The 70,893-nt window shown below is 45.3% G+C and overlaps 5 protein-coding genes and 1 pseudogene across 5 annotated transcripts in view; 5 read left to right on the top strand and 1 right to left on the bottom strand.

Annotated features, from left to right (window-relative positions):
* The first annotated feature begins 4,316 nt into the window (after positions 1-4,316).
* LOC127780471 (NDR1/HIN1-like protein 10) lies at positions 4,317-5,335 on the top strand. Its single transcript, XM_052307385.1, has one exon. It carries the CDS (start codon positions 4,469-4,471, stop codon positions 5,084-5,086), a length of 618 nt encoding a protein of 205 aa, XP_052163345.1. The 5' UTR covers positions 4,317-4,468; the 3' UTR covers positions 5,087-5,335.
* A 3,508-nt stretch (positions 5,336-8,843) lies between these two features.
* LOC127778355 (uncharacterized) lies at positions 8,844-11,566 on the bottom strand. The gene is made up of 2 exons (XM_052304938.1): positions 11,088-11,566; positions 8,844-9,244 (listed from the first exon to the last, which is right to left on the bottom strand). The coding sequence occupies exons 1-2, from the start codon at positions 11,244-11,246 to the stop codon at positions 9,080-9,082; spliced, it is 324 nt and encodes a 107-aa protein (XP_052160898.1). The 5' UTR covers positions 11,247-11,566; the 3' UTR covers positions 8,844-9,079.
* A 2,627-nt stretch (positions 11,567-14,193) lies between these two features.
* On the top strand, positions 14,194-18,312 carry LOC127780090 (myricetin 3-O-rhamnoside 1,2-glucosyltransferase UGT709G2-like; annotated as a pseudogene).
* A 24,672-nt stretch (positions 18,313-42,984) lies between these two features.
* Positions 42,985-52,630, top strand: LOC127779375 (IAA-amino acid hydrolase ILR1-like 9). Its single transcript, XM_052306109.1, has 7 exons — positions 42,985-43,045; positions 44,185-44,314; positions 48,843-49,365; positions 50,288-50,413; positions 50,612-50,926; positions 51,092-51,220; positions 51,797-52,630. The coding sequence occupies exons 1-7, from the start codon at positions 42,985-42,987 to the stop codon at positions 52,178-52,180; spliced, it is 1,668 nt and encodes a 555-aa protein (XP_052162069.1). The 3' UTR covers positions 52,181-52,630.
* An 8,682-nt stretch (positions 52,631-61,312) lies between these two features.
* On the top strand, positions 61,313-66,519 carry LOC127778851 (IAA-amino acid hydrolase ILR1-like 8). Its single transcript, XM_052305491.1, has 5 exons — positions 61,313-61,774; positions 63,770-63,895; positions 64,697-65,011; positions 65,203-65,331; positions 65,918-66,519. Exons 1-5 carry the CDS (start codon positions 61,382-61,384, stop codon positions 66,299-66,301), a joined length of 1,347 nt encoding a protein of 448 aa, XP_052161451.1. The 5' UTR covers positions 61,313-61,381; the 3' UTR covers positions 66,302-66,519.
* A 1,573-nt stretch (positions 66,520-68,092) lies between these two features.
* LOC127779191 (IAA-amino acid hydrolase ILR1-like 7) overlaps positions 68,093-70,893 on the top strand; it is a 3,480-nt gene continuing 679 nt past the window's right edge. Inside the window, exons 1-4 of the mRNA XM_052305915.1 lie at positions 68,093-68,527; positions 69,781-69,906; positions 70,210-70,524; positions 70,657-70,785. Of these exons, the coding sequence (XP_052161875.1) occupies positions 68,108-68,527; positions 69,781-69,906; positions 70,210-70,524; positions 70,657-70,785 (990 nt within the window). The 5' untranslated portion in view covers positions 68,093-68,107. The remainder of the gene's footprint in view (positions 68,528-69,780; positions 69,907-70,209; positions 70,525-70,656; positions 70,786-70,893) is intronic.

The raw sequence follows: 70,893 nt of genomic DNA, 5'->3' as shown, positions 1-70,893 counted from the left end.
ATCGTGTCTTGTGAATACAGTTGTACACCTCTGGCCAGAGTAAAACTATTCGAATAGCCGTGCCCGCGGTTATGGGCGATCAACCAGATTCACCGTAATTAGTCTCACCCCTAGTTTAGCTTAATGCACTAGTGTAGTTCAGGTGGTTGGTTGGGCCTGTTGCAACGTGATGTAGCGTTGGACAGTAATTGGTTAATATTGCTTAATCTACTGCAATTATTTTTACTGCTTTCAACTACTGTTTTTAAATGCCTGCTTTATTGCAAATGAACCCCTAGCCTCCTTTGGTTATATCCTGCATCATACCTCCTCTTCCGGTATGACTTGCTGAGTACAGTGGGTAGTACTCAGTCTTGCTTTCTTTTCTCCCACACCAGAGCAGAAGTTCTTCCCAGTTGGAGCTATCTTTGAAAGGTTGTTTTCGTTGCTGCCATCAAGGATGCCTGTGGAGTGGAGTCGCCCGCTGCTGAAGTCAAGCTTCCAAGTTTAGCTCGTTTTTCTCTTTTCCGCTGCATTTGTAATCTTTTATATTTTTGTAAGACGTGGATCTATATGTCAACAATTGTCATTTGTGTACCCTGACTGGTCCTGGACAGTGATTTAATGCATATTCAGCTTAGAAATTCTGGTTCGTGAATTTCTGGGCGTGACACGTCCCGGCTCGGCCAGCCGCCGGCCTCGATATGGAGCAAGGACACGACGTCCTCCTTCGGCGACATCCTGGCGGCGACGAAGCACTTCAACGACGCGTACTGCATCGGCAAGGGGAGCTTCGGTACCGTGTACCGCGCCAACCTCGGCGGCGAGCGCGCCGTCGCCGTGAAGCGGCTCGACGCGTCGGAGACAGGCGACGCGTGCTGCGGCAGCTGATGCCGGTGAGCGTCACGATGTAGAACGTCGGCACCGAGGGGATGCGGCGCATCAGTGTGAACGAGAAGCCGGCCGCCGTGTTGTTGCTGTTGGGCGTGCCGAGGGTGATGAAAAGCGTCGCATTGCTGTCGAAGAAGAAGAACAGTGAAAGAGAGATTGACAAGTGGGTCCATGGGCAAACTTGCCTTTAACCAAAGTTTCTCTCTCCATTTTCATCGAAAATAATAAAATAATGGGAGGAGTGTCCAGTAGCTAATTACCACTTTTTTATAATGTCCACGAGCAAATACACGATTTTTGGGTGTCTCACAGCAAAGACCATAATCTTTGAGTGTCCTGTATCAAATTTTGCCGCAAAATCTCATCTCTACTCATATTTTTCACGAGACTTAAACACCAGCATTAGCACCTAGCTTCAGTAGATTGATTCTCCATGGTATAGAACGATGTATGTGTTTTCAAATTGATTGATCTTTGGTTGGAAGGAGACCAGCTTGGTTAGCTTCGTTGACCTTAAATATATGGCAAAATCTGCTGCATAGCTAAATATATATATTATCTTCTCTCCCCTGTGAGCAATTGCCCTTTGATCTCCTGGAATGTCCAATAGGGCAAGTCTATATGCGAGTGGGAAAAAGTCCACTTTGACTCCCTTAAATGTACAATGAATCTAATTTGTACCCCTCAACCAGAAAACCGGTTAGAACGACTCCCCCAATTACTAAAACCGGTATAAATTGACTCCTTCGGTGGTTTTTGAGGGCGGTTTTGCTGATGTGGCGCTGATGTGGCGATACCAACCCGGTCTTCATTCCACGTGGCGCTGACGTGGCGATACTAACCCGGTCTTCATTCCGCGTGGCGCCTACGTGGCATTAGAATTAAAAAATATCTGTGGAGCCCATCTATCATTCACACATAAAATATATCGCGGGACCCACCGACACGTGGGACCCACATATCATCCTTTCTCCTTCCCTTCTTCCTCCTCCCTCCCTCCTCTCTCTTTTCTCTCCTCCTTTTCTCTTCCCCCTTCGGACGCATCGGTGGCGACGGTGGCCGGGTGGAGTGGCGACGGATCTGGGCGGCATGGCCGCGGCCCCTGCGTCCCCCCCTCTTCTGGGCGTCGGTTTCCTCGCCTTGTGTGATAATTAATACTCCCACTAGCTGCTACTACTACATCGCTAGCTTAGCTAATGACGTCGCCGAGCAACCAAGAACACTAAATTAACCAACTAAACACAAGCTAATTAAGCTAGTGTCATCGTCATGTTGCCTAGCTAGCTAGCTAGCTAATTACTACTCTGGTGAGTGGATGGCACCATGCCGCCATGGCGGCGCAGCAGCAGCACATGTCCATGTCAGCGTCGTTGTCGCTGGTGACGAGCCTGAGCAACTCGCGCAAGGGGAGCCCCGACCGCGATGGTGGCCTTCCAGAGGGTGTAGGCGACGGCGATGTCGGCGGCGGAGTGCACTGGGACGATGGCGGCGCCATCGTTGCTGGAAGGGAGATTCGGGCTGGGCGGGAGCTCGCGGCGGCGGTCGAGCCTGAACACGTTCGACATCATCTCCTTCTCTCCGGCAGCTCCAGCGCCGGCGGCGGAGGTGGAGCTGTACCGCCGCGGCAGCCGCACCCGGCACCCGAACTTCCCACCGCCGCCGTCGCCTCGCTGCGGGATACGCGACATCAGCAGCCACAGTGACTGGCAGCTCTCGATGCCGCCGTAGTGCCGCTCTGCCCTGCCTTCGTGCCGGCCTTCTCCACCCACCGCCGCCCACGGCTTCGCGCACTCCCTTGCCGCTCTCCACTCAGCCATCCGTTGCCTCGGCAAGCTCTCCGCGCTGCTCGCCGACGGGAAGAGAAAGAGAGAGATAAGGGAGAGAGAGAGGGGGAGGAAGAAAGGTTGGAAAGAGACTGACACGTGGACCCCACATGTCAGTGGATCCTATTATAATTTTTGTGTGTGAATAATAAATAGGTCCCACATATATATTTTTAAATCTAATATTACATCAGCGCCACATGGGACGAAGACCAAGTCAACACTGCCACGTCAGCGCCACGTCAGCAAAACCGCCCTCCAAAACCATCGAGGGAGTCAATTTGTACCGGTTTTAGTAATTGGGGGAGTCGTTCTAACCGGTTTTCTGGTTGAAAGGTATGAATTAGATTCGTCGTACATTTAAGGGAGTCAATGTGGACTTTTTCCAATGCGAGTGTGAGGTAACCGCGGAAATAAGACGAAACAAATAAAAAGCTCGATCGGAGCCTAGCACGGTAGGCAAGTTACTAATAACGCACTGCAGGAGCAAGTAACAAACGGAAGCAAACCATGGCCAAATACAAAGGGGCTCCCGTTGGAGAAGAAAGGTAGGAGTAGCAGTTATGAGTTTCCCCACATAGTATTCGATATATAAGCTACATTGAGGTAGTAGTGTGCAGTTGGTTTAAAAGTTATATTTGTTATTGTTAAATTCAAATTTTAGGACTCATCTTGACTAGGTATTTAAAAAACGCTATATATTACACATATAATAGGAAAACAAGCTCTAGGATTTATATATCATTAACCAATTATAAGGAGAAGTAGCTTGATGGTATAAATAAAAATATTTATTATCAATAATAATATTTCATCAACTTAAAATGAAAAGAAAACACCTTATTTTGAATTCACAGTTAGACGTGTCTTTTAAAAAAACTAAGTTAACCTTCTTTATACATAATGAAAAAGATTACAAATAATTTCTTATAGGAATGAATTCAGTATTATATAGTTTGAAGTTAAAAAATAGCTTGGAAAAATTACCAAGCAACGCTGATGAAGAAAATTTGTGGAGTAGTACTTTTAAGCGTGGCAAGTGTTATCCGTTTCATATTCATTCCTTATTAGGGGTGTGTTCGGACCCAAGGGTTCCCAACCCTTCTCCATCGTATTTCGCTCGCATGTTTTTCAAATTGCTAAACGGTGTATTTTTCACAAAAAGTTTCCATATGAAAGTTGCTTAAAAAAATCAAATTAATCTATTTTTGAAAAAAAATTAGCAAATACTTAATTAATCACGCGCTAATGGACTGCTCCGTTTTCCATGTTTACTGTTCCGGATGGAAACGTGTTCTAGCGAACACAGCCTAGGTGGTGTTTGGGAAGGAGGGACTAAACGACTAAAGTTTAAAGTTTAGTCCCTTCTTTCCAAACACCACCTTAGTTTTTCAAACACAATTTATAATACACACGAATGCGAGCAAGATGTTCACCACATACGAAATGTTCTTTTCTTCCATTTGTAAACTTTCACTCCTTTATTTTTCACGCGCATGTTTTCTTAACTTGCGAACGTTCACTCCAAACAATGTACTTGTCATATTCTTGCTTGCTCGCAGCATGATCGTATAAAGCTCACAAGGCTTGCCATGTAATCTTGCCCCTTTTTTTTCCCTTGTATATGCAAGGACCCCATCGATCACGTTCACCTCGTCTGTCGTCGTGTTCGACGCCGCCCTCCCTCCCTTCTTCTCCCACGCCGGCCAGCCAAGCCAGCTCTCACCACCCGCAACGATTCCGGCGAGCGCTCGCTCGCGACGACGGCGGCGACAATGTGCGACGAGTGCTGCTGCACCTGCAGCAACAACTGTAGGGACGGGCTCATCGTGTGCGGCATCGTCTTTGGCACCCTCCTCCTCGCCGTGCTCATCTCCGCGTTCGGCTTCGTCCGCCAGCCCACCTTCGTCGTCGACGACGCCTCCCTGACGCGGTTCAACCTGTCGGCGGCGGCGTCGTCGATCGCCTACAACCTCACCCTGACGCTGGTCGTCCACAACCGCAACTGGGCGATGTCCGTCAAGAACACCAAGCCCATGGACGCCGAGTACAAGTTCGACGGCCAGCCGTTCGAGCGGATCCAGCTCGCCGACAAGGGCGACAAGCTCGGCCCCGGCAAGACGGTGGTGCACCGGCTGTCGTCCGGCAGCGAGGGCGCGATCGTCCCGGCGCTGGGCAACGCCGGCGCCCAGGAGTACAGGAAGGAGAGCGCCAAGGGGACGTTCGAGGTGGAGGTGGCGATCGCCGGCGAGGTGAGGTACACGGCGAGGCTCACCAAGTGCAAGATCGAGGCGACGTGCCCGCTCAAGCTGCAGCTCGCGCCGCCGGGCACCACCTCCGTGGCGTTCCAGAAGGTCAAGTGCAAGCTCACCAAGCCTGAGAAGAACTGCTAGGCGACGGAGATCATCGATCATCAGCCAACGATGGCGGCGGCGGCGGATTCTTTCTCTTCGTTCTTGCGATGATATTGGTTGGGGTGTGCATTGATTTGCAATTCCTTTGTTTAATTTGTGTTTGAATTTTTTTAAAATTGACATTTGTTTAAAGAAAATGTCTTTCCCACTTGTGTATTTTGTTTATTATTTCTGATTGATTCTTTGGTGGTCATTATGATGACAAACATGTTCCATCATAAATAAATATTATTGGATGCTTGAGAAAGAGGTTGGAGATAAAATTTAGTGGATGCTACTCAAAAATAAAAATACCTATGATTCACAAAGTAAGGCCCTATTTGGATATTTTCAGCTCGTTAGTAGCTAGTTTATTTCCTGGGCCAACTGACCGTAGCTCAACTTGTTGAATTCCTTGTGGTGAAACCAAACTACTTGGGTTTAAGTTCTAGACTTAACACGGATACTTGTATTTACGGCTAATTATTCTATTAGTGGTAGGCGAAGTACCCGTTGATAACGAGATACATGTGGTGATTCCGTCCAATATTAAAATATGTTAATCTAGTATTCCAGAGGTGCTCATAAGACTAGGATGTGCGCGTGCTTTTGTACTATGTTTCCAAAAGATATAGTTTTTTTTTCATCATGCAACTACACCTTCTCAGAATCTGGATAAAAAACTAGATTGTTTAAGAGAGCTTTTAATTCTAGGAGAAGCTGCAGCTCCCAAAAATTAAGGCATAGTTTGTGTTTGATGGCAAGCGAGAAGATATGTCTCTGTTTCATGCGCAAAGTGATAGTAGCTAGTTTCTGACTGTTAGTTTTTTTTTAGCAGAGTGATCGTAACTCAACTGGTTAGATTCTTTGCGGTGAAACCAAACTACTCTGGTTCAAGTTATAGACTTAACATAGGTGCTTGTATTTATGGTAAATTATTTTATTCACGGTAGACGAAGTACCCATCGATAGCGAGATGTACGTAGTGATTTCGTCAATCTTAAAATATGTTGGGTGAGTGTGCGGGTGTGCTTACGATATGTTTCTAAAAGATATAGTTTTATTTTTTGTATTATGTAACTACACTTTCTTAGAATCTGGATGAAAAACCATATTGTTTAGGAGAGCTTTTAATTCTAAGAGAAGTTGGACCGCTAAAAACTAAGGTATTGTTCATGTTTGATGGTAAGGGAGAAGATTTGTCTCCTTTTCATGCATACGTTTCCTGAACCGCTACGTGGTGTATTTTTTGAAAAATAAAAAATTCATACATCCTAGAATATAAGAAGTTTTAGAGTTGAACAAGATAATTAAGAAAGTTGCTAGAAGTGAATGGTGGAGAGTTGTGATTGGATGAGTAGCTGAGGTAAATGGGAAAAGTGAATGGTGGAGAGTTGTGATTAGTTGGGAAGAGAATGTTGGTAGAGAAGTTGCTATATTTTGGGACAAATCCTGAGGGCTAAAGTTGCTATATTTTATGATGGAGTGAGTATATAGAAAAGTTACTTTAAAAATTATATTAATCCTTTTAAAGTTTAAAATAATTAATAAAACAATATTAGCTCATCTCGTTTTACGTATCTTCTCAATTTTCTCATTTCCTTTCCTCTCAAACACACATAAGACTTTGCTAGTTCCGAGCACGGGAGAAAACTCACTCGATTTCCGCGGCCATGCTTTTCAAACTCCTAAATGGTGAGTTTTTTTTAGAAAAAATTCTATATAAAATTTGCTTTAAAAATTATAATCCCATTTCAAGTATGAAATAATTAATATTCAATTAATTATACGCTAATGGCTACCTAGTTTTGCGTATTTTCTCAATCTTCTATTTTCCTCTCCTCTTATACACATCTCAACTTACGTAGGAAGTTAAACCGAATCATTTGTTTATAGAATTATGTACAATTTATGAGTTCCATGTGGTTTTAATTTGTCATAGTTCTTTTCTTTGAGACAAGTTCTCCTTGGCACTATGAGGCACGTTTTGTCGTTTACTTGTAAACATGGAGAGGAATTGTGCTGAGAATAAAGCGTCGAAAATGTTTGTGACAGGCAAAGAAAAAAGAAAGGCTTAAGGGCCCGGCCATGTGTAGGGAACAAACAACCTGTACATGCACATGACAGTATGCATGACATGCTGTGCTAGGCTTTTCACTTTCTCCTTTGAAGCAAGTAACCAACTTTGGGACAATTGCTTATTTGACCCTGTTTTGAACCGTAACTACTAATTTGACCCTATTTTTTGAAGTTTACTTATTTCACCCTCCTTTTTGAAAACAAAGCTCCCGTCTGACCCCCTTTCCACTACTCCATTAGGGTTGGATTAAAAAAAAAGAAGAAAATGTTACTAATATTCCTAATGCCCAAAATACCCTCAGAAACCCTATCCATCCATTGTGCGACTCTCTCTCTCTCGTGCGACACTCTCTCTCGTGTGACTCATGCGGCGGCGACGGCGCTCTGAGTGCGCGCGGTGGCGCTCTGAGTGCGCGCGGCGGAGCTCTGAGGGGGCGTCGGGGGGAGCGGTGCTCTAAGGGGGCATCGGCGTCTCAGCAAGGGGACGGCGGCGGCGCTCTGAGGGAGCGTCGGCAGCGTGATGCGGAGCCCTGCCGGCGTCCGCTCATGGAGGTAGAAGGCGTCGGCGGCGGTGGGGCCCCTCTCTCTTGCCTCTCCGTCGCTGCCCCAAGCCCGATCCACCGACCGCACCACGCGTCATCGCTGGATCCGCCGCCCGTGCCCCGAGCCGCCTTCGGATCTGTCGCCCGCATCCCAAATATAAAATGATTCAAATTTGTCAAATTTGTAACAAATCTATCAAACTTGAGCCAAAATTATTACAAATATTGAAATATGTCAAAATATTCTAATATATACAAGGTATGACATAATAGGGTCAAACAAGCAAGATATAACATGGTCAAATAAGCAAGGGCAAAATGGATTATTTACCCCCCCCCCCCCTAATTAACACTGTTAACTCACCCAAACGAAATAGGGTCAGACCAGTGCTTCGTTTTTGAAAAGGAGGGTCAAATAAGCAAAATTCAAAAAGTAGGGTCAAATTGGTAGTTACAGTTCAAAACAGGGTCAAATAAGCAATTGCCCCGCCGTACATAGATGGAAATGAGGATTATAGCTTTGTTTAGTTCGTTGAGACCCATGTGACATCCTGACCTAACTAGGATGTGGCATGTGTGCCATGAGAGCTATGTGCAAATGTTTAGTATCACCTTACTAGTTTAGCTAGAATAATAATGAGAACAAAAGTGTAAGTGGGGTTATGTGTAACTGGGCAACCTGTTGAATGGACTAGGCTGCGTGGTTCTAGAGAACGGACAGTTACAACCCCGCTATTTTATTAATCGCCAATATAAACCACTAGCCCATTGTTATACTTATTATACTTATAGGCTAAAATTTGATAGATTTGTTACAAGTTTGGTCTTGTTATACTTATTATTCAAACCTTACAAATTTTATCATTCATCACATGGAGAAATAAGATTCATTTGCATCTGCTTAGTGGAGGAATATCTGCCTCTCTGCATTTTAGAGTGGGCATAGTTGATGACTTAAAGTTCAAGGATTTGCACAGCAAGGCGATGTTCCATACGATATTGACTGAACATCCGACAGCATCCTAGCTAACTGAAACTAATCCATTCAAGGGTACAGTACAAATATGGCTCTGCAATTGTGCAAAAAGATTGAGCCTTTTGGGGCAGAGACATCCATCATCACAACAAAAGAATCATCAAGCAACTTTTCAATTGAATTAGTGGCCGTGACCTAAAACCAACATATTACATGTTACAGCTCTCTACAATCTTACCAGAGAAACACTGGTAGCAAGTGTACAATACAGTGTGATTTGGTACCTCCCTATTAGATGGCATTTGTAGAGTATGGTGCTGCCTGATCAGCCGTTGTTCTTTGGCTTCTGTACTAGAATCAGTGAACAACCTGCCAAGAGGTTATCTACCAATACCATCAATCATCAATGCTTTCCTGCCCGTCCACCTCACTAACTTCAGTATGAGAAACTGTTGTGGTGTGGACAGTGTTGTTGCTACCACGGCAATGCAGGAGCTGCCGCTGAAGGCTCTCAATAAGCTCGTTAAGTTGTTGAATATTTTTCTCCTGAGATAATATTATCTGTAGATAGAAAAATAGCATGTAAATCTTCAATGAGAAAACTATGCAAAGAATCATGGCCTTGTAAACCAATATAGAGCAAGATAGAAGAACGTATTCAAACAACAGACACCAGTATAGTCAAATCTTGCATCTTTATGATTTCCAGGTTAGCTATAAAATTACTGTCCTTCATTGCTCCACCTCTTTTACAATCAAACAGATATAATAGATCAACATCTTATGTTCATGATTTAAAGTCTAGCATTTCGATTAATCTTTCTTAGACATGTCCCAGCATTTTAAATACCAATACTCCAAAGTCACTAGTGATAATCATTTGCTATAAGTAACCGAGTCCAGCAACTTCTCCTTACAAGGTTGTTCGAAGGAATGGACTCCCCATGACATGGCCTAAACTATGAAGGGCATTCACAGGCACTGATCTTCACTTGCCAAATGGAAAGAGAAGACATGCTAGAAAATAAGTGAATAATAGTCAGCAAATTAAATGCTCACAGTAGCAGAAGAGTCACAATAGATCTCAGAATTGTAGTAATTATACCTAAATATATTCAATTTACAAATCATAATCAAGATTCGAGATATCAATTGATCGAGCCAAAATGCTTAATCTAATGCCAACTTTCTTTAAAATATACTTTCGCTAACCGAGACCAAAATTATTCCGATATTTTATATGCTTGTCACAAGGATTCCACGAATCATTATACTGGCAATACATGGATACCAGGACTTAAATTTCCTTCACAAATGTAAGACAAGCTCCAAATTCACATAAACATATGTGTACTGGTCAAAGTTATATGTGGGATCAGTAGAATTCATGCACATCTCAATCCTTTCTTGAAAGTGAATGACATTCGTGGTACATCACAAACAGGAACAGACAAATATTCGTAGAAGGATTTACACCTATATCAGACTAGCATGCTTAAGAATTTACAGAAATGATGGATGTAGGAAGTTGTTCGTGTTAGAACCTAGGACATGCATACTTGCAGACAATGTGCACTGGACAAAAAAAAAACAGAGAGAGAACATGTGCATCTGTAGAATTTTTAAATAGGGCCCACATGATCATCTTTGTACACATTTCCTTCCAAGATCACATTTGCCAACCTGTTCTTAGTCCTCATTTATTTTTGGAACCGTGAAGTGGACATACTAGTTTGCACAGACATTCAGTATCTCATTATTTACAGTCAGAAATTCCTCAGGGAACTGGCTAGTATACCCCTAAGGAAACAACACCCTAGCCTGGTTAACAAAAAAAAATGTTTACAAGCAAAGTTGAAGTTGCCCAAAATTTAATTAAAGATACAAGAAACTGGCGATTAGTAGTATATCACATTGGAATAGAAGAAATTGGATGTACTTTGCAGCACAACTCAACCTCAAAAGCCAGATCTTATAATTGGAGGACACAAGGTTCCCTGATGCTTCCAATAGAAGAAAGCTTTCTTTTTCATGAAAAGGTCGTGATAGTTGGTGCGTCCTGTCATCACCAGTAGTATCTTTCTAGCCTGGAGAACATCCCTTAATTATGGTCACACGATCCTAACCTCTTCAACAGTTGATTGCCGAAGAAAACAGGCGCAATATCGAATTCTAATGTTGATCCCCCATTTAAATTTAAAGCAGTATCTGAATTGATTTCAGATCGTAGAGTAATAAAGCTAACTGAATTCAATTAAAGGAGAAAAATATACAGTACCAAATGTGACGGATGATTTGGGGGGCAGGTTTGGTTTTGCTTCTAGCTGTATCCAAAGAAGTGAGAGATCGCGACTAGAAAGAACCCGAACAAGAAGGAGGAGAAGGATGGATTGCTCGCTCTCACCTTCTCCTTGACGGCGTCCTCCTTGGCGAGGCCCTGGTGCCTGCGGCGCGCGTCGGCGGGGTCGGCGGCGGCGTCCCCGATCTGCTGCTTCCACTCGAACTGCGACGTGATGACGAGCACCAGCAGGAGGAAGACGAGCACCACCGGCCTCGTGTTCATCCCCGCGCCACCCCGTCGAATCCAAGAAGAAGAAGAGGGGAGGCGCGCGCCGCGCGGCTTAATTACCAAGAATGTCCCCCCCACCCTCCACGGATCTCCGCCGCGGTTAGGGCCGGGCGTCGCGGGGCGGATGAGGTCCCCGCCGCCGGCGAGAGGGAAGGCGGAGAGGTTGGGGTTGGGGGAGGAGGAGGAGCGTGGAGGTGGACAGCTGCTTTGCAGTTGGGGGAAGAGGGAGAGGAGGGGGAGGGGAGTAAAGTGCGAGAGGAGGAAGACGACGACTTTGGTTGGTTGCCAAAGGAAACTCGCGGCGCCACACAAAACCGCGTCGAGTCGAGACTTTTGTGCAGCTTTCTAGAATGTAGAGTGCACGTCAGAGCGGCTCTCCATTGGCTATTTTTTCTCAAACTTTGGCCGTGTTTAGTTCCAAAATAATTTTTTAAACTTTCAAATTTTTAATCACATTAAAACTTTTCTATATACACAAATTTCTAACTTTTCCGTCATATCGTTCTATTTTCAACCAAATTTTCAATTTTGCTGTGGACTAAATGCAGCCTTTGAACGCAACCGTACAGGTTTGAGAGGATGGTGTTAGGGTTTTCACAGTGCGAATACGTGGCTCGTGGATTCATTGCGACATGTCGGAATCGGGCCTCCACGTTGTCGTGAGTTGGTTCCCCATTTGGTCGCTCGCGAGTTACTCACTGTGTTGTAGGCTAAACGACAGGAGCATGGCTCTGCGCCAGCGTCACAGTCTTGGTTATTGGTTATTGTATGCTATACTACAGAATCCGGGCCCACTTGATACTATTTGAAAGGCAACTCGCACTGTGGGAGCTGTGGCTCAAATCATCCCTAAATTTATTTGGCACATGAAGTTTCAGTAGTGTGTGATCTGCATTGCTAATGGCCTTAGAGTAACCTATAAGGTCATAACCAACGCTCCACGCTGGAGCGTAGTTTCAACCCTCCCAAGACGAATATTTCCGTCAGCTTGGCCAAGACCGCACCCCGATAGAACGTCGCGACCCCGACAGAGAGCCACGTAGTTTCGTTAGCTTTTTGACGAGGAACGAACGAGGAGCCGCGTTGGGGATATGCCTCGCCCTAAAGCCATCGCCCCACGCCGTTGATGCTCCTGCGCTGGGGAAGAAGATGGTGAGGGGGCAGATTGGAGAGAAGAGCCTACCCGAGAAGCTCCACCTGTAATTAGGGCTGGATGAAAAGCTCGTAACTCGTTAGCGACTCGTGGTTGGCTCGATTCGGCTCATTGAATTTTTGTAACGAGATGAACTCATGTTTCAGCTCGAGCTTGCTCGTGGGCTGCTCGTGACCCAAACGAGCCGCAACATTTACAGCTGAACTCGCATGCTCAGGCCCAAGAACACAACATAGCAGATTCCGTTGCTAGGTTAATGGCCCAACAAAGCCCATTTAGCACCAAGCCATCGACTTTATCTCCTCCCTCCATCACCCCAACCTTATTCCCTCCCCATCTGACGCGAAGTTTCTCTCGTAGAATCGGCGCCTCCACCGCACGGTCGAAGCCCAACGGCCACCACCATGCGCGCCGGGAGCTCCTGCAGCAAGACCGCCTGTCGCCCATAGCGACGGCTCCACCCGACCGCACGGGCGCACGATGGCCAGGACCTCCTTCATGCTACCACCGGTTGCCGTGCGGCCGCACCACTCGGACGAGCACGGCTGGGAAAGCATGACGAGCCGCCGCTCCGAGATGGCAGCCTCGAGGAAGAAGCTCCTCACCAGCACCATGTCCCACAGTCCCATAGAAGGATTCATCAATCCATTGTCGATTAATCCGCGGGACCACGACAACAAACGACTCCCCTCCTCCACCCCGGTGACTCCCCCTTCTCCTCTTTCTCTGGCTCGCGAGCTAAACAAGCTGGCTCGAGCTAGCAAACGATTTGAACTGAGCTAGGTGATTAGCTTGTTAACATAACGAGCCAAGCCGAGCTAGCTCGTTATCCTAATGAGCTATAGTGAGCTGAGCTACGCTTGCTCGGTATCCAGCCCTACCTGCGACGGACGACCCGATCTGCCACCTCGAGTGCTGTCGCGTGGATCCGTCGCCGCCACATCAATGCCTTCCGCCATCGTGTCGATCCCCACCTCCGACGCGGCAATCCCCACCGCCATCGCATCCCCACTTCCAGCGCATCGATCCCCACCTCCGATGCATCGATCCACTACTGGGAAGGGAGAGGCGATGGGGGAGGCGGCGCCGCCAGGGATGAGGAAGGGGAAGGGGAGAGGTAGAAGAAAAGAGAAAGGGTGAGCCTTTATATACGTTTGTGATTTCTAGGGAGCATACTGCAAATATTGGACTTATATGCGAATAAAAATAACCGAAGGGTTTAAATATAAAATGTGACCGACTGATTGTATAAATAGGATAGAAGAATGGTTTGCACAGTGTAAGGGATATCCTTAGCTGGGTCTGTGATCACTTTTGCTTATATGGATGGTGGGAGTGCTCCCTGCGTTGGCCATGGCTTAAAAGCCCCCGGTGATTTGGGAGAGCAAGCATGAGGAAAATACGTGGTTGATCTAGTGATGAACCTAAGTCACGGGTACTCTATGCTATGGCTTAGGACCTGCTCATAAAAGTTCATGGGCTGCTATAAATTTTCATCATGTATGAACCTGGCTCTTATCAAAACATGAATCATTACGATGTCTCCACTCTCCACCAGTCAGCAGTGACGACAAGCAACTTGCTAAATGAGGTAGGAGTTCTCCTTAATTAACTCTGTCTGCAGGTCAGCGTTTACCTGCAGAGGACGTGAGCATCAGCAGCCGAGCCACTCGGAATTCGCCTCCTCCCGCGCCGCCGCCGGCCGACGGTACGGTCTTCGGCGCCACCAACCATGCCTGCCTCACTTTTCTCCGTCATCGATCTGTCTTGCCTTAAATGGACGCCGCCGCCGCGCCGAGCTGGTGCAGGAAGGATCGCACATGGCGACGGCGCACGTGCTGGTGTTCCCGGCCCCAGCGCAGGGCCACCTCAACTGCTTCCTCCACTTCGCCACGGCCCTCCTCCGCGCCGGCCTCCACGTCACCTTCCTCCACACCCACCACAACCTCCGCCGCCTCGGCGCCGCCGCCGCCACCGCCGCTGCCATCTCGCCGCGGCTCCGCTTCCTGTCCGTGCCCGACGGCCTCCCCGACGACGACCCGCGCCGCGTCGACGGCCTCCCGGAGCTCATGGAGGGCCTGCGGACCACCGGCAGCGCCGCGTACCGCGCCCTGCTCGCCTCGCTGGTGGTGCGCGCCGCGGCGTACGGACGTGCGTCGTCGCCGACGGCATACTGCCGTTCGCCGTCGACATCGCCGAGGAGCTCGGCATGCCGGCGATCGCATTCCGGACGGTGAGCGCGAGCGCCGTCCTGGCGTACCTGTCCGTGCCCAGCCTCATCGAGCTCGGCGAGCTCCCGTTCCCCGGACGCGGCGGGGACGACGGCCTCGACGAGCGCGTGCGTCCCAGGAATGGAGAGCTTCCTGCGGCGGCGAGACCTCCCCATCCAGTGCCGCCACCTCGCCGCGACGACGACCCACGGCGACCCCCTACTGACATCCGTGGTCGCCGCCACCGCGCACAGCCGCAACGCGAGGGCGCTCCTCAACACGGCCATCTCCCTGGAGCACCCAGCTCTGACCCACCTCGCGCGGCACATGCGCGACGTGTTCGCCATTGGGCCGCTCCACGCCATGTCCCCGGCGCCGGCGGCTGCCACGAGCCTATGGCGCCACGACGACGGGTGCATGGCGTGGCTAGACAGCCAACCCAACCAGTCCGTGGTGTACGTCAGCCTGGGGAGCCTCACGGTCATCTCCCACGAGCAGTTCACCGAGCTCCTCTCCGGGCTCCTCGCCGCCGGCTACCCTTTCCTCTGGGTGCTCCGCCCTGACTGTGAAGTTTCTGGGAGGAAACTCACGTACTCTCGCTGTACGGAGCGTTCGTGTTGATAATAGATCGGAAAAGCCCCGATCGTGGCTTATACACACGTACTCTCGCTGTACGGAGCGTTCGTGTTGATAATAGATCGGAAAAGCCCCGATCGTGGCTTATACAGGAGCGATGCTAGTTGGTTTCAATCTCCTAAACATCAGGAAGGATAATATCACATGCATGCAACAAACCTTATCTAGCTAACTAGAGATATACATCCACATGCACCGGCTGTCACATGTCACGGATAGGATGATCCTTTGGATCAGCTCAACAAACCGCTTAACACCCTCTCTCAATCATAACCTCGTGAGGTTAAGATTGGCCTTGAAATTTTCCAGAAGACGAACTGACAATGGTTTCGTGAACCCATCTGCAACTTGATCATTAGTAGAGACAAAATTAATTTCTAATAATTTTTGACTCACCCGTTCTCTGACGAAGTGATAATCAACCTCTATGTGTTTTGTTCTGGCATGAAACACTGGATTTGCTGATAAGTATTTGGATCCAAGATTATCACACCAGATTTTAGCTGCCTGTGGACTCTTGATCCCCAGTTCTGCTAGCAAGGTCTGAACCCACATTATTTCTGCTGTGGCATTAGCTATAGTCTTGTATTCAGACTCTGTGCTAGACCTTGAAACTGTAGCTTGCTTTCAAGCATTCCATGACACTACATTTGAACCTATAAACACAACAAAACCTCCAGTAGGCTTTCTATCATCTACACTGCCAGCCCAATCTGCATCTGAGAATCCACTCACAAGTGTGGATCCAGATCTATGTATACCTAGCCCCATACTAGTACACTATTTTACATACCTTAGTATTCTTTTGACTGCTGTCCAATATACTGTAGTAGTAGCATGAAGAAACTGACACACCTTATTAACAGAGAAATCTATATCTGGTCTAGTGAGAGTTAAGTACTATATAGCACCAACTATACTTCTATATTGTGTTGCATCATTGGACCCTAATAGAGACCCCTCATGTAAAGACAACTTCTCACTAACAGATAGAGGAGTAGCAGCAGGCTTACAATCCAACATCCCTACCTTCTTTAACAAATCAGTAGCATACTTATCTTGCGTAAGAACAATACCATTGTGTACCTTACTTACCTCAATGCCAAGAAAGTAGTTTAACTCTCCAAGATCCTTCAAAGCAAACTCTGCCTTAAGGTCCTGTAATAGAGATGTTGTTGCCCTATCTAAAGAACTGGCTACAATTATATTATCTACATATACTAAAATAAATATAGCAACATCTCCTTTATGTAGAAAGAATAATGATGTGTCACCCTTCGAAGCACTAAACCCAAGATCAACCAGTTTCTTACTTAATCTAGCAAAACAAGCTCTTGGGGCTTGTTTCAAGCCATATAAAGACTTATCTAACTTGCATATATAATGTGGTTTAGTGACATCTTCAAAACCTGGTGGCTGTTCCATATAAACTTCCTCTTCTAGATGACCATGAAGAAAAGCATTCTGAACATCTAACTGTCTCAGACTCTATCCTCTAGAAACAGCTATAGACAGAATTATTCTAATTGTAGCAGCTTTTACTACTGAACTGAATATCTTCATAATCTATTCCATATCTTTGTTTAAAACCTTTTGCTACTAGGCGGGCTTTATACCTGTCTAGAGAACCATCAGCCTTTCTCTTGATTTTATAGACCCACTTACACCCTATGACATTCTTCCCTCTCTGAGGTGGAACTAGGTGCCATGTGTTATTTCTAATTAAAGCATCATATTCAGATTCCATAGCAGTTTTCTAATTTTTATCTTTAAGTGCCTCTATATTATTGCTAGGTTCTCCAGAACTGGTAAAACAAGAATACTTAATTGTACCATCAGTATATACCTTCTCCTTTCGAATGCCACTCTGCAACCTTGTTCTGGGTCGGACCTGAGGCTCTTGTTCTTGCTGCTGTTCTTGCTCCTGCTGCGGCACATCTGTACTTGCATCTGTACCTGCAGTCCCTGACAGCTCGGTTGAGGAATCAATGGATGGTGATGGCGACGGAGACAGATGCTGCCCCCTCTGTTCCTCCTAACGAGTTGTCCCGGGAAGCACCACACGGTCGCCTGCTGCTGGTCTGGAGTGCCGCGTGTCTGCAGGAGAGTGGCGCGCTGGAGAATTTCAATCTCCTAAACATCAGAAAGGATAATATCACATGCATGCAACAAACCTTGTCTAGCTAACTAGAGATATACATCCACATGCACCGGCTGTCACATGTCACGGATAGGATGATCCTTTGGATCAGCTCAACAAACCGCTTAACACTGACATGGCCGGGAACAACCACGACTACGCGTTGCTCCGACAAGCCCTCCTCGACGTGGCCGGAGCCGGAGCGTGCGTGGTGCCATGGGCGCCGCAGCGCGACGTGCTGCGGCACAGGGCGGTGGGGTGCTTCCTGACGCACAGTGGGTGGAACTCGACGGCGGAGGGCGTCGCGGAGGGCGTGCCGATGGTGTGCTGGCCCTTCTTCGCGGACCAGCAGATCAACAGCCGCCTCGTCGGGGCCGTGTGGGGGAACAGGGTGGACATGAAGGACGCGTGCGAGAGGGGTGTGGTGGAGAGGTCGGTCAAGGAGGCGATGGAGTCCGGCGAGATCAGGAGGTCCGCTCGTCGCCTGGCGGAGCAGGTGAAGCGGGACACCGGTGACGGCGGTTCGTCGGCGTTGGAGTTTGAGCGGCTCGTCGGCTTCATCAGGGAGCTCAGCAAGGTAGACGATGAGCCACTGGTGGAGAAATGCTCTTTACTCCCGGTTTAGAATCCTTTGTAGTCCCGGTTTTCCAACCGGGACTATGAATGCGGGACTAAAGATCGCTATCTTTAGTCCCGGTTCAAATAATCGGGACTAAAGATCGATCTTTAGTCCCGGTTGGTAACACCAACAGGGAGTAAAGAGGGGAAATCTTTAGTCCTGGTTGGTGTTACCAATCGGGACTAAAGAGGGCAAGCAACAATTTCTCGAGATTCTTTTTTTTTGTTTTGTTGTTGATTTGCTTAATGGCTAGGGTTAATCCATGTATTTTCTCCCAAATCGAATGGGATGCACATCCCCAAATCAACATCCCAAATATTAAGTTACTTATACACACAAATCAAATACATCACAAATCCTACACACAGATCAAATACATCACAAATCCTAAAAAACTACACACAAATTAAATACATCACAAATTATACAAATTATATATCTCAGATCCATGCGATGCAATGAATCACAAAATCTAAAAAATTATACATCCAGTGAAACAAAAATTATTAAAAAAAACAAACAAATGAGCCGGCGCCCGGTCGCCGCCTGCCCGCGCGCAGCCGCGGCGGCCGCCGCCCGCCTCCACGCCTGCGGCCGCGCCGCGCCACCGCCCTCCTCCCCGCGCGCAGCCACGCCGCCGCCAGCCTCCTGCCCGCCGCCGCCTCCCCCTTCACGGCCGCACTGCCGCCGCCCGCCGCCGGCCGGTTGATGGAAGACGGAGTAGAGGGGAGGAAGAGGAAGGAGAGGGGAGGAGAAGAGGGGAAGGGGAGGAGGGGAGGAAGAGAGGGGAGGGGAGGAGGAAGAGGATTGGATCTGAGAAGAAGAAGAGAGGGGATGTTCCAATCTTATCTAAATATCTGTTTGGAACTTAACCGATCAAATGTGGGAGAGAAATATTTACTCCCGATTGATAACTCCGGTTGGTAGGACTAACCGGGACTAAAGTGGTAATCTTTAGTACCAACCGGGACTAAAGATCCTCGACCCCCTGACATACATCTGACAGGGGATGAACCGGGACTAAAAATCATATTGTTTTTAGTCCCGGTTTTTAATATAACCGGGACTATTGTGAAATTTGGTCGACCGACCAAAGATGATTTCTCCACTAGTGAGCCCACACTCGGAAAACCCTTGAGCAAATGAAAACCATGAGGGACCATATATATACCTGTGCTTCCTCTGATTCCCCATTGATCATGTATTTTTTCTATGATATTTTTAAATAATCATCATATTAGTATTCATGCCTTAAATTTAAGTTTGCTTTATCACCTGTGTATGGGAGTAAATGAACATTAATGCATGTATTCATTTACACAACACTTTACAACTAATAAGTAATATCTTGGTTTTTAGTGACTAACAAGTAATATCTTGGTTGTTAGTGACTTGGAAGTAGTGGGGCATGTGTCAAGTTTGTTACCGAGGTAAACGTGGTATGGGAGAGTTATTAATATTTTTATGGTCTTAGTGCACTCTTGTATGGTTATTCCCGGTGGAAGTTTCATAAGAGTTTCAATCTCATTAAATAAATGCCACATAGGCTAAACTGATGACATCTCATATGATATTTATTACTCCCTCCGTTTCAAAATGTTTGACACCGTTGACTTTTTAGCACATGTTTGACCGTTCGTCTTATTCAAAAAAATTTGTGAAATATGTAAAACTATATGTGTACATGAAAGTATATTTAACAATGAATCAAATGATATAAAAAGAATAAATAATTACTTAAATTTTTTGAATAAGACGAATGGTCAAACACGTACTAAAAAGTCAACGGTGTCAAACATTTTGAAACGGAGGGAGTAAGAGATAAAAGAAATGTGTTTCATCTGTATGAAACGTGATTTACACACGGAAAATGCTTTACGTACGACCACGAGCGTCCGACTCTTGTACGACCATGGTGACGGCGTATGCGACGTCTGCAAGCTAATCTATTTGGGTTGTGATCCGAATCTTAATCTCGTTGGGCCTTCCAAAAGCCCGTCACCACCGTGGCTAATTACTCTGTCTGACCGCGTTCGTGCAATCAGTAACAAACAAATACTACTAACAGATTCCGCGTGTGCGTGGAATCACCGTCTTACATGAGCTTTTAATGGATCTTCTTCAGGTGCTAATTTTCAATTCTTTTCTTAGTTTCTTCTATTCATTAGTACATTGTACAAGTCTGTTAAGATGATTTGTTTGTATGTTACGACTGTGAGAATATAAGTGGGTTTTCACATGCTATGCGAATGCTTATGGCCCTCAATTAATCATGCATAGCTTAATTGTTGGCATAAGCACAATCAATAACTGATAAGCTAGTATTCCTTCAATATTCGGGACAAACCGTCATCCGGGAAAAAGTGGTGAACAAAACAATCCTACTTCCGCACCCGTGACTCGCGCCTCACGCGCAGTAACATCAATATGCCTCACCACCTCATTTTTCCCCCTTCATTTCTTATCTCCTCTGGACTATGTTCCTAGGGTTTGCAACGGGAGCAGTGGCGAGGCGGCGGCGCGAGCGTGTGCAGGGGTGAGGCACGCGAGCGGGGGCGAGGTGGCGGCGGCGTGAGCAGGGGCTTGAGCAGTGTCACACCCTAAAAGTTTCAAATATATAAATTGTTGTTTAATTGGAATTATTAGAATTGATTTTAAAAGCCTAGAAGAGAAGATCTAATTTTAAATAATAAATTCCAATATAAAATGGGGTTAGATAAAATTTTATTAAATACTTTGCTTAATTCTATAATTCCTAGATTTTTCTGGGATTTATTTGAGCTAAGGAAGTATTTTTAATAAATAGAATTGCATTTCATGAATAATTTAAATGGAAAAAGGTTTTTAAAAGTCTCCTTTGGCTTTGGGCCGAAAGTCGGCCCAAAACCCTCTCTCTCTCCTCGGCCCAAGTCGGCCCAGTCCGCAGCCGCCCGCCCGCGCGCGCGTTCGCCGCTGACAGGTGGGGCCCGTCTGTCGGATCCGTCGTCTTCCTCGTGCCGCCGCCGCCCGAAACCCTAGCGCCGCGCCGCCGCCGTCTCTTTCCAAATCCGGCCGATCCTTTCCGTTTCCGGTGAAATCAATAGAGGGGAAATGATCTTCTCGATCTCCTCTACCTTTTCCCTTTTGGAACTTCGGCTAAAATCGTTTGGAAAGCGGAGGATTCGATCTCGAATCGGATTCGTCTCTCTCTCCCGAACCCTAACCTTTCCTTCGCGTCGCCGTCCGCCGTGGGCCTTCGCCGCCGCCTCCTTGCCCCTTTAAAAGGATCCCCGGTGTCTACGCTACCCGTCGCCACCCTCGCCTTCGCCTCTCGTCGCCGGTAGAGCCCTAGCACCGTGTAGCTTCGCGCCGCCGTCGTCGCCGTCGCTCCAGCCGTGCGCCGCCGTCGCTCCAGTCGTCGCCGTCGCTCGGGGAGGTCACCATCGTGGTCGCCGTCGTGTCGCCGTCCTCGTCCGCCCCTCCGCCGTCGCTGTCGACCGCCGGAACACCGTCGCCGTCGTCAAGCCAAAGGTCGCCGCCGTTTCTTCTTCGTCGCCGACGTCGTCCGGTCATCTTCCGCCGCCGTTTTGGTCACCGGTGAGTTCGCCGTGCCGTCCGCTACCCGTAGGTGCTCTCCGTTCGTGCCGTCGTGCCGTCGTTCGCCGGCGAGCATGCGAGGCCGAGCCGCCGCCGGTGGTGACGTCACCGCTGTCGTCGTCGTCGTCTCCCGTGAGCCGCGGTAGACCCGATTGATCTCGGCCGTTCGTTTCGGTTGAATCAATCTCAGCCGTCCGTTCCTGTGAACCGTCGCCGTGCGCCCGGTCCACCGTGAACCCTAGTCGCTGACGCAATAAATCCTCTTTTCCTTTTCAAAATTAATTCATTATTGCGTCATAATTCAATTAAAATCCATATAAGTGTTTTAATCCGATTTAATCTTTAAAAATTCATAACTAATTCATCTTAGCTCGGATTTAGTTGGTTCAAGTCTCTAAATTTTTCTAAAATTGAGATCTACATGTTAAAAATATCCACATGTACTGTTCATGCTTGTTTATGTGCTGTTTTGGTGTTTTGCTCTTTTCTGTTTAGATTCCGACGTTTCCGGAGAGTCCGTTTTCGCAGGAGAAGAATTCGAAGAGTTCCAAGGCCAGCAAGGCAAGTCACACAGATCCCAAACAACCCCTTTGAGCATGTTGATCCCATTTAAAGCTATTGTTTCTATTCAACTATTGCATTTATTTTCGAATGTCATTGGGTGGAATTAACCTACTGTTTGTTATAGCCCTTTTGTTCTTGATTACTTTATTCCTTGATACCTTGGGTTCTTATAAATTGACTAGTTGAGCTTTATATATTGGTTCAGCTAGATATTAGTTGTGATTGCTTAGCCATGCTTAGAAACATTAGCACACTATTGGGATAACTTATGACTCCCTATTATTTAATGATGGCTTAATGATAACTCATGATGGTTAATCATGATTGGTTAATTAATTAATTTGCCTACTAAAACCTGTTAATGGTGGGTTGTGAGCACATGGTTTTGATGGTCGTGCTCATGACAATTAAGGACCGGTTCACGAGTTTCGGTTGTGGAACATTAACCGTGCCAACCACAAGCCAGCGTGGGCAACGGCTTTACCTTTTGTATAGCATAGTTCATTGCGGGGCACCAGACTGAGAAGTGGCGGAGATAAGCCCACGGGGGTCGCTGGGGAGTCCATGCCTTGTTTATAAGGGGGTGATTATGATCCAGGAACGGTGCACTGTGGTGGATTGTGTTGTGCGAGGGGTACTGTCACAGCTCCTTTCTGAGGTACCGTGGTGGTATCAAGGCGCATGGTGACATGTCGTGGGGCTGTGTCTTGTGGGTACAGTGGTACACCTCTGGTCAGAGTAAAGCTATTCGAATAGCCGTGCCCGCGGTTATGGGTGGGTTTAACAATGTCTTTCGTGATTAGTCTCATACCTCTCATCATAATAAGAGATACTATGATTGGTAATAATTTAATTAGCTCCTGGTTTGGAATGGAATATTCCTGGTTTGGAGATAGAACTGTGCAGCCGGGATTGGTTGTTCAGAATGGTTGGGCCTATGCAACAGGGTATGTTGTATAGCGTTGGATTAATATGGTTTAATTATTACTCAACTGTTTTACTAAATTCTGAAATGTTTATTAAATGCTGTTTATGCAAATGAAACCCTAGTATGCCATCCTTTGTTATCTTGTGCACTTGCATATTTGCTGCGTGGCTTGCTGAGTATGTCATATACTCACCTTGCAATCATTCATCAGAGGAGGAGTTCTACAGTGATGCTGATGGTGTGGAGGATTAGGTGTAGCCCTGGTCAAGCTGCCTGTGGAGTGGAATCGTCTGCGCCGTTTATCTTTTTTTTCCGCTGCTTAGATCTTTATTGATTGAGAGGAACTATCTACCTCTGTAATGACATTTTATTCGCTTATTAATTAGAGTAATAATTGTACTCTATTATCAATTTGTTATTGTGTGCCTCGGCTGATTCCTGGACGAGGGTTTGCGCACATGTAAGCGTTTGGAATTTTGGATAGAAATTCCGGGCGTGACAAGTTGGTATCAGAGCCTCCTTGGCCCTAGGTTATGCCAAATGGTTACCCATAGAAGCCCTCTAAAAATATTGGAAAAATAGAACTATTCTCCTCTCTTTCTCTTTTAATTAAACCAAACAAATGGCACATGCAGTTTATAATTCCTTTAATTGTTCTCATTTAAAAAAATTATTTATTATTATTCCTGTGTTATTAGTACCGTACATCTATTACTGTACTAATGACTCATTTGCCAGCAAAAGTTTTACAACGTTGTTCTATTTAATCTTGCTGCAATGAAATAAATTTAGCATGTTGATTTTACAACTTTTCTTTTATTTTATTTCTTTTGAAACCTGTTGTTCAAAAGTGCAAAATTTGTGATCTTGTTTCCACCTGTTTCAACTTACCTTGCAAGCTGGGTTTACTTTATTTACTTATCTTTTTACCTGGATTTTCTAAATTTATTCAAATTAATCCAAAAACTTGTGCTATTAATTGGACAAATGTCTTAACTCCCTCCTTTTACTTGTCTTTAGATGCCGTGCTACAAGCCTGAGTACTTGTTTGGTGTTGAAGGATTTGTCCAGGAGTTGCGTACGATGTCCTTTGCCATAGGATTTGGGACTGCCCCTATGTATGCCCAGATTCCTCATGATCGGGATGAAGAGAAGTGTCGAGTCAAAGCCACCCTAAACAGTAATAGTGAAGATATCCCATCAGTGATGTTCGAAGCTGGAGGGGGAAATTATATTCATGCATGTCAGGAGGTGGCAAGGATCGCCATAGGAGAGCTCCGTGATCGCTATAGTGATCAGTTGGCCGACACTGAGTATCGCTACCATCCTCGCCAACCCCAGGGAAGTGACCGTGGCAGCTACCTTGAGACTGAGGGGATTGAGAATGATGCTACCACAAGGCATTTGGTTGAAATGCTGTGGGCTATGGATGAGACCCGCGCGGAGGTTGTGCTAGCAGCTCAAGATCGTGAAGACTGGAATCGTGGAAAGATTTGCAAGCTAGAAGACAAGGTGGATCGTTTGGAGAAGGAACTAGCCGCATTGAAGGGAGAAGCACCGCCGCAGAAGGCCAGGGTTCGTCTTACCGCAAGGAAGAGAGCTCTATTCGTCCCTCGCTACCAATTGGCGCCAAAGGTCCGTGTGGTGGAGAAAGAAGTTACCCCAGCCCTAGCAGATCCTCCGGTCGTCAATATAAGTGATGATGAAGGAGAAGAATCGAAGCGCACCCATTCAAAGGTCGAGTGGGGAGCCACTCAAGATGATGAAGACGAGCCGAACGAGCCTTCAATCAACTCCGATGCCCGGAAGACCTAGAGTTCCTTGTCAAGCCGTTGTCCTAGATCGTTGTGTTAGTTTGCTTGTTTTAAGTTTGGTTGTGTGTGTGGGTCCTGCATGTGGTTTACATCGGTGGTGGGATGTAAGTGCATGCGTTTGTTTGCTTTCGAGTGTTAGGTAGTTGGTGAGTTTAGTGGTGTGAGAGAGTCTTCAGTTTTGTAATAATGAAACTCAGTTAAGATCAATAAAAGTTAAGTTAGTGGGAAAATTAATTCTCTGTCCTAAGTAGTCTTCCCGGTTTCTCTTCCTGTGCTCTTGCCTGTGCCAGATGGTGCTCACTCGCAGCAACGGGAATGGCCCCAACAACAACAACAACAACAACAACAACAATGGAGAGAATCCCACACTTGCTCAAGTCCTGGCTCAACAGGCACAGCTTATGAACATGATGATGCAGCAACTCCAGAACTAGCAGAATCAGGGAAATAACCACGCACCTCCCCAGAACAAGTTAGCAGAATTTCTTCGTGTGAGGCCGCCCACTTTCTCTAGCACCACTAATCCTGTGGAAGCTGGTGATTGGCTCCACGCCATAGAAAAGAAGTTGGATTTGCTTCAGTGCACCGATCAGGAGAAGGTCTCATTTGCATCACACCAACTGCATGGCCCTGCCTCTGAGTGGTGGGATCACTTCCGCCTTAACAGGACTACTGCTGAACCTATCACTTGGCTTGAATTCACCGCTGCTTTTCGGAAGACGCATATACCATCGGGAGTGGTGTCTCTCAAGAAGAAAGAATTTAGGTCGCTCACCCAAGGATCTCGCACGGTCACCGAGTATCTGCACGAGTTCAATCGTCTGGCTCGTTATGCTCCAGAAGATGTGCGCACTGATGAAGAACGCCAGGAGAGGTTCTTGGAAGGACTTAATGATGAGCTTTCTTACCCACTCATGACTGGGGATTACCATGATTTCCAGAAGCTAGTGGATAAGGCTATTCGTCAGGAGGACAAGTACAACCGCATGGAGCAGAAGAAACGTCGGATTGCTCACTTCAAGGCACAACAAGGGAATAGTCAGAGGCCGCGTCTTACTTTAGGACCCCAGTCCATGCCACAAGGAGGTTCTTCGTCTGTTGTTCGTCCGCAGCGTCAGTTCTTCAGCAACAATGCTGGCAACAACATCCGAAATCAAGCTCCACGTCCTGTGGCAGCTCCAACCCAACAACAGCCTGCCAAGAAGGAGCAAGGCAGCAAGCCCGGAGTATGCTTCAACTGTGGTGAACCAGGACATTACTCTGACAAGTGTCCGAAGCCCCGACGCGTGAAGGTTGTCCCTACCCAGAGTAACTTTACCGCACCTACGCCAAAGGCTCGTGTCAATCATGTTGCTGCTGCAGAAGCTCAAGGTGCTCCAGATGTGATTTTAGGTATGTTTCTTGTTAACTCAGTGCCTGCAACAGTGCTTTTTGATTCTGGTGCTACACATTCATTTTTATCTACGAATTTTGCGGGAAATCATGGGATGGAAGTAGAAGATCTTAGACGTCCTTTGATGGTTAGTACCCCGAGTAATCAAGTACTCTCTTTGCAACGTAGCCCCTCTGTCAGAATAGAAATTCAAGAAGTGCCATTCCTGGCCAATCTTATCTTGTTAGAATCCAAAGATCTTGATGTCATCCTAGGGATGGACTGGTTAGTCAGGTATAAAGGTGTGATAGACTGTGCCAACAGAAAAGTAACTCTCACCAGCAATGATGGTCGAGTTGTAACAGTTCATGCACTGTCCTCTGAGTCTTTAAGGTCAAGTCTGAACCAAATAGCTTTGGAAGAGATTCTCGTAGTACAGGAGTACCCGGACGTGTTCCCGGACGATTTACCTGGTATGCCGCCTAAGAGAGATATTGAATTCAGAATAGATCTGATACCCGGAACAACTCCGATCCATAAGAGACCTTACAGAATGGCAGCCAATGAGTTGGCAGAAGTCAAAAGGCAAGTCGACGATTTGCTTCAAAAGGGATACATCAGACCAAGTTCATCTCCATGGGGAGCTCCAGTTATTTTTGTGGAAAAGAAAGATCATACCCAGAGGATGTGTGTGGACTATCGTGCATTAAATGATGTGACTATCAAGAATAAGTACCCGCTGCCCAGAATTGATGACTTGTTCGATCAGCTTAAAGGTGCCACCGTTTTCTCCAAGATAGATCTTCGATCAGGGTATCACCAGTTGAGGATTAAAGAAGAAGATATACCTAAGACGGCTTTTACCACTAGGTATGGATTGTTCGAATGCACTGTTATGTCTTTTGGACTTACCAATGCCCCCGCTTTCTTCATGAACTTGATGAATAAGGTGTTTATGGAATACCTAGACAAGTTCGTGGTGGTCTTTATTGATGACATTCTTATCTACTCCCAAACAAAAGAAGAGCATGAAGAACATCTTCGTCTTGCACTAGAGAAGCTGCGAGAACATCAGTTGTATGCCAAGTTTAGCAAATGTGAATTTTGGTTGTCCGAAGTGAAGTTCCTTGGTCACGTCATATCAGCCGGAGGAGTTGCCGTTGATCCTAGTAATGTGGAATCCGTAACCAACTGGAAACAACCGAAGACAGTTTCAGAGATTCGCAGTTTCCTGGGTCTTGCAGGTTATTACCGGAGGTTCATAGAGAATTTCTCCAAGATTGCTAAGCCCATGACACGACTGCTTCAGAAGGATGTAAAGTACAAGTGGTCAGAAGAATGTGAGCAGAGTTTTCAAGAGCTGAAGAATCGCTTAATATCAGCTCCTATTTTAATTTTACCTGATCCAAAGAAGGGTTTCCAAGTGTATTGCGATGCATCTAAGCTTGGCTTAGGTTGTGTTCTGATGCAAGATGGGAAGGTGGTTGCCTATGCATCTCGTCAGTTACGCCCGCATGAGAAGAACTACCCTACTCATGATCTTGAGTTGGCTGCAGTGGTTCATGCGTTGAAAATTTGGCGTCATTATCTTTTCGGTACTCGTACAGAGGTGTACACCGATCACAAGAGTTTAAAGTATATCTTCACTCAGCCAGATCTGAACATGAGACAACGGAGGTGGTTGGAATTAATTAAGGATTATGACATGGGAATTCATTATCACCCGGGAAAGGCTAATGTTGTAGCAGATGCTCTTAGCAGGAAAGGTTATTGCAATGTTACGGAAGGACGACAGTTGCCAGTAGAGTTATGCAAGGAATTTGAAAGATTAAACTTGGGAATTGTTAGTAGAGGTTTTGTTGCAGCCTTAGAAGCAAAGCCTACTCTAATTGATCAAGTTAGAGAAGCTCAAATTAATGACCCCGATATTCAAGAAATTAAGAAGAATATGAGAAGAGGAAAAGCTATCGGTTTCTTGGAAGATGAGCAAGGAACTGTATGGTTGGGCGAGAGAATCTGCGTCCCAGACAACAAAGGTTTAAAAGATGCAATCCTGAAGGAAGCTCATGATACTTTGTACTCCATTCACCCTGGTAGTACCAAGATGTATCAGGATCTCAAGGAAAGATTTTGGTGGGCAAGTATGAAGCGTGAAATCGCAGAATACGTAGCAGTATGTGATGTTTGTCAGCGAGTCAAGGCAGAACATCAGAAGCCCGCAGGTTTGCTGCAGCCTCTGAAGATTCCTGAATGGAAGTGGGAGGAAATCGGTATGGATTTCATCACTGGTCTACCCAGAACATCATCAGGCCACGACTCTATTTGGGTGATAGTCGACAGACTTACCAAAGTGGCTCATTTCATTCCAGTAAAGACAACATATTCCGGAAGTCGGTTGGCGGAACTGTATATGGCAAGGATTGTGTGCTTGTATGGTGTCCCTAAGAAAATAGTGTCTGATCGAGGTAGTCAGTTTACTTCACAGTTTTGGAAGAAGCTTCAAGAAGAGATGGGTTCTAAGCTGAACTTTAGTACTGCTTATCATCCGCAGACAGACGGACAAACCGAAAGGGTAAATCAGATTTTGGAGGACATGTTGAGAGCTTGTGCTTTAGACTTCAGTGGAAGTTGGGATAAGAATTTACCTTATGCAGAATTCTCGTACAACAACAGTTATCAAGCTAGTCTTCAGATGGCTCCTTACGAAGCGCTGTATGGTCGGAAGTGCCGCACTCCGCTTTTGTGGGATCAAACGGGAGAACGTCAGGTTTTTGGGACTGATATTCTAAGGGAAGCAGAAGAAAAGGTAAAAATCATTCAAGAAAGATTGCGTGTGGCCCAGTCCCGTCATAAGAGTTATGCCGACAGTCGTCGTAGAGATCTAAGTTTTGATGAAGGAGATTATGTGTACCTTCGTGTCACGCCTCTTCGAGGAGTTCATCGTTTCCACACTAAAGGAAAATTGGCACCGCGTTTCGTGGGACCTTACAAGATTGTCAGTAGAAGAGGAGAGGTCGCTTATCAGTTGGAGTTACCTCAATCTCTCACAGGAGTCCATAATGTGTTCCATGTGTCGCAATTGAAAAAGTGTTTAAGGGTACCAACCGAAGAAGCTAATCTTGAACAGATAGAAGTCCAAGAGGATCTGACTTATATTGAGAAACCGATCCGTATCTTGGAAACAGATGAGAGAAGAACCAGGAATCGAGTGATTCGTTTTTGTAAAGTTCAATGGAGTAATCACTCGGAAGAAGAATCAACTTGGGAACGAGAAGATGAATTGAAGTCAGCTCATCCGCATCTGTTCGCCAGTTCTTCCGAATCTCGAGGACGAGATTCTGTTTAAGGGGGGTAGGTTTGTCACACCCTAAAAGTTTCAAATATATAAATTGTTGTTTAATTGGAATTATTAGAATTGATTTTAAAAGCCTAGAAGAGAAGATCTAATTTTAAATAATAAATTCCAATATAAAATGGGGTTAGATAAAATTTTATTAAATACTTTGCTTAATTCTATAATTCCTAGATTTTTCTGGGATTTATTTGAGCTAAGGAAGTATTTTTAATAAATGGAATTGCATTTCATGAATAATTTAAATGGAAAAAGGTTTTTAAAAGTCTCCTTTGGCTTTGGGCCGAAAGTCGGCCCAAAACCCTCTCTCTCTCCTCGGCCCAAGTCGGCCCAGTCCGCAGCCGCCCGCCCGCGCGCGCGTTCGCCGCTGACAGGTGGGGCCCGTCTGTCGGATCCGTCGTCTTCCTCGCGCCGCCGCCGCCCGAAACCCTAGCGCCGCGCCGCCGCCGTCTCTTTCCAAATCCGGCCGATCCTTTCCGTTTCCGGTGAAATCAATAGAGGGGAAATGATCTTCTCGATCTCCTCTACCTTTTCCCTTTTGGAACTTCGGCTAAAATCGTTTGGAAAGCGGAGGATTCGATCTCGAATCGGATTCGTCTCTCTCTCCCGAACCCTAACCTTTCCTTCGCGTCGCCGTCCGCCGTGGGCCTTCGCCGCCGCCTCCTTGCCCCTTTAAAAGGATCCCCGGTGTCTACGCTACCCGTCGCCACCCTCGCCTTCGCCTCTCGTCGCCGGTAGAGCCCTAGCACCGTGTAGCTTCGCGCCGCCGTCGTCGCCGTCGCTCCAGCCGTGCGCCGCCGTCGCTCCAGTCGTCGCCGTCGCTCGGGGAGGTCACCATCGTGGTCGCCGTCGTGTCGCCGTCCTCGTCCGCCCCTCCGCCGTCGCTGTCGACCGCCGGAACACCGTCGCCGTCGTCAAGCCAAAGGTCGCCGCCGTTTCTTCTTCGTCGCCGACGTCGTCCGGTCATCTTCCGCCGCCGTTTTGGTCACCGGTGAGTTCGCCGTGCCGTCCGCTACCCGTAGGTGCTCTCCGTTCGTGCCGTCGTGCCGTCGTTCGCCGGCGAGCATGCGAGGCCGAGCCGCCGCCGGTGGTGACGTCACCGCTGTCGTCGTCGTCGTCTCCCGTGAGCCGCGGTAGACCCGATTGATCTCGGCCGTTCGTTTCGGTTGAATCAATCTCAGCCGTCCGTTCCTGTGAACCGTCGCCGTGCGCCCGGTCCACCGTGAACCCTAGTCGCTGACGCAATAAATCCTCTTTTCCTTTTCAAAATTAATTCATTATTGCGTCATAATTCAATTAAAATCCATATAAGTGTTTTAATCCGATTTAATCTTTAAAAATTCATAACTAATTCATCTTAGCTCGGATTTAGTTGGTTCAAGTCTCTAAATTTTTCTAAAATTGAGATCTACATGTTAAAAATATCCACATGTACTGTTCATGCTTGTTTATGTGCTGTTTTGGTGTTTTGCTCTTTTCTGTTTAGATTCCGACGTTTCCGGAGAGTCCGTTTTCGCAGGAGAAGAATTCGAAGAGTTCCAAGGCCAGCAAGGCAAGTCACACAGATCCCAAACAACCCCTTTGAGCATGTTGATCCCATTTAAAGCTATTGTTTCTATTCAACTATTGCATTTATTTTCGAATGTCATTGGGTGGAATTAACCTACTGTTTGTTATAGCCCTTTTGTTCTTGATTACTTTATTCCTTGATACCTTGGGTTCTTATAAATTGACTAGTTGAGCTTTATATATTGGTTCAGCTAGATATTAGTTGTGATTGCTTAGCCATGCTTAGAAACATTAGCACACTATTGGGATAACTTATGACTCCCTATTATTTAATGATGGCTTAATGATAACTCATGATGGTTAATCATGATTGGTTAATTAATTAATTTGCCTACTAAAACCTGTTAATGGTGGGTTGTGAGCACATGGTTTTGATGGTCGTGCTCATGACAATTAAGGACCGGTTCACGAGTTTCGGTTGTGGAACATTAACCGTGCCAACCACAAGCCAGCGTGGGCAACGGCTTTACCTTTTGTATAGCATAGTTCATTGCGGGGCACCAGACTGAGAAGTGGCGGAGATAAGCCCACGGGGGTCGCTGGGGAGTCCATGCCTTGTTTATAAGGGGGTGATTATGATCCAGGAACGGTGCACTGTGGTGGATTGTGTTGTGCGAGGGGTACTGTCACAGCTCCTTTCTGAGGTACCGTGGTGGTATCAAGGCGCATGGTGACATGTCGTGGGGCTGTGTCTTGTGGGTACAGTGGTACACCTCTGGTCAGAGTAAAGCTATTCGAATAGCCGTGCCCGCGGTTATGGGTGGGTTTAACAATGTCTTTCGTGATTAGTCTCATACCTCTCATCATAATAAGAGATACTATGATTGGTAATAATTTAATTAGCTCCTGGTTTGGAATGGAATATTCCTGGTTTGGAGATAGAACTGTGCAGCCGGGATTGGTTGTTCAGAATGGTTGGGCCTATGCAACAGGGTATGTTGTATAGCGTTGGATTAATATGGTTTAATTATTACTCAACTGTTTTACTAAATTCTGAAATGTTTATTAAATGCTGTTTATGCAAATGAAACCCTAGTATGCCATCCTTTGTTATCTTGTGCACTTGCATATTTGCTGCGTGGCTTGCTGAGTATGTCATATACTCACCTTGCAATCATTCATCAGAGGAGGAGTTCTACAGTGATGCTGATGGTGTGGAGGATTAGGTGTAGCCCTGGTCAAGCTGCCTGTGGAGTGGAATCGTCTGCGCCGTTTATCTTTTTTTTCCGCTGCTTAGATCTTTATTGATTGAGAGGAACTATCTACCTCTGTAATGACATTTTATTCGCTTATTAATTAGAGTAATAATTGTACTCTATTATCAATTTGTTATTGTGTGCCTCGGCTGATTCCTGGACGAGGGTTTGCGCACATGTAAGCGTTTGGAATTTTGGATAGAAATTCCGGGCGTGACAAGTTGGTATCAGAGCCTCCTTGGCCCTAGGTTATGCCAAATGGTTACCCATAGAAGCCCTCTAAAAATATTGGAAAAATAGAACTATTCTCCTCTCTTTCTCTTTTAATTAAACCAAACAAATGGCACATGCAGTTTATAATTCCTTTAATTGTTCTCATTTAAAAAAATTATTTATTATTATTCCTGTGTTATTAGTACCGTACATCTATTACTGTACTAATGACTCATTTGCCAGCAAAAGTTTTACAACGTTGTTCTATTTAATCTTGCTGCAATGAAATAAATTTAGCATGTTGATTTTACAACTTTTCTTTTATTTTATTTCTTTTGAAACCTGTTGTTCAAAAGTGCAAAATTTGTGATCTTGTTTCCACCTGTTTCAACTTACCTTGCAAGCTGGGTTTACTTTATTTACTTATCTTTTTACCTGGATTTTCTAAATTTATTCAAATTAATCCAAAAACTTGTGCTATTAATTGGACAAATGTCTTAACTCCCTCCTTTTACTTGTCTTTAGATGCCGTGCTACAAGCCTGAGTACTTGTTTGGTGTTGAAGGATTTGTCCAGGAGTTGCGTACGATGTCCTTTGCCATAGGATTTGGGACTGCCCCTATGTATGCCCAGATTCCTCATGATCGGGATGAAGAGAAGTGTCGAGTCAAAGCCACCCTAAACAGTAATAGTGAAGATATCCCATCAGTGATGTTCGAAGCTGGAGGGGGAAATTATATTCATGCATGTCAGGAGGTGGCAAGGATCGCCATAGGAGAGCTCCGTGATCGCTATAGTGATCAGTTGGCCGACACTGAGTATCGCTACCATCCTCGCCAACCCCAGGGAAGTGACCGTGGCAGCTACCTTGAGACTGAGGGGATTGAGAATGATGCTACCACAAGGCATTTGGTTGAAATGCTGTGGGCTATGGATGAGACCCGCGCGGAGGTTGTGCTAGCAGCTCAAGATCGTGAAGACTGGAATCGTGGAAAGATTTGCAAGCTAGAAGACAAGGTGGATCGTTTGGAGAAGGAACTAGCCGCATTGAAGGGAGAAGCACCGCCGCAGAAGGCCAGGGTTCGTCTTACCGCAAGGAAGAGAGCTCTATTCGTCCCTCGCTACCAATTGGCGCCAAAGGTCCGTGTGGTGGAGAAAGAAGTTACCCCAGCCCTAGCAGATCCTCCGGTCGTCAATATAAGTGATGATGAAGGAGAAGAATCGAAGCGCACCCATTCAAAGGTCGAGTGGGGAGCCACTCAAGATGATGAAGACGAGCCGAACGAGCCTTCAATCAACTCCGATGCCCGGAAGACCTAGAGTTCCTTGTCAAGCCGTTGTCCTAGATCGTTGTGTTAGTTTGCTTGTTTTAAGTTTGGTTGTGTGTGTGGGTCCTGCATGTGGTTTACATCGGTGGTGGGATGTAAGTGCATGCGTTTGTTTGCTTTCGAGTGTTAGGTAGTTGGTGAGTTTAGTGGTGTGAGAGAGTCTTCAGTTTTGTAATAATGAAACTCAGTTAAGATCAATAAAAGTTAAGTTAGTGGGAAAATTAATTCTCTGTCCTAAGTAGTCTTCCCGGTTTCTCTTCCTGTGCTCTTGCCTGTGCCAGATGGTGCTCACTCGCAGCAACGGGAATGGCCCCAACAACAACAACAACAACAACAACAACAATGGAGAGAATCCCACACTTGCTCAAGTCCTGGCTCAACAGGCACAGCTTATGAACATGATGATGCAGCAACTCCAGAACTAGCAGAATCAGGGAAATAACCACGCACCTCCCCAGAACAAGTTAGCAGAATTTCTTCGTGTGAGGCCGCCCACTTTCTCTAGCACCACTAATCCTGTGGAAGCTGGTGATTGGCTCCACGCCATAGAAAAGAAGTTGGATTTGCTTCAGTGCACCGATCAGGAGAAGGTCTCATTTGCATCACACCAACTGCATGGCCCTGCCTCTGAGTGGTGGGATCACTTCCGCCTTAACAGGACTACTGCTGAACCTATCACTTGGCTTGAATTCACCGCTGCTTTTCGGAAGACGCATATACCATCGGGAGTGGTGTCTCTCAAGAAGAAAGAATTTAGGTCGCTCACCCAAGGATCTCGCACGGTCACCGAGTATCTGCACGAGTTCAATCGTCTGGCTCGTTATGCTCCAGAAGATGTGCGCACTGATGAAGAACGCCAGGAGAGGTTCTTGGAAGGACTTAATGATGAGCTTTCTTACCCACTCATGACTGGGGATTACCATGATTTCCAGAAGCTAGTGGATAAGGCTATTCGTCAGGAGGACAAGTACAACCGCATGGAGCAGAAGAAACGTCGGATTGCTCACTTCAAGGCACAACAAGGGAATAGTCAGAGGCCGCGTCTTACTTTAGGACCCCAGTCCATGCCACAAGGAGGTTCTTCGTCTGTTGTTCGTCCGCAGCGTCAGTTCTTCAGCAACAATGCTGGCAACAACATCCGAAATCAAGCTCCACGTCCTGTGGCAGCTCCAACCCAACAACAGCCTGCCAAGAAGGAGCAAGGCAGCAAGCCCGGAGTATGCTTCAACTGTGGTGAACCAGGACATTACTCTGACAAGTGTCCGAAGCCCCGACGCGTGAAGGTTGTCCCTACCCAGAGTAACTTTACCGCACCTACGCCAAAGGCTCGTGTCAATCATGTTGCTGCTGCAGAAGCTCAAGGTGCTCCAGATGTGATTTTAGGTATGTTTCTTGTTAACTCAGTGCCTGCAACAGTGCTTTTTGATTCTGGTGCTACACATTCATTTTTATCTACGAATTTTGCGGGAAATCATGGGATGGAAGTAGAAGATCTTAGACGTCCTTTGATGGTTAGTACCCCGAGTAATCAAGTACTCTCTTTGCAACGTAGCCCCTCTGTCAGAATAGAAATTCAAGAAGTGCCATTCCTGGCCAATCTTATCTTGTTAGAATCCAAAGATCTTGATGTCATCCTAGGGATGGACTGGTTAGTCAGGTATAAAGGTGTGATAGACTGTGCCAACAGAAAAGTAACTCTCACCAGCAATGATGGTCGAGTTGTAACAGTTCATGCACTGTCCTCTGAGTCTTTAAGGTCAAGTCTGAACCAAATAGCTTTGGAAGAGATTCTCGTAGTACAGGAGTACCCGGACGTGTTCCCGGACGATTTACCTGGTATGCCGCCTAAGAGAGATATTGAATTCAGAATAGATCTGATACCCGGAACAACTCCGATCCATAAGAGACCTTACAGAATGGCAGCCAATGAGTTGGCAGAAGTCAAAAGGCAAGTCGACGATTTGCTTCAAAAGGGATACATCAGACCAAGTTCATCTCCATGGGGAGCTCCAGTTATTTTTGTGGAAAAGAAAGATCATACCCAGAGGATGTGTGTGGACTATCGTGCATTAAATGATGTGACTATCAAGAATAAGTACCCGCTGCCCAGAATTGATGACTTGTTCGATCAGCTTAAAGGTGCCACCGTTTTCTCCAAGATAGATCTTCGATCAGGGTATCACCAGTTGAGGATTAAAGAAGAAGATATACCTAAGACGGCTTTTACCACTAGGTATGGATTGTTCGAATGCACTGTTATGTCTTTTGGACTTACCAATGCCCCCGCTTTCTTCATGAACTTGATGAATAAGGTGTTTATGGAATACCTAGACAAGTTCGTGGTGGTCTTTATTGATGACATTCTTATCTACTCCCAAACAAAAGAAGAGCATGAAGAACATCTTCGTCTTGCACTAGAGAAGCTGCGAGAACATCAGTTGTATGCCAAGTTTAGCAAATGTGAATTTTGGTTGTCCGAAGTGAAGTTCCTTGGTCACGTCATATCAGCCGGAGGAGTTGCCGTTGATCCTAGTAATGTGGAATCCGTAACCAACTGGAAACAACCGAAGACAGTTTCAGAGATTCGCAGTTTCCTGGGTCTTGCAGGTTATTACCGGAGGTTCATAGAGAATTTCTCCAAGATTGCTAAGCCCATGACACGACTGCTTCAGAAGGATGTAAAGTACAAGTGGTCAGAAGAATGTGAGCAGAGTTTTCAAGAGCTGAAGAATCGCTTAATATCAGCTCCTATTTTAATTTTACCTGATCCAAAGAAGGGTTTCCAAGTGTATTGCGATGCATCTAAGCTTGGCTTAGGTTGTGTTCTGATGCAAGATGGGAAGGTGGTTGCCTATGCATCTCGTCAGTTACGCCCGCATGAGAAGAACTACCCTACTCATGATCTTGAGTTGGCTGCAGTGGTTCATGCGTTGAAAATTTGGCGTCATTATCTTTTCGGTACTTGTACAGAGGTGTACACCGATCACAAGAGTTTAAAGTATATCTTCACTCAGCCAGATCTGAACATGAGACAACGGAGGTGGTTGGAATTAATTAAGGATTATGACATGGGAATTCATTATCACCCGGGAAAGGCTAATGTTGTAGCAGATGCTCTTAGCAGGAAAGGTTATTGCAATGTTACGGAAGGACGACAGTTGCCAGTAGAGTTATGCAAGGAATTTGAAAGATTAAACTTGGGAATTGTTAGTAGAGGTTTTGTTGCAGCCTTAGAAGCAAAGCCTACTCTAATTGATCAAGTTAGAGAAGCTCAAATTAATGACCCCGATATTCAAGAAATTAAGAAGAATATGAGAAGAGGAAAAGCTATCGGTTTCTTGGAAGATGAGCAAGGAACTGTATGGTTGGGCGAGAGAATCTGCGTCCCAGACAACAAAGGTTTAAAAGATGCAATCCTGAAGGAAGCTCATGATACTTTGTACTCCATTCACCCTGGTAGTACCAAGATGTATCAGGATCTCAAGGAAAGATTTTGGTGGGCAAGTATGAAGCGTGAAATCGCAGAATACGTAGCAGTATGTGATGTTTGTCAGCGAGTCAAGGCAGAACATCAGAAGCCCGCAGGTTTGCTGCAGCCTCTGAAGATTCCTGAATGGAAGTGGGAGGAAATCGGTATGGATTTCATCACTGGTCTACCCAGAACATCATCAGGCCACGACTCTATTTGGGTGATAGTCGACAGACTTACCAAAGTGGCTCATTTCATTCCAGTAAAGACAACATATTCCGGAAGTCGGTTGGCGGAACTGTATATGGCAAGGATTGTGTGCTTGTATGGTGTCCCTAAGAAAATAGTGTCTGATCGAGGTAGTCAGTTTACTTCACAGTTTTGGAAGAAGCTTCAAGAAGAGATGGGTTCTAAGCTGAACTTTAGTACTGCTTATCATCCGCAGACAGACGGACAAACCGAAAGGGTAAATCAGATTTTGGAGGACATGTTGAGAGCTTGTGCTTTAGACTTCGGTGGAAGTTGGGATAAGAATTTACCTTATGCAGAATTCTCGTACAACAACAGTTATCAAGCTAGTCTTCAGATGGCTCCTTACGAAGCGCTGTATGGTCGGAAGTGCCGCACTCCGCTTTTGTGGGATCAAACGGGAGAACGTCAGGTTTTTGGGACTGATATTCTAAGGGAAGCAGAAGAAAAGGTAAAAATCATTCAAGAAAGATTGCGTGTGGCCCAGTCCCGTCATAAGAGTTATGCCGACAGTCGTCGTAGAGATCTAAGTTTTGATGAAGGAGATTATGTGTACCTTCGTGTCACGCCTCTTCGAGGAGTTCATCGTTTCCACACTAAAGGAAAATTGGCACCGCGTTTCGTGGGACCTTACAAGATTGTCAGTAGAAGAGGAGAGGTCGCTTATCAGTTGGAGTTACCTCAATCTCTCACAGGAGTCCATAATGTGTTCCATGTGTCGCAATTGAAAAAGTGTTTAAGGGTACCAACCGAAGAAGCTAATCTTGAACAGATAGAAGTCCAAGAGGATCTGACTTATATTGAGAAACCGATCCGTATCTTGGAAACAGATGAGAGAAGAACCAGGAATCGAGTGATTCGTTTTTGTAAAGTTCAATGGAGTAATCACTCGGAAGAAGAATCAACTTGGGAACGAGAAGATGAATTGAAGTCAGCTCATCCGCATCTGTTCGCCAGTTCTTCCGAATCTCGAGGACGAGATTCTGTTTAAGGGGGGTAGGTTTGTCACACCCTAAAAGTTTCAAATATATAAATTGTTGTTTAATTGGAATTATTAGAATTGATTTTAAAAGCCTAGAAGAGAAGATCTAATTTTAAATAATAAATTCCAATATAAAATGGGGTTAGATAAAATTTTATTAAATACTTTGCTTAATTCTATAATTCCTAGATTTTTCTGGGATTTATTTGAGCTAAGGAAGTATTTTTAATAAATGGAATTGCATTTCATGAATAATTTAAATGGAAAAAGGTTTTTAAAAGTCTCCTTTGGCTTTGGGCCGAAAGTCGGCCCAAAACCCTCTCTCTCTCCTCGGCCCAAGTCGGCCCAGTCCGCAGCCGCCCGCCCGCGCGCGCGTTCGCCGCTGACAGGTGGGGCCCGTCTGTCGGATCCGTCGTCTTCCTCGCGCCGCCGCCGCCCGAAACCCTAGCGCCGCGCCGCCGCCGTCTCTTTCCAAATCCGGCCGATCCTTTCCGTTTCCGGTGAAATCAATAGAGGGGAAATGATCTTCTCGATCTCCTCTACCTTTTCCCTTTTGGAACTTCGGCTAAAATCGTTTGGAAAGCAGAGGATTCGATCTCGAATCGGATTCGTCTCTCTCTCCCGAACCCTAACCTTTCCTTCGCGTCGCCGTCCGCCGTGGGCCTTCGCCGCCGCCTCCTTGCCCCTTTAAAAGGATCCCCGGTGTCTACGCTACCCGTCGCCACCCTCGCCTTCGCCTCTCGTCGCCGGTAGAGCCCTAGCACCGTGTAGCTTCGCGCCGCCGTCGTCGCCGTCGCTCCAGCCGTGCGCCGCCGTCGCTCCAGTCGTCGCCGTCGCTCGGGGAGGTCACCATCGTGGTCGCCGTCGTGTCGCCGTCCTCGTCCGCCCCTCCGCCGTCGCTGTCGACCGCCGGAACACCGTCGCCGTCGTCAAGCCAAAGGTCGCCGCCGTTTCTTCTTCGTCGCCGACGTCGTCCGGTCATCTTCCGCCGCCGTTTTGGTCACCGGTGAGTTCGCCGTGCCGTCCGCTACCCGTAGGTGCTCTCCGTTCGTGCCGTCGTGCCGTCGTTCGCCGGCGAGCATGCGAGGCCGAGCCGCCGCCGGTGGTGACGTCACCGCTGTCGTCGTCGTCGTCTCCCGTGAGCCGCGGTAGACCCGATTGATCTCGGCCGTTCGTTTCGGTTGAATCAATCTCAGCCGTCCGTTCCTGTGAACCGTCGCCGTGCGCCCGGTCCACCGTGAACCCTAGTCGCTGACGCAATAAATCCTCTTTTCCTTTTCAAAATTAATTCATTATTGCGTCATAATTCAATTAAAATCCATATAAGTGTTTTAATCCGATTTAATCTTTAAAAATTCATAACTAATTCATCTTAGCTCGGATTTAGTTGGTTCAAGTCTCTAAATTTTTCTAAAATTGAGATCTACATGTTAAAAATATCCACATGTACTGTTCATGCTTGTTTATGTGCTGTTTTGGTGTTTTGCTCTTTTCTGTTTAGATTCCGACGTTTCCGGAGAGTCCGTTTTCGCAGGAGAAGAATTCGAAGAGTTCCAAGGCCAGCAAGGCAAGTCACACAGATCCCAAACAACCCCTTTGAGCATGTTGATCCCATTTAAAGCTATTGTTTCTATTCAACTATTGCATTTATTTTCGAATGTCATTGGGTGGAATTAACCTACTGTTTGTTATAGCCCTTTTGTTCTTGATTACTTTATTCCTTGATACCTTGGGTTCTTATAAATTGACTAGTTGAGCTTTATATATTGGTTCAGCTAGATATTAGTTGTGATTGCTTAGCCATGCTTAGAAACATTAGCACACTATTGGGATAACTTATGACTCCCTATTATTTAATGATGGCTTAATGATAACTCATGATGGTTAATCATGATTGGTTAATTAATTAATTTGCCTACTAAAACCTGTTAATGGTGGGTTGTGAGCACATGGTTTTGATGGTCGTGCTCATGACAATTAAGGACCGGTTCACGAGTTTCGGTTGTGGAACATTAACCGTGCCAACCACAAGCCAGCGTGGGCAACGGCTTTACCTTTTGTATAGCATAGTTCATTGCGGGGCACCAGACTGAGAAGTGGCGGAGATAAGCCCACGGGGGTCGCTGGGGAGTCCATGCCTTGTTTATAAGGGGGTGATTATGATCCAGGAACGGTGCACTGTGGTGGATTGTGTTGTGCGAGGGGTACTGTCACAGCTCCTTTCTGAGGTACCGTGGTGGTATCAAGGCGCATGGTGACATGTCGTGGGGCTGTGTCTTGTGGGTAAAGTGGTACACCTCTGGTCAGAGTAAAGCTATTCGAATAGCCGTGCCCGCGGTTATGGGTGGGTTTAACAATGTCTTTCGTGATTAGTCTCATACCTCTCATCATAATAAGAGATACTATGATTGGTAATAATTTAATTAGCTCCTGGTTTGGAATGGAATATTCCTGGTTTGGAGATAGAACTGTGCAGCCGGGATTGGTTGTTCAGAATGGTTGGGCCTATGCAACAGGGTATGTTGTATAGCGTTGGATTAATATGGTTTAATTATTACTCAACTGTTTTACTAAATTCTGAAATGTTTATTAAATGCTGTTTATGCAAATGAAACCCTAGTATGCCATCCTTTGTTATCTTGTGCACTTGCATATTTGCTGCGTGGCTTGCTGAGTATGTCATATACTCACCTTGCAATCATTCATCAGAGGAGGAGTTCTACAGTGATGCTGATGGTGTGGAGGATTAGGTGTAGCCCTGGTCAAGCTGCCTGTGGAGTGGAATCGTCTGCGCCGTTTATCTTTTTTTTCCGCTGCTTAGATCTTTATTGATTGAGAGGAACTATCTACCTCTGTAATGACATTTTATTCGCTTATTAATTAGAGTAATAATTGTACTCTATTATCAATTTGTTATTGTGTGCCTCGGCTGATTCCTGGACGAGGGTTTGCGCACATGTAAGCGTTTGGAATTTTGGATAGAAATTCCGGGCGTGACAAGCAGGCACGCGAGCAGGGGCGCGGCGGCGCACGAGTAGGGGCGAGGCGGCGCGCAAGCAGGAAGGTGGTGGTGCCACCTCTCTTGCTGGTCTTTGCTCATCCTCATCTCCTCCGTTCGTATGTATGTGTATGACTTGAACTTCTTATTAAGTTTGGTAGCTTATCCAATATGCGGAAATCCCAGAGCCTCCACTTTTCTTGGGTGCAATGAACAAGTGCTCAGGCCCAGGGCTGTAGAAATGAAGCTGCTGGAGCTTATTATGTGTGTGATTTGTATTTTAATTTCAAATATAGTCATATGAATGGTATTTTATTTTTTAAATAGTGTGATCATCATGTAGAAATATTATTTTGTAGTTGGTAGACTATGAGAGGTAACCTCACCAAGTAATGTGTGGAGGTAACTGTATCCAGGCAACCCATCTTCATCCATCCATCCAAACAAAAGTTAGGATCATTCCAACCCATCATATCCCTTAAACCAAACAAAAAACAGAGTTCGTTACATCCCTTCAACCAAACAAAAAACAGAATCATTCCATTCCTAAAAACAGGGATGGAACTGACCCATCCCATCACATCCCATCTCCAAATCAAACACATGACTAAATTCCTTGCGGTGATTGTAGAGTCGCCAACCACCCCAATCAAGCAAAAGCTAGACCAATATAGGTTTTGATAGATTAAACCGGCTCGCAGAACCGATTTAGATAAAACAATAGATAACTATCAGTCTTGTGGGCACGCGGAAGGTTTCGGGACAAACCTACAAAGGATTCACACTCTTGCAGCGAAGGCGGACGATTTACGGCACAAATCGATAAAGATGGACGAACTAGCCTAGAACTAGATTAAAATTTTGAAAAAGCAATTTAATTGGCTAAATTAGATTGTGTGTAGATTCTCCTCCAATTGAACTAGCCTTGTCCCATATATAGGGTTGGTTGTTCTTCCTCCTACATATCCTCCTCCACGTCCAACTTGGGATGAAAACAAAGAAAACCCGAAACATAGCCTCCCGAGTAAGGAATTCTGAGACCCGACAAAAATAGACTCGGTTTCGGACTCTGTCGGTCTGACCGGCCACATGCCACTGGTTATACCGGCCCTTAAGCAACGGTCTGACTAGCCAACAAACGACAATTATACCGGCCTTATAGAGGAAACCGGCGATTTTCCCAAATCTTGGCAATTTTCCTTAATTTGAACCTATGTGCCAAATTTGGGTGTAAACACGTAGCATCATCAATGCTAGCCAATTGCATTACCCTTATTCCTCACTAATGTTGTTGCCTTCACCACCGGCACCAGTGTTGCGCACACAACCACTGCCGATTTGACCACATGAGAGCATTAGCAAGAATGAGGATTGTGGACCTGGGGAAAAGATGGTGGAAGGGGAAGATGGATGCCCAGGATTCAGGTGTTCGGGAAAAGGAGGAGGAGGACGGCGATGCACTGCTCCAACGCCTGTGGCGGCTTGCATCTCGCAACTCCATCTAACAGCCACCACCAGGGGGGAGCCTACACGTTGGGTGCCCGATGGGAGAGGGGAAAAATCGGGCGCTGACATCAGTATGACGCATGCGTGCAAAACCACTTTAAACTATTTTTTCTCTTAAATTATTTATCCAAATCATGATCCAATTGCACCATTAAATTCTTTGCAATTAAATCTTTAAAACAAGACCACACATGGATAAATTCCAACGAAAAAAAATGAGCTTATTATTGAATTATTTTTAAATGTTGCACGATGTTCCACCAAGTATACCGGAATTGTTTCACTAAGCAGATCGAAAATGTTTCAATCGTTTAAATCGGGCGTTGTTTCACCTTATATAAAAATATTGTTTCAAAAAATAGCGAAAGAATGTTTCAGTTCACTGCAACATTTGATCTATACATAGTGAAACATTATAAGTACACTAGGGGAAACATTTTTGGTGGAATAAAAAATAAAGCAAATCCCTTAATAGAGGGTTTTCAAAATATGTGGATGATTTGTTAAAAAAGAATGTTTCAATTCACTACAACATTAGATCTATACATAGTGAAACATTGTGAGTACACTAGATGAAACATTTTTGGTGGAACAAAAAATGAAACGAATTCCCTTAATAGAGGGTTTCCAAAATATGTGGGTGATTTGTTGTAGAAGAATGTTTCAATTCATTGCAACATTACATCTATACATAGTGAGACATTGTGAGTACACTAGGTGAAACATTTGTTGTGGAACAAGGGGAGGGACATGTGGGTGGGCCTAGGGGTGCGCGCGTGGGGGAGGGGAGCGACCGATTTTCTCCCTCCCCCGGTCGACCGATTCTAAGCATTACCGCCACCAGGGAGGGGACAAGGAGGAAAGTGAATGAATTAGGGTTTCTAGAGTGGACTTTGCACTTTTATACCTAGGAACGATATTTGTGGGCTTGTTTGGTGTTTGGGCTAGCCTGAAAATTTAAATTGGGCCGATACAATTTGGCTGATTTAGTATTGTCTAGGGCTGCACCGAGATGGGCGAAATTCACCGAATTTCCGCCCACTCAGTTTGAATCCCAGAATTTCATGCCAAGCTCGACGCCATCGGCGTCCCCTACCAGTGGCCCGTCGCGCGGACCGGCGGCGTCGGCGGCGATGGCCCCATCATCGCGCTCCGGGAGGACATGGACGCACTCCTGGTGCAGGTCTGGTTTTTTATCTGCCTTTTGTTCTCCCCCTGCATGACATGTGGCAACTTCTCTCATCGGATTAGAGTTCCTCTACCTCCCATGTTGTGCCGACTGCCGAGGAGTAGGGCCGGCCACCGCCGGGCGCTTCAGAAGGGGAGAGAGGAGAGCGAGAAAGGGGTGATAAGAATTGAAGAAGAAGAAGGAATATGACATTTGCATCCTGCATATTTTTTAGGAAAAAGTACGAATTACCCCCCCCCCTAACTATCGTGGTCGACCGAATTACCCACCTAAACCCAAAAACCAGACATTCTTCACCCCCAACTATACAAACCGGACAAATAACCCCCCTAAGCACAGTTTTGAGCTGTTTTCGACTTGAACTGGCACACGTGGTGCCAACGTGGCAATCCAGTCAGCCAAGAAAATTAAAAAAACTCCTAGACCCACCTATCATCCCTCTGTTCTCTCTCTCTCTCTCCCTTGCTCGCTCGCCGCTCGCTCGGATGGCCGACAGCAGAGGCAGAGCTCGGGCGGCGAGCGGTGGAGGCGGAGGCGGAGGCGGAGAGAACTCGGGTGGCCAGCGGTGGATGCGGGGCGAGCTCGGGTGACTGGCGGTGTTGAGGGAGGTTGCGGCGGGGCGCGGCGATGTGGCGGGAGGAAGGCGGTGGCCTCAGCAGTGGGTTGGGAGCGAATTTCAGTTACAAATTTAGTAGGTGTAGTCGCATTTTCTACTTCATGTCATTTCACTTGCTCTTCCCATCTGTGCATCTGCACTTCTGCATTGGTGCATTGCTAGTTTGCTGCTACCACTATTTTTTGCCATGGCTCCATTGCTGCACTGCACTTGGAGAGAAACTTCCTGGTGCTCACCATGTGCTGCAAATGGAGACTAGTCTTTTTCCACAATGGCAAAAACCGAAAAGGAGCTGTGCGTGCCTGCTTCTGTATCTCTTTGCTCTACATCATGCATGTGTGACTGATGGAGTGAGACGAGGATGGCGGCGACGAAGGACGTGGGCAGCGGCGACCACCAGGTTTCCACCCGTCCGGGGCCGGCGGCGCAGCCCTCGTGAGGCCCGCAAAGATTTCTATCGGCGGGGGTGGCGGGTGCGACGAACGCGGAGGCAGAGGCGGCGGTTGATGCGCCGGTGGCGGGGACAAATGGCGGCCCTGCCTAGCAGCCAGCCGGCAGCGCGGCTCAGGCATGGAAGGACCACGACGCACCGCAGCAGGCCATCGCAGCTTGGGCGCAGGAGCGGCGGGGGCGACTGAGGGCCGCAGCAGGCCATCGCGGCTCGGGCGCAGGGGCATCTAGGAGCCGCACGAGCCGGCCATCACCTCCTCCTCCATCTCCTCATCTTCCCCATCCACCTCCACTCCCCCTCTCCCCTCCACCTCCCTGAGCACCGACCGTTCGCCTTCGCACTCCGCCGGGCACGCCGACCGACCGCCGCCGCACCCCCACGCGCTGCCGCCCACCGCCCACCGTCCCCGCACCGTTGCCCTCCGGCCATGCGCGCGAGAGAGAGAGAGAGATGCGGTATGACAGGTGGGTCCCACACTTTTTTTTTATAAATATAGAGCTGACTGGATTGCCACATATACGCCATATAGGACAAACCCACTCCGGATTGGGTCGAGGGGGGTAATTCGTCCGGTATTGAAAGTTAGGGTGAGCAATATCTGGTTTTCAGGTTCGGGGGGTAATTCGATCGACCGCGATAGTTCGGGGGGGTGTAATTCGTATTTGTTCCTCTCTTTTTTTACGCCGACTAGATTTCAATACATGCGTCACATAAAACTGAACCTGCTTCAGATTAAGCTACGATTTGTCTGGCTTAAAGAGTTTCAGATGCGGAATTTCTACTTTTATAGTTGGGTGAGGTAATTCAGATATTTTTTAAATTATAAAATATAAAAGAAGTATTACAATAGTTTTCTTTAGAAGTTGCAAAATGATTAGGCTCTATTTTTGTTGAAAATTTTGATGGCACTTAAAACAAGATAAGTTATTAGTGCACGATTAATCCACTATTAATTGTTATAAATTAAAAAAATGAAATTATGTTTTAAATGTATACTTTTGTAAGAAACTCACTGCTTAGCAATTTAAATGAAAAGCATTTAGAACCCTTTGATTTGAAGGAAAAGCATAGAAATAGAAATTTAGGAGGACTTCAATTCTATTGAACTTTTATCCCTACATAGCCTTTTAAAATGAAGGATTAGATACTACTGAATTCTATGAAATTCTTATGAAATACCTCAGAACATACAACTTTTGAAAGAAATTTAAGTTTTCTTCAAGTATTTAACTCTTCTCAAATTTCTATATTTTTGTTTCGATCCAATCAAATCAAATGGTTATTCCTGTAGTTTGTATGTGTTTTGCACTTATATTTATGTTTTTTATTCCTCCATTTTCTTAATTTTAAAATGTGTCTCAAAACATAGCAATGTCTAGGGAACTATACTTCCTCGTCAACCACCCTTAATTAATTTTTGTCTACTTTTTAGTTCTTGACTACGGTATTTGCATGGTATAGGGATCGTTGGTAACAGGGCATATGCGAGATTGAGGTAAAAGAGATGGAGACAAGGATTTATACAGGTTCGGGCCCCTTAGCTGACAGGTAATAGCCCTACTCCTGTTGGTCGAAGCCAGTGTTGCTCTTTATTCATCTGGATTACACAAGTACAATATTTGGGATAACCTATCTAGCTGTCGTTGACTTGACAACATAGATAACCAACATGTAGTCGACGACAGGGTAGTCTTTCTCCTCGAGTACGGACTCGTCGAGATCAGAGATGGCGCTAGATCCCTCTTGTCGGCCTCTGTAGGCACCAGATTGGGTTTGTCTAGGCTAATCTCTGATATCGATGTCTGGCTTGTGTGTCGATATGTCTAATTGTGTCTGTTCTGTACTTCTGTTCTGTTGTATGTCCCCTCTCCTTCTAGGGGGGTCTTGTATTTATACCCATAGATATCCCCTTGTCCAAGTAGAATTAGGGAGACCAATATGGATACAATCCGAGTAATCCTTATAGTTTCCATATATAACTCTATTTGTCATTCCTTATTTGGAACTCCTTCTATATACGAGGTATAATTCCGTATAAGACTTGGTATATGGTGGGCCCTGCCGAGCTTAGTTGATTACTATTGGATATGTGGTATCCATAATCCTGACAAATTTTACCTCCCACCACTCCCTTATTTGATAAGGGACGTTATAATTTTAATTTATTTTATATCATTCTTAATCTATTAAAAGAAAAAAAAGACTTGTTCTATTAATTCTTCCTTGAAAAGAATTTGGAGAAAAATAATTCTATGTCTATCGAGTTCTAGAATTAACCACTTTAATCCCATCTAATCCCTTTATACTAGGGATTGACCGATAAGTCCAAAAAATGCTTATATTTTTTTACGAATTAATGGAGCATTTTAGCACTTGATGCTTCTAACATAGTCATGCCTGGAAAAAAAAATGGCATTTTAGCTTTTTAGCGTTTTAGTCCAAAAGTCATACCTGGACACGTCATTTGATCAAAAAAGGCATCGCATACATCCCAAAAAGAAAAAGCTAATTATCGAAGCAACCACACCCGTCCTAAAAAAAAATACACCGACTAGGGAAGAGAACGGTCGGAAAAACCCTGCACCAATTTTTATTTATATATATATATATATATTTATATATTTAAAATAGAATCAAAACTGTAGATCCAAGAAGGATATCGGTAATATCAATATATTAGAAACAGGATCGGTGGAACGAAATCTACCAATATTGGTCAAAAATCAAAAATTCATGTCGAAAACAATGGAGTATGGTATAGTCACACATTTAACTATGCATGAAGATGACTTTTTAATTTCATTCTTGCATTGTCACACTCCACATAACACCGTTACATAATGATTAATGATATGATAATAAGTTAGACGCACAATATAAACAAAGTTCAATAATACTTCAACATCGATAAGTTCGAGAGACCAAAATTTAGCAAAGTCCAAGTGCCACATCCTAGGGCTAGGAGCGTTTTCCCTTGACCACTTCTCCTTCCTAATGGGCTACAAACATGTTAGACTTTCTTCATTTATGGGTTCCCGATGGGTAGGGCTGGCTAAGCCGTTAAAGAATTTTTGGAATTTTAATGAAAATTATTGGACAAATACGACTACCGATAAAATGGTCGGAAAAACCTCCATCCCATTTCCGCTACCATTTTCAAAAGATATTAACATTAACTGCAGCTAGAAATCTTATAAATTTCCGTACCATTTTCACCCCTCACACCGACGCACCATATTTGCTTCTAATCCACGATGCATCCATCCATCCCATCAACCGTCGTTTTTCATCACCAGTATGAAAAGGGAAAAAAATTGCATTATCACACACTTAATTGTTAGTCTTTTAATAACCTTGATTAACCTAGGACTAGCCACTAACCCAAACATTTCCTTTCCTGGTAAGCTCACTGCTCACCCGTGTACGCTGACGTTCGCTGCATTCCATTATCCTTTTTAAGGATTCGTTCGGCAACCGAAACGAAAAGGAGGAGAGCCCGAGACGAAAGCAAAGCAAGCGAGCGCCGCCCTCACTCCTCTCACACACTGCACCACACGCCTAACCAACCACGCGAACGAAGCGCGCGCGCGCTGACGTCATCCTCCTTCGCCGCCATGGCGGCTTCTTCCTCCTCCACCACTCGCCTCATCCCCCTCCTCCTCGTCTTGACCTTCTGCCTCGCTCTCGCCTCGGCGTCGGCGTGGGCGGCGGCGGCGGGGGATGACGACCTCCTGGCGGCGGCGCGCGAGCCGGGGATGGCCGAGTGGCTGCGCGGCGTGCGGCGGCGGATCCACCGGCACCCCGAGCTGGCGTTCGAGGAGGTCCGCACCAGCGAGCTCGTCCGCGCCGAGCTCGACGCCATCGGCGTCCCCTACCAGTGGCCCGTCGCGCGCACCGGCGTCGTCGCCACGATCGCCGGCGGCGGCGGCGGCGATGGCCCCGTCGTCGCGCTCCGGGCGGACATGGACGCGCTCCCCGTGCAGGTCCGTGCGATTTTCCTTCTCTCTCCCCCCTGCATGACACGTGGCAGCGTCTCTCATCGGATTTGGACGGCCATGAATTTCTTTCTGTTCTGATGTAATACTATGATCAAGAATTTGAAGACAATTCGTTTCATCTTGGCAATAATTTGGCCACTAAAAAACAATTATTTGGGGGGAAATTCTCCCACTCAGTCTGAACCCTGAAGTATAGTCAGACTTTTTCTATCATCTTGACAATTGAGTTTAATATAATTTAATCAAATCGCCCCTTCGCCAATCTAAGAATTACGTACACGTTCTCCTTTCTCCTTGCTAAAATGGAGGCATTACCAATTTACCATTACACAGTGTATCGGAAATGATTTTGTTAGCTTATCTTCTGACTACTCTCCTTGGACTTTAGACATGTACAATGCATATCTCATTATCTCGTTAAGTTGTGTAATCTGTAGTTATACTATCTAAGCTAGCAGATATAGTCAGGCTCCCTCTGAAAAATAAAATTAAACCGAACAAAAGCTTTTCCAAAAACCATTGTTCTATTTCTACTAAATACGGCACACGATTTTATTTTATTTTTGCGGTACGAATTTAAGGGCATGTGGTATGCACATGGTGAAACAATAATCACAACCCACAAAAAAAAAAGATTGAATCATTAAAGAGATGCATATAGCCATCTACAATTTTTGTATTAATACTTAATAGCATTTGTTTAAACTGAAGATATCGAACTGTTGTCCGTTGTACTTGTAATGGTGTAGAGGGCATGGGCATTGTTCGATATATTTAATATCTGGAGTGTGGCGTATTGATGTGCTCTCATGGTCTCATTATCATTTCGGAAAAACCTTGCTACCCTTTGCTTGTTTTTCTTTTTGGGCATACTGATCTTAATTTTTATAATATCGTCATTTGGTAGGAATTGGTAGATTGGGAACACAAGAGCCAGGAAAACGGGAAAATGCATGCTTGCGGCCATGATGCTCACACTGCAATGCTTCTGGGAGCAGCCAAGCTACTTCAGAAACGCAAGAACGAACTCAAGGTACATTTTCCTTTCACAAAATTCATTGTACCATGGTGAAATTCACTTCAATATAGCCAGCATTTATAATTTGTAATTCATATCCAAACGACTGATCCAGCCTTTTGCTCACTAGTCTAGTACTGTGAGCATCCCAGAAGTTCAGGGTTTACAAATTACAGCTTGTTCAGTTCTTTGTCTTGAATTCTTGATCACCAGGGCACTGTAAAGCTGGTGTTCCAGCCAGCAGAGGAGGGGAGCGCAGGTGCCTACTATGTTCTTCAGGAAGGAGTCCTCGACGACGTGTCGGCGATGTTCGGGATGCACGTCGATCCGGCTCTTCCGGTGGGCGTGGTTGCAGCCAGGCCTGGGCCATTCGCCGCAACGTCAGGCAGGTTCTTGGCAACTATCACTGGAAAGGGTGGCCATGCTGCATTCCCCCATGACGCCATTGATCCTGTTGTCGCTGCATCCAATGCCATCCTCAGCCTTCAGCAGATTGTCGCCCGCGAAATCGATCCTCTCCAGGGCGCGGTATGCGATACGATTAACTGGTTCTAGTCCTTGATTTTTCTGGTGCTTCATTTTCAGAGTGGACATTTTTGTGGAAATTTTGAAGGAAAGGAAATCAGGATGTGTGTGGATTAGTTGGAAGGATCAGTGCAATTATTGACTTTTCCTTGTGAAATGAAATTTCAGGTGGTATCCATCACCTTTGTGAAAGGAGGAGAAGCTTACAATGTTATTCCTCAGTCTGTGGAGTTTGGTGGCACCATGAGGAGCATGACTGATGAGGGTTTAGCATATCTAATGAAGAGGATCAAAGAGGCAATTGAATTAACTACTTCTCTCCAGCATTTCCACAAATTTGAATTTTTATGTTCTCTTTTAAGCAGTACTTTAAAATTTCAAATTCACCATTTTGCTTGAATTTTCCAAACATTCTTGTTTCATATAGATAATAATCGCTTCATTGCATTCTAGTGACAACATACATAATCCTAGAAAATCAATTCATTTTGTACTGAATTTCAAGTGTGAATAATTACGTTCAAAATTCACTCGTATCGTGGAAGGGCAGGCGGAGCTGCATCGAATTTGCAAAATTTCGAAATTTTCATCCCCTTTCAATGCGTATAACTTCAAAAGAAGTTCCAAATTCACCTTTTTTTTTTGCTTGAAATTTGTCTAGTTTTCTTGTTTCAGACAGATAATCACTTCATTGCATTCAATCTTTATCTTCAAATTTCAAATCACCCATTTCACATGAAATTTATCAAACATTCTTGCTTCATATAGATTATCACTCCATTACATTTCTAATGACAACATACAGAATCCTAGAAAATTATTCATTTTTTACTGAATTTCAACTCAGAATACTTTCGTCCGAAAATTGGACAGATAGTGGAAGGGCAGGCGGCGGTGAACCGGTGCGGCGGCGGCGTGGACTTCATGGAGGAGTCGATGCGGCCGTACCCGGCGGTGGTGAACGACGAGGGGATGTACGCGCACGCGCGGGCGTCGGCGGAGCGGCTGCTGGGCGCCGGCGGCGTCCGCGTGGCGCCGCAGCTGATGGGCGCCGAGGACTTCGGGTTCTACGCGGCGCGGATGCCCAGCGCCTTCTTCACCATCGGCGTCGGCAACGCCACCACCAGCAGCGCCCGGGCGGCGCACACCACGCACTCCCCGCACTTCGTCGTCGACGAGGCCGCGCTCCCCGTCGGCGCCGCGGTCCACGCCGCCGTCGCCATCGACTACCTCTCCAAGCACGCGTTGTCCATGTGAAGAATTAAGGATCAGTGTGTGCTTGTGCATGCATGTGCGTGAGGCAAAGAAGTATCGTTTGGTGGTCATAGGTACAGTATGTGTAGAGGATACGTAGCATGCGTACACATTCTCGCCATACATAGGGCATGTGCTATATATTAGTGCAAAAATTCTATTGTTTCTCAAAATATAGGTTAAATGAGATATAAAATACCTCGTTAAGTTTACGAAGGACCTCAATATAGAGGAGACGACAACCGCGGATTTCCAGAATACTTTTATAAGGAATGATCATTGAATGTGTATTCTTTCTATTAGGCTATTCCCAACCCAATGACTAGGATGGTGTCTATAGTTTTAAATAAGCTGCCACATAGGATGAAAAGTGATGTGGCAAGTGAATAAATAAGGAAAGAGAAGGATGAGACATGGTTTCTACACATCATACAAAACATCATGTGAGATAAGTACATTAAATTTAAGTATGGAATAGTGGTGTTTGCATTGGAAGAGTGGTGTCTAGCACTAGTTTCTTGATGATGTGGAGTTTATGGAAACTATGTCTAATGTTTTGGGTTAGGAATGGCCTCATGCTTTATGTTTTGAGGAGGATTCGAACCTCCATGCTCTTTAGCACGAGAATTTAGGACGCACGTGTCTGCTATTTCACCATGAAGGCATCTTGAAAGTGAATGATATTAACATGGTATCTTGAAAGTGAATCGTATTATATGAGTATGATATCAATTTAATGTGATATATGGAATATATAACAAAAGTGGAATCTTGGAGCATTTGGATCGATTGGTCATATAGGCCTCAGTCAGACATCAAATAGCTTCGATTTGCAATATCCGTAGCAAGCTCTTTACTACACTTATTGGAGGGCTACTGGCCCACGGCATTCCGTCAGTCAATGGTATGGTTTACACGCTTCCTTCTCAAGTGTCTTCTTCCACACGAAGTACCCGCTCACACCAGCTTGCACGGGGTCCCTCTTGTCACGTACGATAAGCTAGCACTCACACGAGTCACATGACCACGACCACGAGTGCCTTAGCTGGACCAGACATGCATGAGGGATTTCTAGCCTACAGTAGGGGGACTTTGGGATGGGTGTTGGAATTAATGAATGGACCTTAGCCTACTCGAAGATTAATTCTTTGGAAAATCACAAAAGCCCACCTCATGAGATGGCATGTATTTGGAGTTTAGTACCACCTTGCTTATTCTAGGAGAGGGGGGCCTCCTTAAAAGGGAGGATGCCCTCCTAGCCACTTGAAGCATGTGTGGTGGAGAGAAGAGGGGAAACACACGCGCTCGCTCGTCTCGCCTCACCTCGCCTGGCCTGGCAGGGCAGGGCAGGCGACGCGTGCGCACGACGTACGCGTCGAATGGTCCGAAAAATTGGCTCCTCACCCTTGCGCAGATGCAGCCTCCTTTTGCAGTTTTGTTTTGCTGCAAATTCGGATTCGTTTTTATTTTGGAAACGTTCCGAAAAATCCGGTGCGTGCAAACGGCGTGGAGTCCGGATAAGTTACGCGTGACTTATCCGGTTCGGTTACGCGCAGTAGAGATCGTGCGGGCGCCCTGATCAAGCGACCCTTCTCTATATAAACCGACCCACCGTCTTCACGCAACACACGTGAAATCAATCTAGGGTTTGCCTCCTACTCTGTACTGCACCGTCGCTCGTAGACTACTCCATCTCGCTCGCCGGCGTGCACCGGCGATCGGGAGAGCAGGTCTCCGGAACCTCTGCCTTCGATGTCCTGCACCGGGAGAAGGCGGCAATAAGGTTTTTAGGAAGCGCTTCGCGCGACTGCTCCCTGTTCATTCGCGACGGCTCGCCTTCCTCTTCGCTCGCGTGTTTCGTGCCTTCGTAGACGCCTGCGAAAAGTTTCGACCAAGCAGCCGGTCTTTCCGTCACCTCGGTACGTGTTCAATATGTTGCGCATATTTGATCTGTTCATGTTATACTGTGTAGTTTACATGTGTCGATCTAATGATGCGTTCATGCTAGTTTTCATCTGTAATGTCATGATTTATTTATGGAATAGATTAAATCATTATATGCCTATAATCTCAACAATCCAAAAACCTTATTATAGGCACTGTGATTTTACTATGGCTGGTTTTGCCGATGCACTGAGGCCGGATAAATTCACCGATGTGCATTTTAAGAGATGGCAGATCAGGGTCGCTCTGTGGCTGACAGCTATGAAATGCTTCTGGGTGAGTACTGGCAAACCTGAAGGAGTTCTTACTGCTAAACAGCAGAAGCAATTCGAGGAAGCCACTACTCTCTTTGTGGGATGCATTCTTAGCGTTCTTGGCGATCGTCTGGTCGAGGTGTATATGCATATGACCGACGCTAAGGAGTTGTGGGATGCACTGAATACTAAATTCGGTGCTACTGATGCTAGCAATGATCTGTATATCATGGAGCAGTTTCATGACTACAAGATGGCTGACAACCATTCTGTAGTCGAACAGGCTCATGAGATACAAACCATGGCTAAGGAACTCGAACTCCTTAAGTGTGTCTTACCCGACAAATTTGTGGTCGGGTGCATTATTGCGAAATTACCTCCATCTTGGAGAAGTTTCGGTACTGCACTCAAACACAAGAAACAGGAATACTCCGTTGAGGGGTTGATAGCGTCTCTTGATGTTGAGGAGAAAGCTCGGGAAAAGGATGCCGCGTCTAAGGGCGATGGTGGGCAGTCCAGTGCCAATGTTGTGCACAAGGCCCAGAACAAGAGCAAGGGGAAATACAAAGCTCAGCAGACCACCAACTTCAAGAAGCAGAAGAAGAACAACAACAATCCTAATCAGAATGAGAGGACTTGCTTTGTGTGTGGCCAAGTTGGTCATCTGGCTAGGAAGTGTCCACAGCGCAAGGGGATGAAGGCACCTGCAGGGCAGACTTCTAAGTCTGCTAATGTGACTATTAGCAACACTGGAGATAGAAACGGGTATGGTAATTTACCTACTGTTTTTTCAGTTAATCAGTCTACTAATTGGTGGGTTGACACTGGGGCCAATGTACATGTTTGTGCTGACATCTCATTGTTTTCTTCTTATCAGGTCGCACGGGGTTCCACCGTCCTAATGGGGAATGGGTCACATGCTTCTATTCATGATGTTGACACGGTAGATCTGAAGTTTACTTCGGGAAAGATTGTGCAGCTGAAGAACGTGCAGCATGTCCCTTCTATCGACAGGAATCTTGTTAGTGGCTCCCGTCTGACTAGAGACGGATTTAAGTTGGTTTTTGAGTCTAATAAAGTAGTCGTGTCTAAACATGGATATTTTATTGGTAAAAGTTATGAGTGCGGAGGCCTGTTCCGCTTTTCCCTTTCTGATTTCTGCAATAAGTCTGTGAACCATATTTGTGATAGCGTGGATGATGAGGCTAATGTTTGGCACTCACGTTTATGTCATATTAATTTTGGCTTGATGTCTCGGCTTTCCAGTATGTGTTTAATTCCTAAGTTTTCCATTGTCAAAGGTTCTAAGTGCCATAGTTGTGTGCAATCGAAGCAACCTCGCAAGCCTCACAAGGCTGCCGAGGAGAGAAACTTGGCACCACTAGAACTCCTACATTCAGATCTTTGTGAAATGAATGGGGTGTTGACGAAGGGTGGAAAACGATATTTCATGACGTTGATTGATGATGCTACTAGATTTTGCTATGTGTACTTGTTGAAAACGAAAGACGAGGCTCTAGACTATTTTAAAATTTATAAGGCAGAAGTTGATTTATCAACTTGACAGAAAGATAAAAAGGCTTAGGTTTGATCGTGGTGGAGAGTTTTTCTCGAACGAGTTTGACTTATTCTGTGAGGAACATGGCATCATACATGAGAGGACGCCTCCCTATTCTCCCGAGTCTAATGGGATTGCTGAAAGGAAGAACCGCACACTGACTGACTTGGTGAATGCCATGTTGGACACCGCGGGACTGCCTAAGGCATGGTGGGGGGAGGCATTGTTGACCTCAAATCATGTGTTAAACAGAGTTCCTAACAGAAATAAGGACAAAACACCATATGAGATATGGATTGGGAGAAAACCATCACTTTCTTATTTGCGTACATGGGGGTGCTTGGCGAAAGTCAATGTACCAATAACGAAGAAGCGCAAACTTGGACCTAAGATTGTGGACTGTGTCTTTTTGGGATATGCTCATCATAGCATTGCCTATAGATTTTTAATAGTTAAATCCGAGGTACCGAACATGCATGTTGGTACAATTATGGAGTCTCGTGATGCTACCTTCTGTGAGAGCTTTTTCCCAATGAAGGATACACATAGTGGTTCGAACCAACCCTCTGAAATAATTCCCAGTTCAATCACACCACCAGAACAAACTGAACATACACATGAACATGTCTCTGAGGAGGATGTCAGTGAAGCTCCTCGAAGGAGTAAGAAACAAAGGACGGCTAAGTCTTTTGGTGATGATTTCACTGTGTACCTCGTGGATGACACTCCTAAGTCAATTTCAGAAGCATATGCATCTCCTGATGCAGACTACTGGAAGGAGGCTGTCCGTAGTGAAATGGATTCCATTATCGCTAACGGGACTTGGGAGGTGACAGAGCGACCCTATGGGTATAAACCTGTGGGGTGCAAGTAGGTGTTCAAGAAGAAGCTTAGGCCTAACGGTACTATTGAAAAGTACAAGGCTCGGCTTGTTGCTAAGGGCTATACTCAGAAAGAAGGCGAAGATTTCTTTGACACTTACTCACCTGTTGCTAGATTGACCACAATTCGTGTGCTACTTTCCCTAGCAGCCTCACATGGTCTTCTCGTTCATCAAATGGACGTTAAGACAGCTTTTCCTAATGGAGAGCTAGATGAGGAGATCTATATGGATCAACCTGATGGGTTTGTAGTTGAAGGTCAAGAAGGCAAAGTGTGCAAATTGTTGAAGTCTTTGTATGGTCTGAAACAAGCTCCTAAGCAATGTCACGAGAAATTTGACAAAACATTGACATCTGCAGGCTTTGCAGTCAATAAGGCAGATAAATGTGTGTACTATCGCCATGGTGGGGGTGAGGGAGTTATTTTGTGCTTGTATGTTGACGACATACTGATATTTGGGACAAACCTTGAGGTGATAAATGAGGTTAAATCATTCTTGTCTCAAAATTTTGATATGAAGGATTTGGGAGTAGCTGATGTTATCTTAAACATTAAGCTAATTAGAGGTGAGAATGGGATTACACTCTTGCAGTCCCATTATGTGGAGAAGATTTTGAATCGCTTTGGCTACATTGATAGTAAGCCTTCTCCAACACCTTATGATCCTAGCTTGTTGCTTCGCAAGAACAAGAGAATTGCTAGGAATCAACTGGAATACTCCCAAATCATTGGCTCGTTGATGTACCTGGCTAGTGCAACTAGGCCTGATATCTCCTTTGCTGTGAGCAAGTTGAGCCGATTTACCTCTAATCCAGGAGATGATCATTGGCGTGCGCTTGAGCGAGTAATGCGCTATCTGAAAGGTACTGTGGAATTGGGGCTTCACTATATTGGGTATCCTGCGGTACTGGAGGGTTATAGTGATTCTAACTGGATCTCTGATGTGGATGAGATCAAAGCCACTAGTGGATATATCTTCACACTGGGTGGTGGTGCTGTTTCATGGAGGTCTTGCAAACAGACCATTTTGACGAGGTCAACCATGGAAGCAGAGCTGACGGCACTGGATACTGCTACTGTTGAGGCAAAATGGCTGCGTGATCTATTAATGGATCTGCCTATTGTTAAAAAACTGGTGCCGGCTATCCTTATAAACTGTGACAATCAAACGGTAATTGTCAAAGTGAATAGTTCTAAGGATAATATGAAATCGTCTAGACATGTGAAAAGACGATTGAAGTCTGTCAGGAAATTAAGAAACTCCGGAGTTATAACGTTGGATTACATCCAAACAGCGAGAAACCTGGCAGATCCCTTCACGAAGGGACTATCACGAAATGTGATAGACAATGCATTGAAGGAAATGGGTTTGAGACCTATGTGAGTTATACTATGGTGGTAACCCAGTCTATGTGATCGGAGATCCCGTGAATTAGATCCTGGGAAGAACAAATCATTAGTAAACTAGAGGAGAGTACCAATATATACCCTCTCCAAGTGAAGATGCATGTACTCTCGTGAGCTGCAAGGCAGGTTGGCTATGCCTTAATGAGTTCTGTTGGCTTTAATTAGCGAAGATGTTGTCCTGCAGAGCATTCTTGAAAGAACTCACATTTGTGAGCTTGACTGTTGGTCGCAGTCTATGAAGATTTTGGATGAATCTTCTAGGAAACTTACTAAAGACCTAGGAGTATGACTTATACGCTCCACCCGAGGGGTAGTCTACAGACGGTCTAGTACCAGATAAGACTTTGAGTGAAACTTGCTTGCACAAGACTTGCAATTCAAGGCGTAGTCCATTGTTCAAGTTGTGAGTAAGTGTAGCTTGGAGTTCTAGGTGGATATTCAACCTTAATCGGTCTCCATCGAACCGCTGGTATATAAACAGTACATTGGAAAAGGCAAATCTCAGTGGGATTTTGAGATTTGGTGGGGGATTGTTGGAATTAATGAATGGTCCTTAGCCCACTCGAAGATTAATTCTTTGGAAAATCACAAAAGCCCACCTCATGGGATGGCATGCATGTGGAGTTTAGTACCACCTTACTTATTCTAGGAGAGGGGGCCTCCTTAAAAGGGAGGATGCCCTCCTAGCCACTTGAAGCATGTGTGGTGGAGAGAAGAGGGGAAACATACGTGCACGCTCGCTCGCCTGGCCTGGCCTGGCAGGGCAGGGCAGGGCAGGCGGCGCGCGTGCACGACGTACGCGTCGAATGGTCCGAAAAATTGGCTCCTCACCCTTGCGCAGATGCAGCCTCCTTTTGTATAAACCGACCCGCCGTCTTCACGCAACACACGCGAAATCAATCTAGGGTTTGCCTCCTACTCTGTACTGTGCCGTCGCTCGTAGACTACTCCATCTCGCTCGCCGGCGTACACCGGCGATCGGGAGAGCAGGTCTCCGGAACCTCTGCCTTCGACGTCCTGCACCGGGAGAATGCGGCAATAAGGTTTTTAGGAAGCGCTTCGCGCGACTGCTCCCTGTTCATTCGCGACGGCTCGCCTTCCTCTTCGCTCGCGTGTTTCGTGCCTTCGTAGACGCCTGCGAAAAGTTTCGACCAAGCAGCCGGTCTTTCCGTCACCTCGGTACGTGTTCAATATGTTGTGCATATTTGATCTGTTCATGTTATACTGTGTAGTTTACATGTGTCGATCTAATGATGCGTTCATGCTAGTTTTCATCTGTAATGTCATGATTTATTTATGGAATAAATTAAATCATTATATGCCTATAATTTCAACAATGGGTCGGTACAAATTAAGGGAATTATGGCATGCACATTCGGCTAGGTGTTTTGTTCACCCCTACAAGACATGAGAAAATCATTCATAGGGTGAACAAAACGCTCAAGCTTGTGGGTTTCCATGGCTCAGCTTAACTCGAAATCGAAACAAGTCCAAGTCCACACTTCCTAGCTTGTTTTTGAAACATGCTAAGCCCAACCTGGCTCATGGACCGCTCGTTGGCTCATTTGGCTCACGTCCTAGGTTCGTCAACCATCCAATCCTCCCCCGTCGTTGGCCACTCCATCGCTTTTAATCTTTCAGACCATGCATTGACATGAAACACACAACCAAACAATGCACTGCACAGTGCACACATGCGTTCGCGGACCACTCTAGCATGCCATGCATCGCCCTAGCCTCACTCCTGACCAAATTGCCGTTGCTCCTCACAGAGCGACGGTCCCTCGTGGCGTCGTGCGATTCCACCTGCGCTTCCCAGATGCACGATAGAGCGAGCCTCCACCTCCAAGATGTGCGAGCCTCCGCCTCCCAGTTCACCGCTTGCCAATCTACACGCCGAGAGTCACCTGCCTCGCTACATAGCTTGCCCATCTAGCTCGATCACCTAGCTCTATTCCCTGCCTTTGCCTTGCAGCTCTGCTATGCTCTGATGCGTCCGCTTCTCCTCTCGACAAACCAGCCTACCATCGCCTCGCTACCCTAGCTCGTCATCGATGAGTTCCGGCCTCAACTCCCTACACTTTTGCGTCCTCTTGCATCTTCTTCTCTAACACGGTGAGTCCCCAAGCGGGTTTCGGGGGCTCACCGGGTGTAGGGGCAGGGCCTGGTTTGTCCCCGATATGCTCTTCAGGGCCAGGGCCAAAGAAGCCAGTCGGGGTCGGAAGTGGGGTTGCTCCTGGCCAACCTGCCTCCAGTTGCCAACCTAGAGAAACCTATGAGTTTTGGTCACCACTCTCGTCACCTAGGATTAGAGTGAGACGGCCATTGTTGATCTCGACTCGAGTCACCAATTCACCACTCTTCTCATACAGTCCTCAAACCTGTTTGGGGGAATTTAATATTCTAAGAAACTAACAGCTGGTTGGTAACCAACTTCTAAGAATCTGGAAAAACTAGATTTCCTAGCTTCTGGTTTATAGTTCATTTTCTTATTCTACAACTACACACATTCTCAGAATCTGAACGAAAAGTTAAACCATTTGAAAGAGCTTCTATTTCTACTTTTAAAAGAAGCTGTTGCTGATGTTAGAAGCTCCCTAAAAGGCCTGGCTTCGTGGTGCCACCCTTATTGGGCTTGACTGTCTAAGCTGTGAGCCGGTGAGGGCCTTGACGCCCAAGAGCTCAAAGGGCAGGAGCAAACCCACAATCCTACTCACTCAACTTGGCTTGACGCCTCAGCCCCAGCCCATCCACGTGTAAAGCGGTTGGCGTGTACTCCCTCCATCCCAAAATGTTTGACGCCGTTGATTTTTTTAAAAATGTTTGACCGTTCATTTTATTTAAAAAATTTTAAGTAATTATTAATTCTTTTTCTATCATTTGATTTATTGTTAAATATATTTTTACGTATGCATATAGTTTTACACATTTTATAAAAATATTTGAATAAGATGAACGGTCAAACATGTTTAAAAATATCAATGGTGTCAGGGAGTATATTATACAGGGACCACCGCTCTACCCCAGCCCATCCACGTGTAAAGCGGTGGGCGCGGACCATGCGATGTCACAACCAAGCCAGATAGAGAGATCGGTAACCAGTAAACCGTCACTCACCCACTCACTCGCTGCAGTTTGTTGCCTACTCTGCCGGCTTCGATGCTCACCTCGATGGCGCCGCCGAATGCTTCTGCTCGCCTCCTCCTCGTCGCCGCCGCCGCCGCCGCCGTCGTCCTGTTCGCCCACCTCCCCACGACGACGACCGCCGCCTCGCCGGCGCTGAAGGCGCTCGGCGAGGACCTGCTGGCCGCGGCGGGCGCGGCGGGGTTCGCCGGGTGGCTGTCCGGGCTGCGGCGGCGCATCCACCAGCGGCCCGAGCTGGCGTTCCAGGAGGTGCGGACGAGCGAGCTGGTGCGCGCCGAGCTGGACGCGATCGGCGTCCCCTACGCGTGGCCCGTCGCGCGGACGGGGGTCGTCGCCACCATCGACGGCGGCGCCGGCGCCGGCCCCGTCGTCGCGCTCCGGGCCGACATGGACGCGCTCCCGCTGCAGGTAGGTTGGGTGATCGTACTACCGTATAGTAGTAACACTAACATATACTATATTCTTTGCCTTGATTAATTGTGTGATTCTTCGTTTGGGAATAATCATCTTAAGGTAGAGTCTGAATTGATTTTCATTAAAAATGATAGAGAAAAGAAGCTAAATTGGAAGGATTTTACTTTGTATTAACGCTCTTTGGAATGAATAGTCAAACTATCGATAATGATTAGTACTCTCTCCGTTTTATATCTGTTTTATATTATAAGTTGTTTTGACTTTGGTTCAAGTCAACTGCTTCAAGTTTAATTAAATTTATAGAAAAAAATAGTAATATTTTTTACCCAAGATATATTTATTATAAAAATGTATTTAATTATTAATTCAATAAATCTAATTTAGTAATATAAATATTACTATATTTGTCTATAAAATTAGTTAAACTTGAAGTAGTTTGACTTTAAAACATCTTATAACCTGAAACGGAGGGAGTATGTGTTAAACAGTACGGATATTTTTTATTTTATTTTACCCCCCAAGAGAAAACAGCAACATAGTGAGATGTGAATATTGGTTATAGAAAAACAGTAAGTAATGTAGTTTGGATTATGTATCATTAGCAAGAGAATATATATGTCTGGTTTCGAAAAAAAAGGCAAGAGAATATGTCGGGACGAATCTTAATTTGTGAAAGTGAAAGGCAGACAAATGGTTAAGGAAATCCCTTTCATTGATTTTTTTTCAACTTTACACATGCCAAGATTAATTGAGTTATTGAGATTGTTTTTATATGCTAAATTGCTAATGGTTGTCTTACTTGCGGTTTTTATGATGCAAACGTTGTTGGAGACTTGGAGTTATGTTCAGTGTCTGCTAATGATTGTTTTCACTTGGTTTTTATAATGTAAACATTGCTGGAAACTTGGAATTAAGTTCACTGTCTGCCGATGATGTTCCACTTGGGAATCTTTTTTATCGATCTGTTTCGGCTTTAAATTACCTGAGGTTGAATCAATTTTCGACTTTATAATATGGACTTGAAAATGACAACCAACAAATCTCATTGCATCAGCCAAACACAAACTCTTGCCATCAGTATTGTTCAATTAGTTTGTCTTGACGCATCATAAAACCAAGTGAAACAATCATTAACAGACACTGAACATGACTCCAACAATGTCTGAACAAATTGTCTATTTTCTGTCACATAAAAGAGCATTATACATCATCAAACAAATAAAATTGACGTCAAGAAAATAAAGTTATGGTACCATTATTATTAGGGTTTTATTATTACTATTTTGAGATAAGTAGTATTTTCTCTGGTCCCATAATTCTTAACGTTTTGAATAAGGTTAAAGGTATACACATCTAAACTTTGACTATCAATAACTTTTAAAATATATAGTTAGAGATATTAGAACCAAATATATAGATTAGTCTTACAAAACATTTTAATGGGAATAAACAGTTACTTATTTCTCATGTGGGCATGAGAAATGCGATTCTTCTATGAAAAAGAAAGCATTGTTCTAATCGAATTTGATGCCCTACAATTAAGGACGAAATGACACGTGGAAATAGACGTGATGTATTGTGTTTTGGTCGTATCAAGGGACGGATTCGCAAACGATATTTCGGCAGCAAGAGCAACCTCGTATGAAATTGTATATTCTTGTTTTGAACGAAAATATGAAATTGTATATGAGCGTAGTCTATTTAATTTCAGCATCACAAATATCATTACTTATTCCTTGTTGGTAACTGTATCCAGGGGCGGATCCAAGGTGGGTGAGGGGGACTCGAGTCCCCCCTATACCCACAAGACCAATGGATACCCCTGGAGCACCCCCTTCAATTTTCTCATCATGAATAATAAACTAAAGGTCCTTATATGGTTAGAGGTTGAAGAAACTATGTAATTGAGCCCCCCAATTTTTTTGTTCCTAGATCCGCCCCTGACTGTACCAACTTATTTTCATTGACTATGATATTTCCTTTTGGCAGGAGCTCGTAGACTGGGAATTCAAGAGCCAGGAGAAAGGAAAGATGCATGCCTGTGGACATGATGCTCATGTGACAATGCTTCTTGGAGCTGCTAAGCTACTTCAATCTCGGAAGGATGAATTGAAGGTAATCTGCAAACCAAGTTTTTCCAAACATATGCTTAATTATATAGCCATGGTGAAATTAAATTCAGATATTTGTGTCCCAACAGCGAGTCTGTCAAAATGTCAAATAAAACGTATAGCGGCATGTATTACAAGTAAATGAAACAATTGGTAGCTTGAGAAATTTTATCATTTTATTAAACAAAGATGGCCAAATCTGAATCTTCTTTGCCTTTCATTTCTGAAGGCTCGTCAGTCATCACTCAATCTGGTTCAAAAAAATCAATCCAAGGACATATATTCTTCTATAATCTGAAAACAACGTTATTGAGGCCAACTTAGGAGTGCGAGGTGAATGAATCCATGTGGCTCTTGCTCAACGTTCAAGAACTTCCGAATAAAATTTCCGAAATTCTCTGTCAACCATTTGGTCCTAGTATGATATATCCCTCTAACCAATAATTTTGAATTTGTTTGAATTCAGCCAAAAAAAATCCCTTCATTCCATTTTAAGCATAGCCATGAGTTTCCGTGTTTAATTTTGATCGTCCGTCTTATTTGAAATTTTTTATAATTAATATTTTATTATTATTAGATGATAAAACATAAATAATACTTTATGTGTGACTTATGTTTTTTTTTAATTTTTCAAAACAAAATTCAAATAAGATGGACATGGAAACTTAAAATGAAACGAAGGGAGTATATAATTTCAGTGAAATGAGTGCAAATTTAAAAATAATTCGTTTGAAATACCATAAATTGGCATAATTCCCTCCATTCTGAGATGAAAAAACCCTGCTCTTTTTGCTTCCATTTACAGGGCACTATCAAGCTGGTGTTCCAGCCAGCCGAAGAGGGCCACGCCGGGGCGTACCACGTCCTGGAAACGGGCCTCCTGGACGACGTCTCCGCCATCTTCGGCCTCCACGTCATCCCGAACCTCCCCGTCGGCGTCGTGGCGTCCCGGCCGGGGCCGTTCATGTCGGCGGCGGCGCGGTTCGCCGCGACGTTCACCGGCAAGGGCGGCCACGCCGGCGTCCCCCACGACGCCGTGGACCCCGTCGTCGCCGTCTCCTCCGCCGTCCTCAGCCTCCAGCAGCTGGTCTCCCGGGAGACCGACCCTCTCGAGGCTGCTGTAATGTGACCGATCGATTTCATTAATTTGCTCTAATTGTGAATTTGCATATATATAAGTAGCAGTAATATTATAATAGGAAGAAATTAATTATACTGTTATTGTGCAGCAATACAATTTTGCTTCTGTGACATTGTGAAATCTAGAATGACTTGTGGATCACCTGGCTGCTGTGGATTAATTAATTTCAGGTGGTGTCTATCACAATACTGAAAGGAGGTGATGCTTACAATGTCATTCCTGAATCTGCATCGCTGGGAGGCACCTTCAGGAGCATGACTGATGAAGGCCTGGCATATCTGATGAAGAGGATCAGAGAGGTAAACATGTCTCACTGCAAACATAGAAAATATTGCAACAATTCCACTGTAATCATAAAGTCATAGTACAGCTTAAATCTATCCATTTATGAAATGTTTAGATCATAAAACCCTGTATTATATGTCACATTTTTTTATTTTTGGGTTTCATATAACCTTTGAAGGTTTTCCAAAAAATAAATATAGAAATATAAAAAATAGTACTTTATCTAGTTAAAAATATTTGATGCAAGGACCACTAATTGCAGCAGCCGACATCAAATATTTTCGACTAGAGGAAGTAAACAGATTTAACCGTGGTGGCAGGGTTCAAAATTTCAGAATGAATTTAAATTCGGTCATTTCGGAACCCCCGATACGATAATATTTCGGCTGAAATTTTTTAAATTTTTATTTTTTTTGTGAATTTGTAATATTTTGTTCAAATATAACCAACATTTGTTTAAAATTTCGGAAATTTTGGATTAAAATTTTAGTATATCGGTGACCTCTGGTAGAATCGGCCGAACAGAAAATTTGAAACCTGCGTGGTGGTAATCACTAATAATGATTAATAATGAATAATGCTTGTAATTAAATTTGGAAGATCATCGAAGCCCAGGCCGGCGTGAACCGCTGCGCCGCCGCCGTCGACTTCCTGGAGGAGGAGCTCCGGCCGTACCCGGCCACCGTGAACGACGACGGGATGTACGGCCACGCCAAGGCGGTGGCGGAGGCGATGCTCGGCGAGGCCAACGTGAGGGTCGCCGCCCGGAGCATGGGCGGCGAGGACTTCGCCTTCTACGCGCGGCGGTCGCCGGGGGCCTTCTTCTTCATCGGCGTCGGCAACGAGACCACCATGGGGCCCGCCGCCGCCGTCCGGCCGGTGCACTCGCCGCACTTCGTCCTCGACGAGCGCGCGCTGCCGGTCGGGGCGGCGCTCCACGCCGCCGTCGCGATCGAGTACCTGAACAAGCACGACTGCTCGTGAATCTCGTGTGTGATCCAATTGAAATATACTTCGTATCAAGCAATCGATCGACCTGTGGTGAAAATAATTAGAAAAAGAAATGAGTATTTGTCATAGCTTGCTGGCTAGTGAATACTATGTGTGTGATTTATTACGGTATGTGATAGTTTGGGGATTTTATATTGAATAAATTTTGCTGGCATAAATTAATTAATTTGCAACCGAGTACGTAAAACATTGATTCAGGAGCATAAGAGCATGACTCCAGCGTTAAAAAATACACCCTACCTCACCAAAATGAATTAACTTTTTATATACGAACATGAACACTACCTATATTCAAATGTATTTATAAAAATTGATTTATTTTAAGACGGAGTGAATATACCGCATTATATGCATGTATCGCTCTCAACTCTAAGGCTGTGTTCTTTGCTAAGGGTTCCCAACCCCCTCTCTCTCGTGTTCCGCGCGTACGCTTTCAAACTGTTAAACGGTGCATTTTTTGCAAAAAAAAAAGTTTCTATATAAAAGTTGCTTTAAAAATATTCAAATTAATCCATTTTTAGAAAAAAATAGCTAATACTTAATTAATCACACGCTAATGGACCGCTCTGTTTTCCGTGCGTACTAATAAAATCTGAAATAAAATCTGCTCTATGAATGTTTATATGTAGTAATAAAATCCCATTTGTTTAATAGATTCTTTATAACCTGCTAAGTACTTCGTAGTTGTTTCTGTGCTAACTTGTGTGTATAGTTATAAACCCTGATAAAAGATAAATAAAGATAATTATATATGGTGTTATATGAAAAGACAAATTTGTCTAGTTTCACTATGAAACTTTGGTTATTAAGGCTGAGTTCGGTAGTGCCTTTTCTCATCCTTCACACCCTCGTTTTTCGTGCATCCTTCCCAAACCGCTAATGTATGTTTCAAAAATATATATATAGGAAAGTTGCTTAAAAATATATTAATCTATTTTCTATTTAATACTTAATGAGTGAATTGCAATTTCAGCCAAATTTTATTATCTATATTTCACTTTGGGTCACCCTTAACCAATTTGTTCACTTTGGACCGGGTATGTTCGCTATTTTTTTTACCACCCCCAAATAATTTCTTCAGCATCCATCAACAATCTCAATCAAATCGGTTTTGATACATCGGTGAATTTTCCCGTCTATATGCAAGCTATATGTTAACCAAAATAGAGATAACATAAATAGTAAGTCCCTTCACAGTGCATTGATGTGGCGAGTTACCTTGTTGGTCCAGCTAGGCTTAATGTTGACGTAGAGAAAAAAAGAGGTGGGTCCCGTGTCTTTGCAAGGCTTTCCTGTCCTAGCGAGGGTCCGGCTCCCTCACGCCAAAAAAAGAAACTGCGCCTCTCTTTCTATGTGCGTCTGCTGCTTCCCCGTAATATAGTGGGGCCCATATGAAGAAATGCTGCACTGGATGGTCTGTTGCTCTGTGTGTGTCTTCATCTCCTATTTCTTAGGGGGCAGTTGGAAAGATGGACTAGGGGCATGGTGCACTGTGAAGGGCCTAAAGAGAGTTGAGTGGTCTAAATCGAAAATATGGCAAAGTTAACCGGTCCAAAGTAAAAAATTTAGTGTAGAATAATTCAAAGTAAAATTTTAAAGATAAAAATTGACACAAACTGTAATTTACTCGTCATGCGCTAATGAATCGTTTTATTTTTCGTGGCGGAAGGAAGGTTCTCAACCTTCGCAATCAAACGCAACCATCAAACCCAACCTAAAGGTGGTGAAAATGAAATTTACTTCCGAAAAAGAAAAGTAAAACAAGCTACTCCACTCGCCATGGCCATGGCCGCCTCCTCATCCTCGTCTCCCCTCCCTCTCGCCCTCCCCCTCCTCCTCCTCCTCCTCGTCCTCTTCGCGTCCCACCCCTCGCCGCACGCGGCGGCGGCCGCGGCGGATGCGGCGCCCGCGGGAGGCGGCGGCGGCGGCAGCGGCGGCGAGCTCCTGTCCGCGGCGCGCGCGCCGGGGTTCGCGGCGTGGCTGCGCGGCCTGCGGCGGAGCATCCACCGGCACCCGGAGCTGGCGTTCGAGGAGGTCCGCACCAGCGAGCTCGTCCGCGCCGAGCTCGACGCGATCGGGGTCCCCTACGAGTGGCCCGTCGCCCGCACCGGCGTCGTCGCCACCATCGCCGGCGGCGACGGCGCTGGGGCCGGGACCGTCTTCGCGCTCAGGGCGGACATGGACGCGCTCCCCCTGCAGGTACTCTCTCCTCCTCTTGATTAGGATCGTGTGATTGATTGATTGATTCCGGGTGGATTCTCTTGGGAGGGAGAAGATGAACGGCTAATTTGGGTTGTCGGGGATAATTTCCAGTGGATTGGAGTACTGATTAGATTCAGGTTGTTTCAAATTATTATGTCAAATCTGATTGGTTCGTGATGCATTGACCGTGATGCATTGACCTCTGCTTAGTGAAATGGAGCTTGCCACAATTGATGATTGCTTACTCACTGTAGTGAAAATTAGTCAATTGCTGTTACAAAATTATCTCAATTATATATCATAACCGAGCCTGTTAGTTCGTACAATATATTCATTAACACCTCGGATGACCCAACAAAACATTGATAAATGGATAGCAGAAGGAATTAAAGGCAAAATTGATGATCAGGCGTGCATCTCTGGCCTCTGCTTTGGGCTAGGCTATCTTGCATTCCTCCATGAGGTGCTAGAGTTTTTGCATTTCGTTGTTGTTGTGTAATCTGTTTGGATACCACGTGATGTTTACTCGTAACTTTATTGAGCTGTAAAAATACTTATACCAACCAATTGCCAGTTATCAGTACACTATAAATCTATTGCATCATCGAATCGGATGGGCAATATATATGGGAAACAAAGGACAGTAGGAAAATTGGTGTACTACTAGTGTTGTTTATACTTGCGCCTTCTAGATAAACTGAAGCATGTTTAAGTGCAATCTAGATAAACTGAGGCATGTTTAAGTGCAATCCTTCCTGCAACTTGAGTTCAATGTACCGTGACTGACATTCTGACAAGCAAGAAAATAATTACTCCATCTGATCAAGAATCATATGATGTTTTGGACAATGGTATAGTCTCCAATATCTATCTCTTGCACTGTTTTATATGGATATATGTAACTAAAAGAATAAAAGATCTTTATATATTATGAAAAATTTTGATAAGGACAATGGTATTTTTCATATAATCGACCTAAATTGGCTTATGAAAGATAAAAGATAGTAAAGTTTGATTATATGCTTTCTAAAACAATTTGTACTTGATTGAATAACAAAATATTGGAACAAGTGTGTCCAAGATTGAATTTTCTACTGATATTGTAAAGGAGATGTTACTTGGATCTAAATGTATTCCATAGCTTTTGCACAAAAAGAACTCTCCATCTAACAACACATGTTACACTTTTGTAAGTACTCTTCATATTTTATTAACACTTCTATTTTCTCGCTGTGCTCACTGTTTGGAAGGAATTGGTAGATTGGGAACACAAGAGTGAGGAAAGCGGAAAGATGCATGCTTGTGGACATGATGCTCACACCACTATGCTTCTAGGAGCTGCCAAGCTACTTCAATCTCGGAAGGATGACCTTAAGGTACTGACCATTGTGCATTGACCGTAACTTGTCAACTTGATTACTTGAGCTTGATCCTAGCAAATTAGGATCATTATACAACGTAGTCACTTGGGTAGAAAATCTTAGGGTGACCACTGACAGTACTGATAATCGCTTGTGCTCATTAAAATGTGTACAGAAAGGCTTCATTGTTCATAAGATAAGTTGAGTTGATGCATCATCAATCCACTGACAAGATTCCTGTAATCTCCCAAACACTGGATATAAATCTAAAATAATCTTATTTGATAACCAATGGAGGCCTTTCATGTTTTCTGTTAGGGTACTGTGAAGCTCGTCTTCCAGCCAGCAGAGGAAGGTTATGCTGGCGCACGCTATGTTCTACAAGAAGGCGTGCTAGATGATGTGTCAGCCATTTTTGGCTTGCACGTTGATCCAAGAATTCAAGTAGGCACCGTCACCTCCAGGCCAGGGCCATTTCTTGCAGCATCAGGCCGGTTTCTTGCAACGATCACTGGGAAGGGTGGTCATGCTGCAGGCCCACACAACGCCGTCGACCCCATCCTCACTGCATCCTCTGCCATCGTCAGCCTCCAGCAGATCGTAGCCCGGGAAACTGATCCTCTTGAGGCTGCGGTATGTGTTTGACTGCATCGCATATACTCTCCTAATTTCCAGCCTACCTTATGTCACCTGATGTCATAGTCTGTTCATCAGATGTGTTCCTTGGCAGTAAATAACATCACCATCTCCTTTCGCTACTGTCAGGTGATCTCCGTGACATTCATGAAAGGAGGCGATGCCTACAATGTCATCCCAGAGTCGGTATCTTTCGGTGGCACCTTCAGGAGCTTGACATCAGAAGGCCTCTCATATCTCAAGAAGAGGATCAAAGAGGTAAGCATGAGCAAAGAAGCACTCTTCTCCAATCTATCTCAAGCTCTGAGCATAGCTTCATCAGAATTAGACAAAAATAGTCCTCCCCAACAGCTTACAATTCTCCAC

The sequence above is a fragment of the Oryza glaberrima genome, chromosome 7, assembly GCF_000147395.1.
Source record: "Oryza glaberrima chromosome 7, OglaRS2, whole genome shotgun sequence".
In the NCBI taxonomy this organism is placed as follows: Eukaryota; Viridiplantae; Streptophyta; class Magnoliopsida; order Poales; family Poaceae; genus Oryza; species Oryza glaberrima.
This window is presented reverse-complemented; position numbering and strand designations above follow the sequence as displayed.

Excerpts from the sequence above, each read along its gene's own strand:
- LOC127780471 (XM_052307385.1), top strand. The coding sequence starts at position 4,469 with ATGTGCGACGAGTGCTGCTGCACCTGCAGCAACAACTGTAGGGACGGG.
- LOC127778355 (XM_052304938.1), bottom strand. The coding sequence starts at position 11,246 with ATGAACACGAGGCCGGTGGTGCTCGTCTTCCTCCTGCTGGTGCTCGTC. Across the intron at positions 9,245-11,087 it reads AGGACGCCGTCAAGGAGAAG|ATAATATTATCTCAGGAGAA; the intron begins GTGAGAGCGAGC and ends TTCTATCTACAG.
- LOC127779375 (XM_052306109.1), top strand. The coding sequence starts at position 42,985 with ATGAGGATTGTGGACCTGGGGAAAAGATGGTGGAAGGGGAAGATGGAT. Across the intron at positions 43,046-44,184 it reads GATGGATGCCCAGGATTCAG|AATTTCATGCCAAGCTCGAC; the intron begins GTGTTCGGGAAA and ends TTTGAATCCCAG. Across the intron at positions 50,414-50,611 it reads AACGCAAGAACGAACTCAAG|GGCACTGTAAAGCTGGTGTT; the intron begins GTACATTTTCCT and ends CTTGATCACCAG.
- LOC127778851 (XM_052305491.1), top strand. The coding sequence starts at position 61,382 with ATGCTCACCTCGATGGCGCCGCCGAATGCTTCTGCTCGCCTCCTCCTC. Across the intron at positions 63,896-64,696 it reads CTCGGAAGGATGAATTGAAG|GGCACTATCAAGCTGGTGTT; the intron begins GTAATCTGCAAA and ends TTCCATTTACAG. Across the intron at positions 65,332-65,917 it reads TGATGAAGAGGATCAGAGAG|ATCATCGAAGCCCAGGCCGG; the intron begins GTAAACATGTCT and ends TAAATTTGGAAG.